The sequence below is a fragment of the Hydra vulgaris genome, chromosome 08 (genome assembly GCF_038396675.1).
Source record: "Hydra vulgaris chromosome 08, alternate assembly HydraT2T_AEP".
NCBI classification, from domain to species: Eukaryota; Metazoa; Cnidaria; class Hydrozoa; order Anthoathecata; family Hydridae; genus Hydra; species Hydra vulgaris.
In genome coordinates, this window is record NC_088927.1 from 29420110 (window position 1) to 29492198 (window position 72089).

General features: G+C 27.1%; 4 protein-coding genes across 4 annotated transcripts in view; 1 reads left to right on the top strand and 3 right to left on the bottom strand.

Moving 5' to 3' along the window:
- LOC101236981 (hepatocyte growth factor-regulated tyrosine kinase substrate) overlaps positions 1-8264 on the bottom strand; it is a 71978-nt gene extending 63714 nt beyond the window's left edge. The window contains exons 1-2 of the mRNA XM_065803375.1: positions 8139-8264; positions 7927-7995 (exon numbers count right to left, since the gene is read on the bottom strand). Of these exons, the coding sequence (XP_065659447.1) occupies positions 7927-7978 (52 nt within the window). The 5' untranslated portion in view covers positions 7979-7995; positions 8139-8264. The remainder of the gene's footprint in view (positions 1-7926; positions 7996-8138) is intronic.
- Positions 8265-13891: 5627 nt separating this feature from the next.
- On the top strand, positions 13892-15460 carry LOC136083220 (zinc finger MYM-type protein 1-like). The gene has a single exon (XM_065802624.1). It carries the CDS (start codon positions 13892-13894, stop codon positions 15458-15460), a length of 1569 nt encoding a protein of 522 aa, XP_065658696.1.
- A 3593-nt stretch (positions 15461-19053) lies between these two features.
- On the bottom strand, positions 19054-20274 carry LOC136083221 (uncharacterized). Its single transcript, XM_065802625.1, has 2 exons — positions 20260-20274; positions 19054-20007 (listed from the first exon to the last, which is right to left on the bottom strand). Exons 1-2 carry the CDS (start codon positions 20272-20274, stop codon positions 19054-19056), a joined length of 969 nt encoding a protein of 322 aa, XP_065658697.1.
- Positions 20275-23958: 3684 nt separating this feature from the next.
- Positions 23959-41285, bottom strand: LOC101236896 (opsin-3-like). Its single transcript, XM_065803376.1, has 2 exons — positions 41130-41285; positions 23959-25171 (listed from the first exon to the last, which is right to left on the bottom strand). The coding sequence occupies exon 2, from the start codon at positions 25159-25161 to the stop codon at positions 24235-24237; it is 927 nt and encodes a 308-aa protein (XP_065659448.1). The 5' UTR covers positions 25162-25171; positions 41130-41285; the 3' UTR covers positions 23959-24234.
- Between the last annotated feature and the right edge of the window lie 30804 nt (positions 41286-72089).

The window sequence follows — 72089 nt, forward strand, 5'->3', positions numbered from 1 at the left end:
ATTTTGATTAAATTTTTATTTATTCTGAAATTATATTTCGTTGATTCTCCATGCCAGGTATAGTAAAAATTTTAATTGTTATAATAGATGTTTTTTTAGCAATAAAAAGACAGAAAAACAACTTCCAAAAAAAAATAACTTTTATATTTAATTTTTATTTAATGATTTAGTAATTAAATAATAAATAAAAAACAATATTCGAATGTTAAAATATAATCAATCATTCTAATAAAACAACAATATATAAAAAAAAAAAAACTGTTATACATCAATAGTTGTCTTTATAAAAACGAATGATCTTAATTATTTTATTATAAAAATTCATTCATTTTTCTTCTTCTTTGTGAATGAAAATGTCACTGTATATAAAAATTCCTTTATTAACAAGTAGGAGAGTGACAAATCATTTAAAAAGACTTTGGTAATTAACCTTCGAATAGCTAGGTACTTGTAAAGTTGAGATAATAGTTTTTCGAAGGTATGCTGCAGTTTTTATCTTTCACTCAGAGTTATTAGTGTGCGCTCTACTTATCAGTTTTTGTTATTATGTTTTTGTTTCTCAGCTTTTATTCAGACTTTATTCTTTTATTCTCCAGTTTTATTAGTTTTATAATCGGATTTTTGTTGAGTTTATTCCCAGCGCCGACAACACAGGTTTCGAAGTGGGGGAGGGGGCACAATCGTCAATTCTTAAAAAAAGTCTTCTATATCTAGAATTTTCTTTCAAAAAAAAAAAAAAGGTCCTTTAGAAAAAAAGTGAGGGAGCACATGCTCCCCTAGCCCCCCTCCTACCACCACTCCCCACCCCTGTGTCGCCAGCCCTGATTCCAAATATAATCAAACTAATAAATTGCAAGCAACGCAAAAAATGGCAGAAAAATAACCTTCGCAACCATCATGCTTCTTTATTCAAGCATCTTGACATTTGCCTAAAATTTTTTGCAATGAACGTAGCAATTTTGCAAGATCTATTTGAGTATTAACATATTGTCATTATTAACATATTGTCAATATTAAACATATTGAGTATTAACATATTGTCTTATTAAAATAATGGAATAAAATATAACATTTTTTATTGCGCTTCTTTAGTTGATTCATTTTTCTTGTGCTTTGTATTTAAATTTTTCAACTGTTTAAACTAAAATTTTAATTATTACTATCCTTCCCGTTCAATTTACTTTCATACTCTTTTCTGAACGTGTAATTGATTTTTATATTCATTTCACAAATTAGGAGAAAATATATGATATGTTGATGTTATAAGTTAAAATTTAAGGTAATCAAATTTTTAATTTCTAAGAGCCTTAGTACAAACAGAGTTTTTAAGATTCTGGTATACAACCCTCGGAATTAGGGTCAGCAATCGACAATGGCGACCTAACTGGCAACCTTAAAATATTTGAGGTCGGCAAAAAATTACCGACCTTGTTTCTATGTTTTATGGTAAGACCTTTGCATCAAACTATTTTTACCGACTTGATGCCAACCTTTAAAAGATTGAGGTCGGCAAATTATTTCCGACCTTGTTTTTCCTAATTCCGAAGGTTGGGTATATATACTTCTTAAATATATTCTTATATAATATAGGTGTATAAAAAAAGCGTAATATAAATAAAAAACAAACAAATCTTTTTTACATTTTTTAAAGAATAGAAACAATAAAAGAATAATAAATGCAGCATTATTTTATTTATATCAGGTTTATTGCTGTAAAATATAATTAAATGTATTAAATATAGCACAAGTGTAAAAATGCAAATAAAATACAAAGAAATCATATAGTATTATTTTATTTTATTGGAATATATATATATATATATATAGTTACAAATTATTTATAAATATTCATTTTAAATAACTTAGTCTAAAATATCTTCAATTTCAAAATCAAACACAATTTCTTCACTTTCACTTGTATCACTTTCACAATGTTAGCATATTAAATAAACTGCTGCCTTTTTCAAAAAAAAAGCAGGAAGTTAACGTGGAAGTATACAGGGAAATATGCACTACTTTAAACAACTTTAAAGTATGACAAACTTGTTTATCAATCAATTAAACAAAATGTGTGATTATACAAAAAAAAATTGTCTATTATCGAACAGTTCTTATTGTATAAACTTCCAAATTTCAAAAGAATAATGAAAACCCAGACATTAAATTCTTTAGCAACACATGCATATTTTGCCTGCATTTTAAAATACTAATTATTTATCTTTTAACATAACACAGAATAATATAGCACAGTTATAGATGTTTGAAACAACTTGTTTGATTTTTATTTTTTATTTTTACCTCAGAAATTTCAAACTTTATTTTTTTCATAACTTTTTTCAGCGTATCCTGAATAAAATAGTTTCGTTTTTTAACTAGTTAAAATAACAGTTTTACAAAATTATACCATTTAAGAAATTTTTAAAAGAATAACTAAAGAAAAACATAAAAATATTTAACTTTATTTTTACCAAAAATTAATATTTTGCACAGGCTTTATTTTGCCTGTGTAAACTGACTTGCACAGGTGTGAAGGTGGACGTAGGCTATATCCCGCTATTCCTGCCGAAGCCTATATACATATATACATATATATATATATATATATATATATATATATATATATATATAAAATATATACATAGATATATATATATATATATATATATATATATAATATAATAGCCTATATACATATATATATATACATATATATATATATATATATATATATATATATATATATATATATATATATATATATATATATATATATATATATATATATATATATAATATATACATAGATATATATGCTTATAAATACAAAAATTGCTAGTATGAAAGCACAAAATCCCAGTTTTTTGTGAATACTTTTTATTTGTAACATATTTCTACTTGTAATATTATATTTATACTATCTATTTAATCTAGATGAGATATAATTATGCTTTCTTTATAGTTGCACAGCCATCTTTTTTTATAAATAGGCCTCTTAGAATCTAGTAATATAGTAGGCCATGAGCGTTTATGTCGACATGTGCTTTATCTGAAAGTAGAAAAGTGAATGTTATCAATAGTTTACAATGTTACTTTAATTTATGCAAATTATTTCTGATCTACACTGGTCCTATAATAAAAAATGACTAGAATATGCAGAAATGAAAAATGAATATAATATGCTATAGCTATGCAGAAAACATAAGGTAAAACTTGAGTCAAGAAAATCTAGCATTTATCTTTCTAGGAAAGAAACAATTTAATTGGTTTATATGAGGTTATTTATTAAAAATTTCCTGATTACCCTTTAATTCTTTGCCTCTGCACTGTAATATAAGACAGTAGCTAGATACAGTTAACATCTGCCTAAAATAAGTATTTTTGTCAAGATATCTCTAGTCTTTATTCAACCTAAAGCCACAAAACTTAATTTAATTCAGAGTTAACTTTTTCTAGTATTTGTCTAATGTGATTCTATAGGACAGCAGAACAAGTGCCAGGTTGTACTGCAGTGCTTAAAATAACGCCCAGTCAACAATAAATAATCAACTACTTTTGAAAAAAATGATAGTTTTCACTCCCATAATTATTCTGGATTTTTGAATTTAATTTGATTGGCAAAAATGAGAAATCAAACTTTTATAATAACAAATATAAACAAATAGGAAATTTTTAAGTTAGCATTAAAATTGTATTAGATTATAAAAATGTATGTACTGAAGCCCTACGAACTTCTTATTTCAGTATTAGATCAGATTGATATAAATGCTCACTTACAGTTATATATATATATATATATATATATATATATATATATATATATATATATATATATATATATATATATATATATATATATATATATATAAATATATATGTATATATATATATATGTATATATATATATATATATATATATACATATATATATATATGCATATGTATATATATATATATATATAATATATATATATATATATATATATATGTATATACATATGTATATATATATATGTATATACATATGTATATATATATATATAAATATATATATATATATATATATATATATATATATATATATATATATATATATATATATATATATATATATATATATATATATATATATATATATATATATATATATATATATATATATATATATATATATATATATATATAGTCCATGTAGCAACACTCGCGCATGATTTACAGTAAAAAAAGTAATAATTAAAACATTTTAATAAAAAAAATTAAAATAAAAACATTGTTTATATTGTTAAAAACATTCTGGTCAATTAAATTTGCGTTTTTGCAGTTTTTTTAAAAAACGATTAATTTGTAATTAAATTAATGGTTTTTAATTTCTGACAACACGCAAATGTTGGACGAAAGTCAAAAGTAATCAAAAGTGAGGTATATGCTGGCGTAAGAATCATTTTTTTCCTTCCGTGCTTCCCAAATGCAACAATCTATAGAATTATATATATCTATATATAGTTCTATAGTTTGTTGCGTTTGGGAAGCACGGAAGGAAAAAAGTAAAAAAATTTTTTTACTGTAAATCATGCGCAGAGTGTTGCTACATCGACTATCTTATAGCCTGACTCGCAAGGGAGTGCTGCTACATCGACTGACAAATAGCCTGACTCGCAAGTGAGTGCTGCTACATCAACTGACAAATAGCCTGACCCCCAAGGGAGTGCTGCTACATCTACTATTTTTAGCCTGACCCGCAAGGGAGTGTTGCTACATCGACTGAGGGTTTGGTTGGGGCAGGCAGTCAATCAATTAATAAAAAAAAATAATTCCGGTCTTGCATTTTAATTTTTACTTTTTGTCAACAAAATATGGAAAAAACTTTTGGTATTGCGCAGGATTTTTTAAATAGAAAATAGTATTTTCTATTAGAAAAAAGCATTAACAGGCATTTAAAAACTATTTATAATTTATCTTCACTTTTTTTTAAATAATTTTTATACTACTTTTATATTTATCTAATAATTTAATTATTTAAACAAAAAAGTTTAAATATAAAAATGCAAGAACATAATAAGGCTTGGCCAGCAAGGCGTGCGAAAACAAGCCTTTTATGACCACGCAAATAATAATTTGTTTTGAGGAATTGACCACAGTTTTTAATATTTAAAAAATGCGCTGAAAAAATGGTTTTTTAATTACGTTAAAAATAACTTTGAGACATATCTTTACTAACGTTTTTATATTAGCAAAACATTTTTAAATAAAGTAACTAATTATTTTAATTAAAGTATCAATGAAGGTTGTATAAACTTATATTTATATTATTTAATTATATAAGATTTTTTTATAATAAATGCTATTTAAAAATATATATATAAGCAATGAATTTAAACAACAATTGTCTCTTCAATTAAATTTATAGCAGAATTATTAAAAATAAAACCTCAAAAAGAAGAAAAGTTTTGTGGAATCAACTTTTTAAAGAAACGATTTAAATATTTTTTCTTTATTTACGTTATTGCAAAGAATTGTTAAAAATCTCTTTTTTTTAATTTTTTAAATGTGGGTACTTATTATACAATCGTTAGATGTAAATTGTTACCTTATTTAAAAGTAAGTACTTTATTTAAAATGATTAAAAGTTATCTATTCTAAACATAATTTAAAAAATTTAATAATTTTAGTTTATTATTTACTTTAGTTCAGTTTTAATTTTATTATTTTAACTTAAGATTTAGTTAAATTATTTTTATTTTACTTTTTATTATTATTTTTTTTTACAAAAATTTATTTACTTTCTTTAAGGGATTCCCAAGTGTCGAAACAAGTTGTGTTCGTATCATAGATAAACATTAGAAAATAAGTTAAAAGTTGACTAAACTTTCCAAAAGTTAGTATTAGATCATTTTAAAAACAATTTCTTGAATTAGAAATATAAACTATTATAAACATAAGTTAAAAGTATATAAAAGATCATGGTTTCCTCAGTTTATTAAAAAAAAGATTTTTAAATTTAAAAACTTAATGGTATATTGAACAAAAAACAAAAACATGCCACAGTGAATGTTTTTTACAACCCCCGCAGGCTAAATATGAAGGGGAAAACCCAATCTAATTGTGTAAAACTGAACTGAGTTTAAAAAACTCTGCAGTGAGCGAAAACATTTATTATTGAAACCAGATGTTTTTTTAACGGGAAAAACAATGCAGATTTGAGAGCCTAAAATTAGGCTTTCAACCAGAAGTATAATGGCAAAACAACAAATGCTTTTGTTAATATATCATTCAATAATTTGTTTGGAAAGTTTAATTAACTTTTAACCTTTTATCTATGCTATGATTTAAATGTTTATCTATGATATGAACACAACTTGCCTCAGCACTTGGAGATCCCTTTAAGGATAATTTTTTAAAATTTTATTTATAGTTAAGTTAAGATATTATTTCAGCACATTTTGAAAATGTGTACAAATTTTCAAAACATCTTAACAGTCGTGGTCAAGTTTTCAAAATGAAATAGTATTTGCATGGTCATATAGCATGAAATCCCACGCCTTCCTGGCCAAGCCTGCCAGCATATCTATTTTATTTAACTCTAAAAGTAGAGATTTAGTAATATAAACTTGAACATTCATGACTTGTTTAAACTATTGCTGCATTCACTTTGAATCAACAAACTGTTGTCAATTCCAAGGGATCATTTACTTTAAAAAGATTCCAAACAAAACTTTTAATTTTAGAATTTTTACTATGGCCAGTATTTGACTTATCAAATTACCTGTTGTAGACTTTGTAATGAAAACATCAGTCAGCCAATACAAATATCTGAAAAAAATATATCCATCCTGATATCCAGCCTGATAATTTTTGATTATTGATATATAACTATTTGATTGATCCAGCAAGAATTTTAAAATGCTTTTTGGGACATCCCTAACATTCCCTAACAAAAAAGAATTAAAGCTTCTATGCCTGCTTTAACCTAGGCATGATATTATAAAAGAAATACAATATTCATCAAAGAAACAAAAAACATCAGCCAAAGACCATCCCAAAGAAAGGATGGACAATGTGAAGTGGCAAATAAAAACACATAAATGAATGGACAGAGGATTCAAACCTGATTTCAAAATAAATAGGTGAATCAGTGTGCAGTTAAATGACTAGACCAAGCATGTGACTATTGAAACTTTTGCAAATCAAAGAGAATAAGCTATCCACAAGATAATTTCAAAATGAAACATTCAAATTTTAATTTACCTCTCAAAAAGCTAGTAGGTCAGGTAAACTTTGCAAGAGATTGGCTTCAATAGAAATAAAATTACTTCAAAATGTTAAAGTGTAACACAGGTTTACACCTATGCCAGTCTATTAAATAAAGAAGGTAAAAAAAAATGATTAACATAAATTTTCTGCTAACCTCGAAAGTCATTTTTTTAGAAGCCTTCAAACTGAAATAAATTAGCCACGGAAAACTGAACTAAATTAGTATCAAAAAATTTACTTCAAAAATCACAATCATTTTAAAAAGATTTTATAAAAGAAACAATTTAGTAGTTATGATTTTTTAAGAAAAACAATACAAACTTTTATTCTAAAACCCCAATTTTTTATCTTTATACTTCAAATGACCCCTTGAATAATATATCATTGGAAAGAGTATAGAATGACATTTCAAAACTATATATATATACACAATTTTGATTATTTTTTTATATGTTTTTTCTAGGGGAACCACCTTAAAGTAAACTTTTTTTAAAAACATATTTAAGTTCTAGGGTTTATGTTTTGTACAAATATTTTAAATTTTATATATTATAAAAATTACTTTCTATATGATGTTGAACAAATATTAAATTATAACAATCATGTGATTGTTATTCACATGATTGTGCACTTAAAATTTCTGATGAAATAAAAACATAATATGTAAACTAAAGTTACCAAGTAACTTGTCAAATCGACTTTTACCACTTGCAACAAATAATGAACTCATATCTTTTTAAAGATGCACTGAAAAAAAAAAATTATGTCTCAAATTTTTGTATAAAATTGTGTATACCTACTTAATTCTTTAACCCTATATAAATTTAATGTAAATTAATACATCAAATAAATATTGATTAAACAACAAATTGTTTTATTTTTAACATTATCTAGCTTTTGATTTAGTGAAAACTACTTTTATCTATCCAAAAATTTGTATACGACGTTCGAAAGATAGTTTTTACCACTGCGATTAGTAATATTTTATCGAATTATCTTATGCCTAATGAATAAAATGTTCAAATATAATACTCTTTTTATATTAAAAATGAAAAACAGTTCGTAAAATCATTGAAAATATTAAAAATATTCAAGAAATAATTAAAAAATAAATTATTGTTATTTAAAAACATCTAGATTTTGAAATATAATCGGTAAATAAGTTATTACATGACGTTTTAAAAAGTCATTATATTTGGCTTCTTATTTGTATTAAAGTCATTTGTTGACATTTAAACTTACCTTAAACTACACAAATTTGAACTTACCTTGGTATTTTTATCAATTAAAAAATAAAAATAAACAAAATTCGATATATTAAATGCTTTAAAAAATAAAAAAAGAATTAATTATGTTTTATTTATATATACATTAAGAAAATTGAAATTGAAAAATTATTTTGTTTACAAAAATTTTAGCCGAATTAGCACAAAAAAACAGCTGAATAAAGCTTAGTTCTAACTACGTAGTAGCGTTATAATTGATTTTTATGGGTCGTAAGAGGGGAGATCCAATTGACTAATTGAATCGTAAGAGGAGAGGTCTCTTGACGTAGGTATATATGAGCAACAAAACATTAAGTATATCAATTTACCGTTTGTTTGTTTTTCCAAAGCTTTTTGTTTTGTTTTACTTAGCACATAGCCATAATATTTAATTTTATATTTTTAGCAAAGATCAATCAGTTAACATTTTGAAAATTTATTGCTTCAGTTTACTTGGCGCATAATGTTTAATAAGGGGGGTTAAAAAAAAACGCGAATACACAAGAAGCTAAATTTGGGGCAAGTATAAAAAAAATGCGATTACAAAAAAAAAATTCAAATGTATTGACTTTTACCTTGTGCTCGAGCGGCAAAATACCCCGAAAAATGCCCCAAAATGTTCCTTAAACATTTGGTTTTGAGCGCAAGGTTTATCTCAAATTTTGTAAAAAAAAAAAAATTTAATGTAATCATAATTGTTTAAAAATTTTTTTTCGATAGTTGTGTATCCTAATCTTTTCATAATTATTGTTTATATTAAAATATATTTTCGCAAAAAAATATTTCAGCGCAAATGCGCAAAAAAAGTATTTTGTGCAAATACGCAAAAAAAAGATTTTTTTTTTTTTTTTGCATAAATTATGCAAAATCTTTTTTTATTTTAAACAACACTTATGAAAAAAAACAGGATACACAACAATCTAAATAAAAATTTGGACTATTACGATCACATAAGAAAAAAAATTTTACAAAATATTGAGATCTACCTTGCGCTCAAAGCTAAATAATTTAGGAACAATTTGGGCATTTTTCGGGGTATTTGAGCACAAGGTAAAAGTCAATATTTTTGGAATTTTTTTTTTTTGTAATTGCATCTTTTTTATATTTGCCCCAAATTTGGCTTCTTGTGTATTCGCATTTTGAAAATTTTATTTTTTGAACACCCCTAATGTTTTGGTCAAGTAAATATTTATATATCAGGCCCGTAACCAGACTTTTTTTTAGGAGGGTGACAAATTTTTTTCACTTAAAAAAGTGAATTCAACTTCGCTGAATTCACTTTTTTAAACCAGTTCTATTGGTTATTGATTTATTTTTTTAAAACGTCATAAGCAGTTAAAGCATTGAAAATGAAAAATGGAAGTTTAAAAAATTCTTAAACAATATTTAGAGATAGATTATTGGGCGGAAGTGTACTTGATTCACGTGTAAATAAAACAATGATTTATTTTAGCCGTTTTTTTTATTTTTATTTCACCTCCCCAAGGCCCAGAAGGCCATTACAGATGAGGAGGCTACTTAATTGTGGTTAAAACCCTCTCTCGACTCTATAACTCCGAAACACAAACCTTGACGAACAAGGCCGCTGCGCGGAGAAACAAGTTGAGCGCGCTACTACCAGGGACGTGGTGGAGATTGAACTCGGAACCTCTCGCTTATGAAGCTGGCGCTCTACCACTACACTACTACCGCATTTTAATTGAAATCAGCTAAGATATGCCATCCTTCCCTAGCCCCATGAATCAAGTACACTTCCGCCGAATTGATAAATGTCTAGATAAGAATTGGTAGTATTTTTGTCGGATTTACAAAAAGGTATTTTATATCTCATTGATTAGAATATAGCAGTTTATTTTTAAATCCGGCTAAAATACTCCGACACAAATTAAAAGCCTGGAGGGATTTAATAAGTGTCTAGCCGAAAGAACGTTCTTAAGAATGTAACGAACCTAGAGCTGAACAGACAAGCAAAAAATAAGGTTTAAACAGGTACCCGATAAGAAATTTTAATGTGAGCCATATGTGGCAATTGTATGTTAACCCATTTTTTAATAGTATAACCATTATACTATTAAACTCATATGTTCAATAGTATAATATTTATACTATAAAAACCACACTAAACAAGAGCGAACGCCACACTTCATTTGTGCGTGAGTTTCATGTGGCCCACGTGTGGGAAGCATATGTCAGTCATATATGTACTACTCCTCTTTATGGGATGGCGTTGGTGCGGCCCACGCTTGATTATAATGCTTTTATTGTTTACAACCACACTAAAAAAGAACGAAAGCACCACAATACTTTTACAGGAAAATTTAACGAGGAAACGGTGTGAAAAAAGCCTATATAAAAAAGTCATTATGGTGACATATACATATGTATATATGTATGTATGTATATATATATATATATATATATATATATATATATATATATATATATATATATATATATATATATATATACGTTAAATTTTCCTGTAAAAATATAGTGCGGCTTTCGTTTTCTTTTAGTGTGCTTGTTTCTCTGTGTGTGAGCTTTAGGTGCAAAATAATATACTTTCATTAAAACTTTATTCACAAACACATAGTTATACAAGAACATTTCTTTAAATTTTTTTTATTCGTTCTTCTCTCGATACATACGTCTGCCACCACCATCTGCTGAGTTATGCAGTATAGCGGTGATGGCTTCGTTAACATCTTTGTCTGTAGCAGTTTTGCAATTCCTTCGAACTGCAAGTAAAAATAGTTTATTATTATTTATTATTAAGTTTATACAAAGAAAAAATTAAAGATTCAGCTAAGATTTATATTACTTGAGCATCATTAGTACATAAGATAAATGAACTAATATATATATATATATATATATATATATATATATATATATATATATATATATATATATATATATATATATATATATACATATATTTATATATATACATATATATATATACATATATATATATATATATATATATATATATATATATATATATATATATATACATATATATATATATATATATATATATATATATATATATATATATATATATATATATATATATATATATATATATATATATGTAATGAATTTAGGTTTAAACAAGTTGAAAGTTTAAGAAAAAGAGAAAGTAGCTTTTTTGTAACCTGTGGCTTCTAAATCTTGTAAAATTATTGACGATGATGATAGAAAAAGTCGTAAATGCGTTGAGAAGTTAACTAAAACTAGTGACGGTAGAGTTTTAGTTCAAAAGATGACAATTTAACGTGAGTTTTATTTTGTTTTTTTTAATTATTTATAAACTTTTTCAATATCATTTTTTTAAGAGGCAAAACAGCAAGGCTATTACAAATTGTGTGGCTTAAACTGCGAGGCTATTTAAGTCACACAACTATGAAACAATGATTATGAAACTGTTAAAAAAATTCTAAAATAATCTGTTCTTCACAAAAGAATATGTTTTACACAATCTCACATATTATTGGAATAAATTTACGAATCATCATTCATATAAAGTTATAAACATCATAGTTCATAACACTGATTAAGTTTTTAACAATGAATAATACAAAATACATCCTCATTCTTCATCTTCATTACAATCAGCGCCGTACTACCGCAAGTGCAACAAGTGCAATCGCACTGGGCCCCCTATTAAATAAATTAGAAAAACTTCTACAATACCATAAATTACTACGAATTAAAAGAAAAAAAAAAAATTCGTTTAACTTTCAAAAAAATCTAGTTGGCAACGATTTAATTTGAAACAAATATACCTAATAATTCAGTTGTTTTTTGCTTCAAATTGTTATCTTCTGTTTGTTTATTATATCTTTTGTTTGTTTATTATATCTTTTGTTTGTTTATTATATCTTTTGTTTGTTTATTATATCTTTTGTTTGTTTATTATATCTTTTGTTTGTTTATTATATCTTTTGTTTGTTTATTATATCTTTTGTTTGTTTATTATATCTTTTGTTTGTTTATTATATCTTTTGTTTGTTTATTATATCTTCTGTTTGTTTATTACATCGTATTATTAGTGAAAAGTAATATTATTTCAAAGTTATAAACAGAAATAAGTTTTATTTTAATTTTTTGTGGATATTGTAATCGCAAATTATAAAATACGGTATTATTAATAATTTACATTTTTTAATTAAATTTTATTATAATTGTAACATTTATATTTTTATATTTATGGATCTATTTAATTAATATTATTGCGCAAATACTTTACGGCTGACTTTAACATAGCCATTAATTTTAGGTTTAACGATTCGTTTATATATTTAATAAATTGTAATTTTCACTTTTCAAATTCAATTTGTTTTAACGAACATAGTTTGAAAACATATACATATATTCAAATTTATAGAAGAAATACATCAGGTGTCAGGTAAGATAGGCTCAGTTGTGTTATCAATATATTTATTTTAGTTTTTTATTTATTTTTTAAACTGTCGTTTTTGTAAATTTTTTCACCTCAATTAGAAATGTCGAAAAGATGTTATGAAAGCGGCGCACAAAAAAGAGCAAAACAGGTCCGGAAATCAGCAGAATTAAATAGGCTTGCTGGATTATTAGATAAATTTTTTAAACGAGGCGAAAGTTCATCAATTTTGAACACTAATTTAATTGAAATATGTAATTCAAATAGTATGTCTCAACTTGAAAACAATGTAGAAGAAAATGTCAATGAGCCACAACTTCAGAATATTGATGATAATCGAGCGAGAATGTAGATGATGAATCAGGAACCAATTGCGTAAATATTGACGATATTTTATCTATTAATATTTCAGAAATTAGTAATAACCCATAAATAGAGAGCAGTACTTTATCTGCTAAATTTAAATATGATAAATTAGATCCTGCAACTTGGCCTGTTGAAATCGACAACAAACAACGGGTGTTTTTGGTCGAGCAGTCACCAAAATGTATAAAAGGTATCCATTATAAAAGAAATTCTCAAGGAAGATGTTTCAGTGACGCTTTTTTTTATCGGAAAATGAAAAATGGTGAAAAAGAATTAAGAAAATGGCTTCTATATTCTAACTCAACTGGAAACATTTTCTGCTTTTGTTGCCGTTTGTTTTCATCGATAAAAATAAGCTTAACTAATGGAGGATTTTCTGACTATGCACACACAGGAAAACGGTTATCTGAACATGAACCTTCAAAGGAACATCTTGAATCAGCGTATGAATGGCGAATTCTAGAATTTAATATTAAACGTAGAACAGGACTAGACCATCTCAATGAAGATGTGCTCAATAAAGAAAAACGAAGAATAATTTTGAAATGTATTGTAAAAGCGGTTTTTAATTGAATTACTTTCTGATTTTGTTCCAGAACTAAAAATGCATTTAAAATCAATAACTGAAACGGAAAAAAGAGTGACGTCATATTTTTCTGCTAAAATTCAAAACGAGATTATATTACAACTAGCTTCTAAAGTTTTACACATTATAGTAAATAATATTAAATCATCAAAGTACTTTTCAGTTATGATAGATTCAACACCGGATTTTCGCAAAAAAGATCAGTTGTCCATCATTATTCGGTATGTTAAAATAACGGACCACAAGCCAAGTATTCAAGAAAGTTTCTTAAGCTTTGTAAATATATTGTCCTCAACTGGCGAAAATTTAGCAAATGTCCTTATTGAGGAATTAAGAGTATTGGGAATCAAAATTGCTGATTGCCGTGGTCAGTCGTATGACAACGCAAGCAATATGAAAGGAGAATATAAGGGAGTGAAAAGTCGAATTTTAGAAATCAACAATAAAGCATGGTATACACCATGTGGTGGACACAACATCAATTTAGTAATAGGAGATAGTGTAAAAAACACTATTAAAAGTCAGAATTATTTTACTACATTAAATAATATATATAAGATTTTTGCTGTATCGACAAAGCGATGGGCTATTCAAGTAAAATATTTTAAAATTAATCTGAAGGCGCCCAGCGATACTCGATGGGAATATCGCTTTAAAAGTATAAAAGCCGTGAAATACCAGATTAAAGAAATTAGTCTTGCGCTAGATGAACTTAAAAATACCTACCCAGATTGTAAAACTCTTACTGCATCTTTAATAAAACAAATACATTCTTATGAATTTATTGTATTAACAACAATTTGGTATCACTTGTTATCAAAGCTTCACATTTTTAGCCAATTGCTTCAGCGAAAAGATATGGCAATTAATATTGCATTACAACATACAAGTGCTATGCTGTTATCGCTTGATGATTTTAAAAACAATTTCGAAGAAAATATAAAAGAAGCACGGGAGTCATCGGTTGCAATAAATGTAATAGCACAGTTCACTGAACGGCCTTCTCGTGATACGCAAATATTAACAAGTAGAAACAATGAATGTCTTGATAAATCACCAGAACCTAGTTTACCATTACCAAAACGGAGAGTACGTAATCTCAAAAGATTGGCTGACTGCTGTTATTATACAGACCATAAAAATAAAGCAGATGATAAATATAACTATTTCGATGTTATTAGTACAGATGATATACCAGATAATGAAATTGAACCGTCAGAAGAAGAAATTGAACCAATTGAATGCTGTGAAGATATTGATATATATGATCTCATTCCTGAAATTGATGATGAGTGTAACCATCTAACTATAACTGATGAAGATAAATTTAAACAATCTTATTTTTATAAATTAATCGATATTGTAAAAGATTCATTGCAAGAACAATTTGAATCGTATAATTCTTTAAATGAAATTTTCGGTTTTCTTTTCGATAATAAGAAGCTAAAAACTATGAATACAAATGAATTCAATGCAAATTGTACAAATCTGGTCAAGCACTTAAAAGGCGATATTGAAGAAGTGGAATTTAAAAATGAACTTTCTATTTTAAAATATATTTTAGAAGATAATTATACTATTATGTAGAATTTTCAATTCATTTTAGAAAGGAATTTGGAAGAATTATATCCAAATGTATGTATCGTATATCGAATAATTTTACCAATACCCATTACAGTTGCTCATTGCGAACGATCGTTTTCAAAATTAAAATTAATTGAAAATTATCTACGGTCAACTATGTCGCAGGAAAGACTTTCTGGATTAGCAATACTGTCAATTGAAAATGCAACAGCCAGAACAATTGATTACAATGACATAATTGATGAATTTGCCAGCAAAAGAGCTAGAAATATTACTTTATAATTGCTATTATTTTTTTAAATACAATCAATAAAAAATTAATTCAAATTTAAAAAATTTTTTTTTCAGTTTCTGCACAGGGCCCCCAAAAGTTACAGCACGGCGCTGATTACAATCATCTTTTTTTTCATCGTCTTCACAAAGGAGTACATTAAAGCTTTTATGTTCGAGCCAATTTCATTTTTTTGCGAAGGATATGTTGAAAAACACTCCTTTTCCCTTCAGATCCACTGGCACTTCATGTTTGTTTGTGGATTTTAATTTCAAAAACTTTGATGTTTAGACAATTATTTCCAAACCTTTTTTACCACAAGTATACAAAAGTACTTCAATGTCAATCAAAGTAAAAAATTGAAACAACAGAAAGAAAACCAAAAATAACAAATGAATAATTAATTAGAAGTTTATGTTTATTTACCGGAACGCATGTTTGTTCTGGCTTAAATAGGTGTGTCATATAAATCCAACTCATTGTGTACAACATCTTGTGCTTCATAACCTGTCATTAACACTTCAACACAGTTTAATAAACCATGCATAACTTCTCTATCCTTTGTAAACGTGTCAGAAAATTGTATTTCAGGATTTAGATAGTAAGCTGCTGCATGAGGAGGTTGATGAAGCTGTTCATTCCATTACTTATCTATTACCTTCCGTATGGGCATAAATAATTTCTTTCTTGCTTTTATGTGATCTCTAATTGCCTTGTTTGCTTTATCAATAGCTTCATACAAGAACGCTATTGGAACATTATTACTAAAAGAACGACCACATCTAGTTTCCACTCCACCTCTTCTCTTCCTCGCAGATCTACCTCCTTCATGCATGATTCCCTCTGCCCTGTGACAAAATCAAAACTGTGGTTATCATTATCATCTTGCAAAATTTCATTTTTTTTTTTTTTTTTGTTTACCTCGTTGCAAAGCAAACAAATTAGACTGGAGATATTATTACGATATCATTAGTGCAAGTTCAGCTCTGGAATTTTTTGCTCAAAAAGTTAGTGATGTATTTGATAGACACGATCCACCCATGCTTAAATAAACACTAGGAAGAAAAATCCGATGCTAAAACGCAAACATTGAAAAACTGTTAGGAGAGAGAAATATTTTTCTTAAGATAAAACTAATCTAAAATATCAAAAAATCCTGTAGGCGCCTAAGCGTCTACATTGATTTTTTTAATGAAGGTTACCTAAAGGTTTGTTTGTTTATTAATTAAACCCGTTAAACCCTGCGATAAGCTATCGGTTGGTATAACGACAGTTTTTAACGCCAGCAACAAAATATAGTCATAGCAAATAGATTATCTGGTCACTCGGGCCGTAATATTGTGATTTTTCTAACATTTACTAAAAAACGCTTAAAAACAATTGTGCGGTCTGGAACATACTACGCGAAATGTGGAATCGCATAAAAACATTGATGAAGATACAATATTTTTAAAACTGATACTCTTTTTGAAGACAAAAGTTTCATCAAAGATGTTGATGCCTTGTGGTTTGAGTTCTCTTGAGAAACAGTAAAAAATGTATTTTTTAGAGTAATTTACTCCGATTAACGCATATCTCGTATAGGCTGTTCAAGACATACAAAATCAAATCTTCGCAATATTTCTACGGATTTAATAATAAAAAATCCTAAACCATCATATAAAAGCATATATTTGGAAGTTTTGTTTCTTTTTAGGGCAATTTTATTTTCAGTTTTTATTCACTACAACTTTTTGCAAAATATTTTTATTTGAATATACTTAAACTTAATGTTTGCTTAACGCCTGAAAACATCAAATCTGACATCAAAAAATCCTGCCTACGCCACTAAAAGGCAGGTTATGCTTCTACGCCATTATGAAAGCAACTTACCAAAGAGAAAGAAAACTCAATACAATAATCCAAAACCTTTCTTGTGCCTCTATCAGCAAAATACTGAGTCCTGGTCTACAATACAGGGTAATGCCAAAAAAGGGGCCATTAGGTTATAATTGCATACCAGTATCGTGAAAATTTTAGCGGGTGGAGGAGGGGGTATTGGTTGTGTCTTTTTTTAAAAAAAAACCAGCTTAGAATAACCAATAAAATTTTTGCTAAATTTTTATTATAAAACTTGCGTAAGACAAAAATCATTTATTAAAAAAGGCTAGTTGATTTCCCTATACTCCCCCCACGTACGGGCATAAATTGTGATTAACTTTGTTTGTTCTTGTAACAAACCATTCATTGGTATCATATATGAATAAAAGAAACGGCATTGCATAAATCCTGCTGCAAGTGTAAACTTAAAAATAGGCTGAATTATAGAATCTAGAATCTTTTTAAAATCTAAAGTTCTAAAAACTTGGGTTTGTGGAATTCTATACTTTCGAAACAGGTTTATGAAATTTTATTTTTTTGTTGCCAATTTTAGAAACTCTTGCTTAGTAATGAATAAAAAGTTGAACTCTTTCTTATTAAACATTTTTTGACTTAATAAGTCCTATTTTTATTTGACTAATAAATTTCAATTTAGTTTAATAATAAATGACATACGCGTAACATATAAATTTTTTTAGTTTGTATATATGACATACGCGTAACATATAAATTTCAATTTAGTTTAATAATAAATGACATACGCGTAACATATAAATTTTTTTAGTTTGAATTTTATAATACTGTTAACAATATTAATTTTATAACAGGCACATGCTAGAGGGTCTTTTATAAAAAGCACATGTAAAAATGCCTGTGCTGCAGCCAAAGTAGCAGCATTAATTTTGGCCCCCCCCCCATCCCTCCATCTTCACTTCTATTAATTATTTAAAAAAAAAGATTACCCTAAAATGATGAATTTTTTTAGTTAGATGTATCAAATGCTACTTAAAAGAAACAATTTTGATATTTCGAACTTTTTTTTTGCCTACTCAATCCATGTTTTTAGAATTACATAATCATACAGAACTATAGCAACAAAACATGAATTTGATGGGCAAATTCATGTTTCATATACGGTCTATGATAAAGCCCTGATTAGGCTACATGAAACATTCTCTGTTGAAACCACACCAAGCGTAATTAAAAGAAGATAGCCAATATAATAATAATTTGCATATTATCTACAAGTGATTTCAAAAACCATCTTAGCATTACCTTGCCTTACATCTTATCCATTAGGCACTATAGGCTCTGTGCCAAGAGTCTACGAACCTACAGGGGCCTACAAAAGAAATGAAAAAAAAAAAGAAATTTTAAAGTGTTTTTCATTTCATTAATAAAACAATCATACAGATGCAGCATAATATTCATAATTGATAAAAATGTTTATAATCAAACAGTATAATTAGATGACATTAACTTTTCGACTTTTGGTATTTGCAAAATCAACTATAACATCTTCAAATGTCATCTCCCGCATTACTTCATTTTCAACTGATAGCAGTGCCATGGATGATAGCTGGGCTTGTCCCATAGTTGAACGCAGATAGTTTTTTATCAGTTTTAATTTTGAAAAAAAACGCTCACCTTCTAATTTCGTGCCTAATATAGAGAGATAAATCCCGAAAGCAATATTAACATTTGGAAAACTTGCAACTAGTTTATTGTCTATTTGCAGCTTAATCTTATCAGAAACCGATTTACCATCACTAAACATTTGAGAAAACAGCAAAAACTCCTTAGTAAATTCGTCTTCGAGGTCTGATGGATACAACTGAATTAGTGCCTTGGTTTTAGCCACTACTTCCTCACTCGACAAAGATCTGTTGTCAAGAAGAAAGTTAAACCTTTCGTACAATACTTTATAAGCTGCTCTGCGTTTTTCCATCTCATTATTAAGTCTGTCTATGATAACGTAATATTGTTGAATACGGAAATTATCACTGGCACTAACATTTAAACTGGGATTACTTGTATCCATAACTTCGTCATCAAATCGCTTCCGTATTCGCTTGCGTTGTGTAGCTTCTTTGTAATCAGATTCTGTGAGATTTTTTGCCTGGCCTTCGAATGTTTCAAACTTACTGCGTGTATCATGAAAATACTGTATGAGACCATCGTACAGTTTAATGATGATGCACAGCTCAATACCCGGCACCTGTAAGGCTTTATTGACAATATTCATCTTTTGAAGTAAATATTTCCAAATCACACACATTAACGCAGTTTCAAAGTAGTCTAAATGTTTAACCAGTGATTTCGCTTCATGAACAGCTGCTGGTGGTTGATGTTTGCTGTTAGTGACTTCACATAATGCTTGACGAATTTGTAAGTAACTTGCATAGAAAGCTCTTGTAAACTATTGATAATATAAACTATTGATAAATTTATACAAACATTTAAAACAAATAACAAACCATAAATTGAACCATAAAACATTACATTTAACAAAACTTATTAATAGTTTACAAAAACGTAATCATAACTAATAAAATACCTACCAAATAAAATCATACTTTTTAAAATAATACGTGGAATTCTGAGAATTTCATTTTTAAATAAATGTAAACTATTGATAAATTTAAACAAACATTTAAAACAAATAACAAACCATAGATTGAACCATAAAACATTACATTTAACAAAACTTATTAATAATTTACAAAAACGTAATCATAACAAATAAAATACCTACCAAATAAAATCGTACTTTTTTATATAATACGTGGAATTCTGAGAATTTCATTTTTAAATAAATGTAAACTATTGATAAATTTAAACAAACGTTTAAAACAAATAACAAACCATAGATTGCTGAATTTTTAATGGCTTTTCATGATCATAACTAAAGTAATGATAGTGAGAGAAATACAATTAATGAAATGGTTACAATTTAATTTCTTTAAGGCATAACATGTGTACAGATACAGAATAATTAAACAAACAGCGACTGTAAGCCCATTAACGACTATGTACAAAAATTAAAAAATAATGTAAATTGAATAACTTCTACATGACATTTAAATTGAATGAAAGGCGTACTGCTACATTTTTATGCAAAGTGCCTAGAGCCTACGACGCTCCAAAAACGGCCTTGGGTATAATAAAATGTAATGCATAATAAAATAGCTTTTTTTATCAAAAAAGCAAGAATTTTTTCATTTTTAAGCAAAGATTGTAAACAGTAACTTTTAAAATATTATGCGTGTGTGATATTAGTTAATGTATTTTAACTATTTAATAGTTTACCTTAGCAAAAAAAAATTTTAAGTAAAGATCATTATTTATCATATATATACAAAAACTGGTCGAGGTAAAAACGAGGTAATTTTTAAACATATAATACATTTTTTTTTTACAATAATGTCGTATATCGTATGATCAAAATAACTTTGTCCACCATAAGTCTAATATTCGGCCCACTGTGCATTGTGGCGAAATTATGTAATAAAATGTTATCACTGATAACAAATAATAATAGTTAATGTTTCATTATACTTACCTATTAGAATAAATAACTTAATTAATAACTAAAAATATGATAACTTATCACAATTAAAATAAAATTAAGAACAAATATCTATCACAGTAAAATTGATAATTTTTCTTTTATAGAGAAAAATGGTTTTGGAAGCGTGGAAATACTTTCATAAAGTTGTAGTAAATGATAAGAAATACGGAGATTGCAAAAAATGCCATGAAAGAATCGCTTGTCCAGGAAACAGCTCTTGATGGATATTCAATTAGGTCCATAACTCAATCTGAAACACTTAGAATGCTTTTTGAAAATTATGGGCATAGTTTGCCCAAGTCAGCGTTCACAATTTCAGAAAAAATTAAGATGTTTTATGCTGAAGCCAAATGTTTAATGATAGCTGAATTGGCTACATTGAAAGCAGAAGGAGAAAAATTTGGACTAACAGGTGACGAATGGTGTAGCAATAGAGGTAGAAGAAACATTAAACATTTTGATAATGCAAAAATTAAAAGAATTCGGTATAGATGATGAAGATGTTGCAGGTAAAACTACGGATGGCTGTAGCTGGATGGTGAAATTGGGTACCATATTTAAGTTTCCACATCAAATCTGCCAGAATCATTCAATTCATTTGAGTGTTTGAAATTTGATATACGCTAAAAAAGATTGTCGCGAAACTGTGAACAAAGAAACTGAATCGGATATTGAAACAGAAACGGAAACTGATGGAGAGACTGAAGGAGAGTTTTTTATTAAATTTTTGGAGAATGAGATTGAATATGAAGAAAATTTACGGATCTTCGCATGACAAAGGACTGTTGCTCGACATCCGCACTAAATGGAACAGTGTTTTTCAGATGATCAAAAGATTTTTGGATTGCTTAAAAGCTGTAAAAAAAAACACTCGAAGAACTATACTGCTTATACATGTTAGATAAAATTGACTTGGATTTCTTAAAATCGCTGTCTGAGTTATTGTAAGTAATTGCTGACGCTGCAGTTCGCTTGGAAAAACCAAATACAACAATTTTGGAGTGTGACATCGTTATTGAAACGTTAGTAAGGAAATTGAAGGAACTAGAAGCTAACATCAGTTCTAATTTTGCTGAGGCGTTCATCTCCAGATATGAAAATCGTTAAATTATTATGTTGGTATCATTGAGTCGTTATTTGCACAATCCTGATTTTTTAAAAAATAAAAACCACACATTTTTTTACGCTTCTAAAAAAGATATTCAAGTTTATGCTGCAAAATTATTTGATAAACTATTTGCAGCAAAATAAAATAGTCTCCAAACAAAATCAGATGATTGCGCTAAAAGCAAACAAGAAGTACCATCACAATTGACATCTTTTTTTGCCAAAATTCAAGAAGTTTTATATCAAAATCAATCAACAGCTAAAAAGCCAAAAAAAAGTCAAGACCTTCACCGATCAGTCAAAAGAATACGAAGTAACTGGTGTGAAATCATAAGTAGTTTTGAAATTTTTACAAGCCATCCACAGAATTCAAGCAACTTCCTTGGAAGCAGAAAGAGTTTTCTCATCGTCTTCCAGATTTGTCACAAAGTTTCGTAGTTCGCTTTCTGATGAAATAATAGATGTTTTCATCTTTTTAAAATTTTATTTTAAAAGATCTTCAGAGTAAATACTGTTTTAAATTTTTTTTTAGTTTTTACCAAAGGTACCCCAAAAAGTCTTTATTACAGAGCAGCGCGGAAGGGCATTTAACTGAAAGTTCACGCCTTCTTCCTAACCAATGCCGGTTAGAAAGCCATTTATTAGATATAACTTGTTCGTTAAAAGATTGTGATAAGAAAAATATCTAAGTACTAAGAAATATATAAACATAAATTTTTTAAAAGTTTATTATTAATTATAAATCGAAATATATAAAATTAAAAAAAATAAATATAAGAACAATGTTTAATTATCAACTAGATAGTTTAATTTTTTAATTTATAACAAAGTTTTATCGAGACTCCGATTTTTTCTCCACTCCGACGGAGTTATTTCTCGATTTTTCTCGACTCCGTTTTTTCTCGATTTTGGATCCTTTGATCATAATGGTAATTTTATCTTTACCATTTTCTTTTATAATATCAACATTTATCGTAGCATTTTCACTAGAACAATTTTTTTAGAGAGTCATTGAAAATCATTGATGCAATAGATTTTCTTTTGAACTGTCCTCTTAACAGTTTTGTATTTTTGAAGCTAAGAGCAAATTTTTAGTTTATGTAATTATTTACTTCCTTATCTTTTTTAACCTTTTTCTTATTTCCACAAAATGTACAGAAATAGTCCTCAAGTTTCAGTTTAGCTCCACACGAGGCTCCACACATTATGACGCCGTCTTATAAAGTTACCCACTTGACAATTTACAAATATCGCAATTTGAAATACATTTCTGGAATTAAAATTAAATTTTGCGATTTGGAAGATATTACTGGTTTTAAAGTATTTAATATTTTCCGATTTGAAATATTTTTATCGATTTGAAATATTTTTTGCGACATCAATATATATTTCTGGATTTAAACTATGTTTCGCGATTTAAATAAAATTTCGCGATTAAAAATATAGATTTCTGGATTTGAAATATATTTTGCAATTTAAAATAAGTTTCTGGATTTAAAATATGTATTTCTCGATTTGATGAATCTAAAACAGACGTCTTTGTTTTCTCGGCTTCCGTATATTTTGAAACATTATTATTATTTTTATTACAATTTTTACAATTAAGTTAAGAAATCAAGTATCTACATAACAAAACTTTTAAACATTTTTTCTTCATTAAGTTCCTACATTTTTCGATCAATACTATACATAAAATATTAATTCACAATAGTTCACAAAAAATAATAATTCACATAAAATAATCAACATCAATTAAACAGTGTTAGCGCTAGTTTCTTAAGTTTCCAAAAAGAATAAAACATCTGTCCTGAAAAAATGTTCTAACGACATGTTTTTGTTTAAAATAATCAAGTCTAAAAAAAAAAATAACGATCATGAAGTTGTTTTCTTTCCCTATTCATTTATTCATTCATTTCTGTAATTATTTTTCTATTTACACAAATAAACCCTAATATTTTAAAAATAAATTTATTTTTCTGGGAAAACTGGCGAAACTCTTTTACTTTTGTTTTTAAAAGCTTGAATGATTCCTAAGCTGAACAATTGGTTTCGAAAGGATTTGTTAATAAAGCAATTAATGAGAACATTAGAAATGGTGGAGAGCTTTGCAAACAATGCTGCAACTGTCACGAAGTGAGTTGGAATAACAAACTTTGACAACGTCAAAATACCAACAACTGCGTAAGGTGTCCATATGACAAAAAACATTACTGCTGATAAAGTAAAAACTCTCAAATAGTATTTTTCTAAAATATCAACAGGTTTTTCTTTTTCAGTTGAACAAACTTCATTTGATTTTTTTTTAGAAATCGTTTTTGTTCCTATATATGTTGTTAATGATATTACGATTCCAGGCAAAATGTTGCAGAACACCAAAAGTGTCAGAATAAAGGATAACGAATCTGCTTGCGTCAACTTCCAATCTAAAGAACATCGCATTTTATCTAGATCTAATACATATTTTGACCAACCAATCAAAGGAATAGTTGCCCAACCAAAACCGTAAATATAACATATAGATATCAAAAATACTTTGCACCACATTTTCTTGCAGGTTTTATAATAGAAAATTGGATATTTTATAACAACAATTCTGACGAGAGAAAGTACTGATATGTGAGTTATGCTAGTTATTGCGAGTCCCATAATTACAAAAGAGTTTATGACACACAACGGTGTTTTTACCAATACAAATTCATTAGATATAACAAGCTGAGGTGTTAACCCAATTATAGATTCAATCAAATTTGCAACTGATATGCTGATAATAAACAGATGTGTCAACTTCCTCTTCTTCACTTTAAACAAAATTATATAACAAGCTGTTGTATTCAATACAACTGACGCAAGAATTATTGTCGAAAGGAAAATATTTGCGGTATCACTAGCAGTCATTTTCACGGACCTAAAAATAAAGTATAAGTAGAAATGTAACTTTAGATTTTAATTGAATGACACAATTGTACTTTTATATTATCCTATCACTAATTCTATTAAATACTATCAAATAAGTTGAAAATTGTAGTTTTAGTTAAAGAAGTATTGCTAGTACCGCCATAGTATCGCTAGTACCTGAAAAGACCTCTAGATCTTTTCTTTTTGTCAATGTTTGTCAATGTAATAAAAGTAATTCATTCGCAATCGAGTGGAATTACATTCGGTAGCGAGGGCAAATTAAATGTTTATTTTAAAATAATATTTTTTTGTCGAGAATGTTTTATATTTTTTTGTTAATTTTAAGTGATGTGTAAGTGAAAAATTAGGAAATATTCCTTGAAATCTTAATAAGATAAGTTTTATTATTGAAAAGTTACTAAGTACTAAAAGATTTTGGGGCTTCGGGTAAAAGATTTTGGGACTATTTTAAAATAAACAAGTTTCTTATAAAAAAAAGTTGAATTGTTGCCGTGGGCGAAAATACAAAGTAGTTTAGAATAAAAAAGAAATAAAAACTTTAATATAACCTCAAAATGTAAATTTAAAACTAAGAATATTCAATACCGAATTGATAATTTCAGTCTAACAAATTATCCTATGACTTAAGTTTCAAACAATTTTTATTTTGATTTAGTTGTTTGTTGCTTTAAATTATAATTACATAACAACAAACACAATGCATCCGTTTGGTAACATACTCATTTTCTAAACTTGGCTTTTATATTACTATAAAAGCAAAATATTTTCAACAGAAATATATATGCAACAAAGAAATACATTGGTTTAAAGATACTATGTATCTAAAAAAATGCAAATTTGCGGTTTCAATACTTCTGAACATTAATTAACCATATGGATCTTTTGTTAAATTTAAAAGGGTAAACATGGAATGAAGACAAAGACAGAAGAGACAAAAAAAAAAGTGTAAAGAAAACAAATGGTTTACATTAGGTCACTAAAAATGCGATTAACAATATCATTAAACAATGATAAAACAAAACAGGCAGCACAAAAATACCATTATCAACTCAGCAAAATCATTATCATCAGCAGCATATAACATCAACACAGCAAAATCATTATCATCAGCAGCATATAACATCAACACAGCAAAATCATTATCATCAGCAGCATAATAACAATATCAGTTAAACTTAAATTGCATGTTATTATTTTTGGCTAAAAATTGTTGGAATGTTATTATTAAACTTTTTTACGTGAAACGAAAAGAAATTTAAAAAATGTTCGGTTATAGAGGGAATCTTTTTACTGATGTGGCTAAACGGTAAACTGGTAATGCAAACATTAGAAGCTCAAAGGAATTATTCTATAATGCATAAACTTGTGTCATAAATTATTATTATTTTATTTATTTTAGGTGCCCCATAAAGGTCTAACGTCCTTATTACAAAGCACCGCAGAAGAGCATTTGAAAGGAAGTTCGCGCCTCCGTCCTTGTCGATGTTATAAAACTTGCCCAGAGGTGGCGTTGAACCACGGATCTCCAGCTTCTGAGGCAAGCGTGCTTTTAATTTGGATAAATTATAATACTACGCAAGAGTGATCCAGGAACTATACGTTTAACAGTTCGGATGAAACCAATACTTTTGAATGTAAATGTGTATATTTTCATATGGGACAATTACCTGAAGCCTAAATAGGCATAAAGTAAACAAAGACGGATATTTTTTAGAAACTTTTGATCCTGTTAAAAAGCACATTCAAATTATGAATTCTGAGGACTCATTTAAGGTCTCATTTGATGAATATGCCATCGCCAGTCAGTGAAGTCAACTTGTTGAGTAAGTTAATTTACCTGTTAAAGAATATATTACTTAATTATAAAACATAAATTTAATCATGCTTTAATAATAAAAAAAAGATTACAGTACATCACCAATCAGAACCATATAGAAAACTCTTATAAAATCATGTTGATCCTTACTAATAAACATTGTAAGAAAATAATTCTTAATATTTTACACTTAATAATGCTTTAGTAATCTTTATATTTTGAAAATAAACTTACTCCAATTTAATCCCAATGTAGATTAGTAAAAAAGATAAATAAATCTTTTTTATATGCCAGATTGTTCCATTAAATAGTTATAAGATTTAGCAATTTGAGTATGTTTCCAACTTCATATTCTTGGAGACTAGATTTTATTATTTACGAAAAAAAATGCCATGTGGCTACAGACTTCATGGAGTAAATACTGTGACAACTAGGCTTTGTTGAGATTATTTATTTTGAAAAGTGTTTATTTGTGCATCGGTTTTTTGTGAATAATATCGTCACAGTATAATTCATTATCCTTTTTTTTTAGTCGATACCTACATATTTACGGGAGTTTAGAGTTTATTTGGATAAGGCGCTGACTTCGTAAACAGAATGTCTGAGGTTCAAGACCGGCCTCTTCCTGAATTTTTGAGCCGGGAAAGCTTAGTTGGTTAAAGCGCTGCCAAAAGTTCGGAATAATTATTGACCGTAGCAGCAAGATTACAAGTTCAAATCCCGGCCCCGCCTACTCAGTGTATGAGTAGTACTTCGGTACGGAGGGAATTCGTTTCAATTAACGCTGCTATTACGATATTTCCTTCTCAACTAGTATATAAATAACCAAGTCGAGTAAATGAAAATTAACGTTAACGATTAACATATCATAACGTTGTAGCTATTAACAACTTTACGAATTAAACATTGGTTGGAGAAAATTAAATCCACACAAAAAATTAATAAAAATTTGCCAAAAATAAATGACGTTTATTTTATATTTATAAGTTGTTATTTTATGTTGTATAAACCATGGAAGTATAAAACAGATGGAAGTTCAACCGCATTGAAATTCTTCGGGACTATGCTTATAACCTTTTGTTTTGTAAACAAAAAGAAAACGATATCAAGACTGTACTAAAACGCTTAATCTTTATACGTTGACGCAAGTAGGTACTAGGGTGTTCAAAAAAATAAAATTTTCAAAACGCGAGTACACAAAAAGCCAAATTTGGCGGTAAATATAGAAAAAATGCGATTCCAAAAAAAAAAAATTCCAAAAATATTTACGTTTACCATGGGTTCAAGCGTCAAAATACCCCAAAAAATGCCCAAATTGTTCCTAAATTATTTGTCTTTGAGCGCAAAGTAAATCTCAATATTTTGTAAAATTTTTTTTTCTATTGTGATCATAATGGTCCAAATTTTTTATTTAGATTGTTGTGTATCCTGGTTTTTTTCATAATTATTGTTTAAAATAAAAAGAAGATTTCGCATAATTTATGCAAAAAAAAATTTCTTTTTTTGCGCAGAAATATTTTTTTGTGAAATTATTTTTTAATATAAACAATAATTATGAAAAGATACACAACAATTAAAAAAAAAACTTAAAACCATTATGATCACATCAGAATTTTTTTTTTTTTACAAAATATTGAGATTTACCTTGCGCTCAATGCCAAATGATTTAAAAACAATTTGGGGCATTTTTCGGGGTCTTTTGCCGCTTGAGCACAAGGTAAACGTCAATATTTTTTGAATTTTTTTTTTGTAGTCGCATTTTTTTATATTTGCCCCAAATTTGTGAACTCGCGTTTTGAAATTTTTATTTTTTTGAACATCCCTAAAAGTTTATTTTCTTGAACACCCCTAATAAGTACGTTAATAATAATAATTTAAAAATATAGTATTTTGAAGGTTTGCCAATAATATTCAGGCATAAACATAAAAAATGGCACAACGAAACGGCAAACAACAACTTTTTTATAAACTTCAAATTAAATGAATGGAGTACTACAAGAATGAATGGAATTATAATATAAAGCTAATGAAACTTTAAACTTTAGTAATTTAGAAAACATTTTTGATTTTTTAAAAATTGTTTTAGTCGTCTTTTTACTTAAATGTCGTGTTATGACTTGAAGAAAAAAAAGAAGCTTAAACTAACAAATGCTTTTAAAATAAAGTGGTTCTATTTAATTGCTAAATTTTAACAAACATTTTGTTGAATAATTGCAATTACTAATGCTTTGATGTTTGCGGTTCGATGAACTTCCATCTGTTTTATACTTCCATGTATAAACAAACATCAAAATTTGTAACATATTTAATGTCAGTATTGAGTATTTGTATCAGTATTGAACAATGTCAGTATCGAGTATTTAATAATGCTTTACTAACCGATGGTCGAATTATAATTCTTTTTATATATAATTTGTAAACTTGTCGATAGCCCAGGGGCAAATGAAGCATATTTTGGTGTTTGAAATAAATTTTAATCAAACTCCTAAAATTTATATTTTTAAACTTGTCAAATAAGCAAAAATATTGCGATGGTTTGAGCCGCAGTACAGTAAGCTTTGAAAATTATACGATATAAGCCACAAACCCGAGAATTTAGCTTTGAGCTTTTATTGATGTTTGATAATGGTAACTCTTAGACACAGTGTAATCTTTAAATTTGGTTGTGTTGATGATTATATTAAATAAGAATGATTTATTAAAAGCTACAGTTGTTGGAGCATAAGATCAGTGAAAATCCTAAAAGTTTTCTCTTTGTCTTAAAGTTATCTATTTTAAGCACCAAAAGAAGTTGCTTCGGCGCCATTTCTGACAATCTAAAACGAACCAAGTTAACCAAAAAGACATAAAACAAGTTAATAGTTATATTTATTCCTACATCCTAATTTTTTTATATAGTTTGTAAAATAAAACAAAAAAAACTATTTTAGTTGATAAATTGACTCTTAGACACAGAGGTGATTTTACGGGGAGGGGGAGGGGTGGTTGTTACAGCCCTAAAAGAAGACAATTTTCTTTTTTTTTTTATTTTTTTTCGGTTCCCCAAGAAGTCCTTACGATCTCATTTCAGAGCATCGCGGATGAGCATTTAATAGGAAGTTCACGCCTCCTTCCTAACCGATGTCGCAAAACTTGCCTAGAGGTGGGATTTGAACTACGGATCTTTTGATTTAAGATATATGTAGACGTATTTCTTTTATGTTTATTACACATAAATAAAAAAAATAAGAATTTGATTTTAAAATAAAACTTTTATTTCAGACTAAAAATAATCAGTTAATCAGTTTTTCATATATATCTTTCTTATCGTTAACCCATATCACATTATCTTGTCACATCGAGTGCTTGTTGAGGTCTCAATTTTAGGCTATTTGTGATTGACAACACATCTACCTGCATTTAATTTCCTTTTGATAAAATTTCATATACTTCTACTTCCGAAGGAAAGCGGATAGCAGTCATTACTTTCACAATCAACAACGGTTTTTAATAAGTTGCTTAACTGTGAGAAAGTCATAAAGATGATCTCTTTTTTTATTTTCTGGAGGTTACTTATCTTGAACTACATAAAATCTTGAAATTGATTAATTGGTATTTATTCACTTTTTTTTTTGGAATATAGTTTGGTTTAAAATAACAAAAATTGATGTTAACTTTTATATTTTTTTCCAGTTACAATCAAAAGATGCTATTTATATTATTCATTATAAAATATTCTAGAAGATTAGTTAACGCATCTGAAATAGTTAATGGTCTGACATTATTTATATCGCTTAAGTTATTGCTATCTTCTTTAAAATTGGTATTATTTTCCCATTATTTAAGTTTTTTGGCATGATGAACTCATTTATCATTGTTATAAAAATATTTTTAATAATCAGTATAAACTCCTTGCAGAGATTGTATTTAAACACTTCATTGCTAATTCCTTTATGTCTTTTTATTTCTAACAAATTTATGTTCCCAGTTAGGTTTCATTACTTTGATAATATTTTCGACTTTACTTGGTTTAGTTTGTATGTTTACTTCAATTTGAAAACTTTATGCTCACTTGCATTTTTTTCGTCATTAAGTATATTGTATTTAAGTATATTGTATTTCGTCATTAAGTATAATGCTGTTGTCTTGTACCGTCTCATTTGCCAATATAAAGACTATCTACGATTTAACATCAGTTGAATTCTCACAAGTATATGATTCACTTGGCAAAAATATTTTATCAATACATTTTAACTTAGGATTTTAAATAAATTTTATTTGTAGTTTATGATGTTTCCTAACTCTATAAAGATCAACGTTAAATTCAACCAGTATTAGTACTTTATCTTTTTTATTTCCAGCTTCTTCAGAGATTGCAGGTATTAGTTATATGTTGATTTCATTTTCACTATATGTCTCATCTGTTCCGTTATCGAAATTTAAATGTAGTCCAACGATTATCAGTTTGTTTATTCTACATGTGATCCTATTATTTATGAATCTAACATCGAAATCTTTCTTCTTATATTTCTTTGATATTAACCAGGCTACTCCTCCATACGGTCTACTAACTACATAATTTTCTTCCAAGGAAGATTTGAGTTTGGTATGCATTTTACCCATTATGTTTTGAAATATTTCATTTAATTATCATAGTATTTAGCCATCTTTCTTGAATAAAAACTATTTCATTTTCTTTAATTAGTTCTATTAATCATACAAATATTACTTTTTTTTTCATTTGTGTTAATTATAGCGATTCATTGTTAATTTTATTTGCCACTTTCAGCTCAAATCGCTATAATTTGTTTTTTATTTTTACAAGTTTTTCAGCACGCATTCCCCAATGGAAATCCGCATTTTCCTCTATTATTGAGTTTCTATCTTTACATATTTCTCTCAATTGTTTTTCAGGGGATCTTTGTCAGTCAAGTCAGGGTTAACGTATATGGCTTTAATGTTTTGCTTATTTTTGTATGCTTGTTTCAATATTTTTTCCTTGCCGCCAAGTTTTCTGTTTCAATTATAATTGGTGCAAGTCTGTTTCAATTATAATTGGTGCAGGTCTGTTAATATCCCTACTTTTTAATCTGAAAATTTATTTACTGATGTTATATCTGCACCAATTTCTCCACAGAGCTTTTTAATTTATTGTTTGTCATCAGACAACATATTGTACCATTTATATATATATATATATATATATATATATATATATATATATATATATATATATATATATATATATATATATATATATATATATATATATATATATATATATATATTGTATAATAATAATACATACATACATACAATCATACATACATACATACATACATAAATATATATATAAATATATATATATATATATGTTTAATAATACAATATATATATTATTGTAAATATATATATATATATATATATATATATATATATATATATATATATATATATATATATATATACATATGTATATAAGTGAGGTTAGTATTGCGGTGTAAAATACAAAAACTCTTGTTCGTATGACAGTGCTCAATATTATCAAATAATAGAGCAATTTATACTTTATGTAATTAAATGAATAAAAACAACAAAATAGCGGGACTTAAAGTTTCATGCCCGAAGGCAATGTATTACAATATACAATATAATATATATTGTATTATTGAAATAAAATTGCATATTCTAGCATCTAGTGCAATATCTGTCTGCTTTCTCTATCCCATCTTTCTAACTCGACTTTTTCTGACTTTTGCTCAATGATTTTTCTTTCTTCTTCAAATCACTCACTCTTGGTCTGTGAAGTGGGTTATGATGCTTTTTAGTAAGCTGAACTTGTTTTTGCAAGCCTTGGTGTGTGGCCTTTATATTATAATTAGCCGGAGCAAGATAAACCACAATACTAATAGGATAACAAGATCAATCAATAAAACAATCTTGATATCACAATAAATAATGAACTATTTTACGTGTCACTTACTGCTAAGGGATCGTCCATAAATTAGGCAACACTAAATTTCACTAATAAACAAAACTCAAAAATAAAAAAATATATAACGCTTTCCACCGAAGAGCCATAAGTTTAATAAAAATCGCTGCGTAAAAAGACCTCCTACTTTGGTTTTTTGAATAAATTTAGCGTTGCGTAATTTATGGTCGGTCCCTGATACTAATTAATAGTTTTATGTTAATTTAAATGTTGTACTGCTGAACAACAGCTTCAGGCCTCGCAATTTTAAGGGGCCCAAAATAGTTATGAGAACCTTTTTTTTTAAGCAATTTTTTTCGCTGTGACACACAAAAAAGGCCTCCAAAAAAAAAAAAGCCCCTGGTCCCAAAAAGTCTTAATCCGCCACTGAGTTAATGATATATAAACTTATTTCTTTTTAAAGGCATAAAAGTTTAAAAGTTTGTTTCCGTATAACAGGATTTAAAAAATTGTTAAGAAGAATTGAAAAATTGATTGGTTCAACATGCTTACCTTGAGTAAGCAAGTTCTACCGAGTTGACATTGGACTCCAATAACAAACCTACAACAACCACATTCAAAGCTTCATAGGTTAACTAGTCTCAAAAAAGTCTCATGTGTTCAGTTCTTCAAAAAGTAGTGTTCTAATCAAACAGAACAGTACTCTTAAAATGGTTGAATCTTTCTCAGATCTCAAAATTGATGTTAAAAAAAATTTGCAAAAAATTTTTTTTTTTTTCCTGAGGATTTACTTTTGTAGGAACTGAAAAAATTTAACATCCATTTTGAATATTTAGCTTAATTGTTAGTACGAAACACCAGGTTTTTTTTTATGTTCGACACATATTCAACATTAAATAATGCGGTCAAATCACTGACTGTATTGCTAAATAGCGGTCAGAAAATACTTTGAGAAAAAATTGAGTTGCAGGAAGTAGCTAATTTTTATTTAAAATATTTATGAAAAACCACCAGCCATGCAGTTTTGGAAGCATAATGCTTAAAAATTCTCAAATCTATTAATCAAAGTTAGGCTATAAACTATTTCTATCTTTAAAATATAATATTTGTTACTAATAAAAAAATAAAAATAAAAAAAAATACTATCATTACGAAAAATTTTTAGAAGGTTCAAACTGGCTATTGATATTAAACAATCATATACCTAAAAAAAGTATATATAATCATATACCTAAAATAAAAAAGAAAAATAAAAAAAATAATTTTTTTAGCATTATTATCGTTAATTCATACTTACATACAAGTGAGAGTTTAATAATAATAATAACTCGTATTTTTGTACAGCTGGTATTAAATGTAAAAAAAAAAATCCTGGATTTCACATAAAATGAATGCAGTTTATTTCATCAATGATAATCTCAATAGCAGTTAATAAACTTTGTTGTGTATCTTTTAATTTAAAACAAACTTTATGCTTTACTTTTATTTAAATTAATATTTTGATATGCGTAGTTAAAGTTTTTTTGCTCTTATCATCCTTTCACATTCAGAATATGTATAATAATCAAAATATGATATCATATTATATATTTGCATTTTATTTTTGAAGTTTGAGATAATGGTTAAACAAATAAACATAGTATTAGTTTATTCTGTGACTGGTATCCCTACCGGTGAGTGTTGTTTCAAGCACACTCTGACAGCTGATTCGAATGACGGTTTGACTCCCATTGATCATGTTTTACTCTAAATGAATTTACTGAAGTAGCTTCAACAACATATTTGGCAGTTCATTACAATAATTTGCGGCTCGTATTAGTAAAATATTTTCTCTGTAACTACGTATAGAAAACTCTTTAAAATATTTTAAGCTATTGCCATGAGTAAAATTTGAAATAAATTTTCTTTAAATTTAACTTTATCGTAACTTTTGAAAATTTTTTAAAATTGTATTATGTCGCCTCGTTGTCTTTAAAAAGAATATCTTTAAATTTTTTTAATAATAAATTTTTGTTTATGACAAATAATTGTTATCAGTTTATTTTCTTTAATTCTATACTTAATTTTTCAGTTACGTAATATTTTGTAGCCTTTCAGCCGTCTATTTTTTATTGCATATTATGCCACTTACTACGGAAAATCTATAATAGTTGTTTTAAATTTTTCAAAGAAATCATTTTTATATCTAGGCAAAATCTAAAATTTTTATTTCTAGACAAAAACAAAGTCAATATCTCAAGACCAAGAACTAAAAAAAAGGTTTCTTTTACATGACACCTTACATGGCCGAAAGACTTAAGAACGCAACACTGAAATATGCACTTACAATTGATATTATGCCTCTAAATTAGCAGTTGTTGCTGGTATATGGGCATAGCACCAATTGTATGAGTTATGTATCTAAATCAAAAATCAAAGTGCGTTGGTTGAGCGCTTGCTTTATAAGAAATAAAAACCAAGCTTTGTCTCCATCACATCCCATGTAATACCGCGTTGAGCTTGTTTCTCCATGAGGTCTTTTTTTCATTGTTTAAGAATTATATTTAAGTAAAAATTAAAAAAGTTATTTCAAAAACATCCTGTCTTCCTGACTGTAGTTATCTTTTGTTTTAGGTAAATACTGTAGTTTAAAAAACAAACAAAACTTAATTATACAGCTAGCGCAGAATTTTTTACATTTTTTTTTTTATGTTTTTTCTCAAAAACTCAAGATTCAAGGAATAAAACGCTACAAATGTTATTTTTTTTAAATTTATTAATTGTATAGTCACGTGTTCCTGTTTTAAATACCATTTCAATAGGTTTGGCATGCTTTCAGAGAGTTTTTGAATGTATTGCAGAAACACGTCTTTAGTCTTAACTCTTTTAATTTTATCATCATTTCTGGAATAGACCCAGCATTTTTTGGTATTTCAGAACTCCATACATTTGTTCGTTTATACTTATATCCAAGAAAGATGCTTTGCAAAAAATTGTGATGATTGAGGCTTTGATCAAAAAAGCCCAACAACCAAGTTAATAGAATATTTTTTTGCTATTCTTAACTAAATTTATATTTATCGATAAGTTTTAACTTTTATTGCATCTCTAATTTATATATAATATAATAATATTACGACCATATAAGATTTGTGACCCCCTCAAATTGAGGGCGGTTTAAACTTGATATGGTCGTAATTTTTGAACGCTGCGCGATATAACTATGAAACTTAAAATTTGTTAATAAATATAAATTTAGTTGTGAATAGCGAAAAAATTATTTTCTCATTTTATTAGCACAAAAAAAAAATGCTGGATCTGTCACTGCCTTTTTTATGTTTTGTATTGGGTTTAGATCTGGGCTGTTACTGGGCGACTCCAACACAAAAATTTCTTTGTTCAAGAACCATGCTATAATTGTTTCGATGTAAAACAACGTACTCCGTTATTTTAAACGATGGTTATTAAAAGGCTCCAAAAAGTTAATTGATGAGTTTCAAAAAGACCCAGAAATTTTTCTTTTAACCACCTTATATTGCGTTCAAAACTTAATATTTTATTTTTAGGAAGAACGTATAGTATTCCAGCTGCAAAATTGAAAAAAATAGCACCCACCTTTATTTAAAAAAGTTTCTATCTGAACAGTTCATTTTAAGCTTCAAAAAGTTCTAGGTTTACCAAATCACATGCCAGCAGAAAAAAAAATTTCCTACGACCAATATGGCTGTAAAAAGTGTTGCATTAACTCGTAGGCATAAGTATTGGAAAATAATACAATTGTCTACCATTGCCCTCGTGATTCTAACTGATTTAAATTTATATTCACCCAGAGAACTGTCAAACATGTCACGCATATAATGGTTCAGGATTGCCTTATTGTCAAACAGGGCAGAGAAACACTATACTTTTTTTCTTAAAGTGAACCTAGTTTTTCTCAACATATAGTGGTTATTCTAGTTTTATTTTTTTTAATTTTTGCATTTATCAATAAATTAAGAAATGTAAACTAAAAAATTACTAAATAAATTATTTTTTAAAAACACAAAACAAGAAGATTGTACTGATCTTATCGTCAGAAATTTTTTCAAGCAAGTGGATATAAACCAGATCATAAATATACAAGATATAGTGCACAATATATAATACAAAACTGATTAAACTTGGTTTGATATAAGAGTTTATATAACATTATTATATATATATGAACAGTTTTGTTATACCAACTAATTGCATATTTATTTATTGGTTTTACTCAAAAAAGATCTTTAAAAATGGATAAAGATATGTTGCTTTTCGAAATATATATAAGACATAAAACATAAAGCTCATGTATATTGAGAATTTCCATTTGATTAAAAAAAAATGGGTTGAAATGAGTGAATTAATCCGCTTCGGAAGATGAAGAATACGTATAACACATAAATTGAGGTTCATGAATACATACAACTCAAAAAAGTTTAAAATGTCTCTTAAAATTTAAAAAAGGTAAAGATTTAGAATTTAAAAATAAATAAAGAAATATTTGATTATAATCGACCTTTTGTTATACTAATTAAACGAATCTAAAAGTATAAACTACAATTTAAACTATACAATCTTCCGCTTTAGAACATGTAAACACTTTTTAGATGTTACAATGCATAATGATTTGAAAAACCTTTATTAAACGCACAAAGATTTTAACTGAAAGTTATGCACTAATATATAAAGATTATTCGTGTATATGAATACTTGTCTTAAAATTATATCTCAAAAAGAGGAGAGGGTGGGGAGGTGGCTACTGCCCTCTTTGGCCCATCCCTTTCTCCTTAAACCAATCCATGTAATAAGGTTAATGGTGTCAACGTTTGTTACTGATATATATATATATATATATATATATATATATATATATATATATATATATATATATATATATATATATATATATATATATACATATATATATATATACATATATATATATATATGTATATATATATATATATATATCTATATATATATATATATATATCTATATATATCTATATATATATATATATATATATATATATATATATATATATATATATATATATATATATATATATATATATATATATATATATATATATATATATATATATATATACACACACATAGGCGCTGGAAGTGTTTGAAGACTGTGGTGGGGCAGAAATGGGTGTGGCTTGGGAAAGGGTACCCCTCTCTGAATGGAGTGTTTGGGGGGCGTTATACCACTGAAGTTTTTTTAGGCATAATTAACCCTGCTAAATGCAGATTTGCAATCCTTTTTAAATCATTATATTTAAATATTTGGTACAAAACAAAATCTACCAAAAACAATTACAGTATTTGTAAAAAATGCCCAAATACGGATGAACGTTCACGGGTTTTAGCCACAAACTCCTCCATGAGTGCTGTAATGTCATCCTTATCTAGGTAATCTTTATTAATGTGCATTAAAGCGAGGTGAGTGAGGTGACTCTGTGACATTGCTGACCGCAGCCATGTATTAATCTGTCTCAATGCACTGAAGGACCTTTCAGAACCAGCTACGGATATTGGAACAGAAAAACACAATACAACTACCTTTTCCACCATGTCAAATAAATTGTGGGTACTTGGTTCAAGGTCTTTTAAAGCTGCTGCTAGTTGGTGTAAATCTTTAGGCAGTGACTTGTCCTTAAATAACTATGGAAGCAGTTGCAGCTGTAACTGCAATATAGAAACATCGACATTATTTGGCAAACTTTGCAGTGACATGCTGGCTAGTGTGGCTGCATTATTTGTGGATATGCATGAACCTATCAAAATAGCTTCTGAGCTTGCAATTTTATGCAATCCTTCTTGGTTAAAACGGCGCTGCAGTTCTGCAACTGAGTGGTCAATGGATTCGAAAAGACTTTTTTTCCAGATAACATCTGTAGTTAATTGGTCTACATTACGGCTTTGAGTTAAATGCGAGAAACGAGCAGGAGCATTAACTGTGGAACTACGCTGTGCCTTAGGCAGCTCGAGATTCAGTGTGGTAGCTTTCTCGATGGCCTTCCTGTGTAATTCTGAAGCAAATTCATTACTTCGCAAGTTGAGGCAGAAGAAGTTGAACACATTTTTCAGCGGCTGATGCACTCAGCGATGGGCACAAAGAGTTATGCGATTAAATATTAAAACAAATTTTGCTTTTTTAAATTTTATTTCATTTTCATGTAGTCTGTAATCTCTGTGCAATGAAATTTTTTTACTAATTGAATTCTATTGAAAAATTCTTAATTTAGTTCTCTTTTTTGTCATGGATAATGACTTTGAAACAATAGACTTTCAAAAGTTGCGTTTTGACGTTTTCAAAACTGAAAATATTTTTTTTTGCGACTGATTTAAATGAGGGCGATATTTTTTTTTATAACAGAAAAGTATTTGACTCTACATATTTTGTTATTAAAACTTTTAAAGCTGAACTCCAAACTAACATCGGAAAGTTCATGGTAATACACATCAACATCAGGAACTTAAATACAAACATAAAAAAAAAATACTTTTTTATCGAATGCAAAAGTTCTTTCAAAAAAAAAGAACTTTTGCATTCTTTTAAATGCAAAAGTTTTTTTTCTTCGGAGTGCATAAATTATCGCTGTTTTGAATCACGGATAGTTACATTTTGGAGGAGGAGGGGGGGGAGGCAGAAGATACCCTCTGCCCCCGGTGCAGAAATGTTGGGTGGGCAGTTGCCCACCCTGCACCCTATGTTCCAGCGCCTATGTATATATATATATATATATATATATATATATATATATATATATATATATATATATATACATATATATATATATATAAATATATATATATATATATATATATATATATATATATATATATATATATATATATATATATATATATATATATATATATATATATATATATAAATGTATACACCAATGTAATAAACATATATTAACATATATTATTATATAATGTACAATAAACAAGGTTATGCTAAACGAATTTACCCCATATTTGCTCCACATGCAAGCTTCTAATATTAAACAATGACTCTTGCATAAATTAGACAATTATGACTCTTGCATAAATAAATTTTCTACATTAAGTAAATTTTCAAAAGTTGTTGAAGTCAACATATAAAAAACTGCAACCTATAAATTCTATACTTATTTGTACCCATTCTCGTTTGCCCTTTCGTATCCTCCCTTCTCTATATATTTGAAATTCTGGACCTTTCCATTAACTCTATATAGGTTTGAAGAACTTTAGCTTTCATGTCAAGTTTTCATAGGTTGAAAAAAAATATACTTTTCTAGTTAGTACACTGTCAAAGTAAACAATATTATTAGTGATAAAAAATCAAGCTTTAAAATTAAAAAAACAATTTGTTACAAGTTATTTTAAGTTATCTAAAATAAAAATAATCTTCAAGAGAATAAACGTTATCTTTCTTGTTACTTAAAATTTACAATTTACAAAGTTATCGAATCTCACTAGTAATAGTAAAATACTGGATTAATTTCGTGATAATCTGTTAATATTAAATATATTTCAGCATTCACATGGTGTGCAACATAAGTGGTTAGGGTATGATCATATTCTAGTCCTAATCTTTATTAATTATAACAGGATTAATTATTTATTCAGAATAAATATAATTATTTGTTGAGACTAATTATAACAAATGTTTTGCTTAAATACTCTTTGGTCCTTTACCTTTTGCAATTTAACCTCTTTTGTTTATTTTCCGAAGATTTTTCTATATATTTTTCTTTTATTTCATTTTATATTTAATCTTCAGCTCGTTTTTCTATAAATTCGCTTTTAACTTTTTCTATGTATTTTTTTAAGAAGTAATGAACTATTAAATAGTAAAAAAATAACTAAGTAGTTAAATACCATCAAAACCAACGGTGAGTTTAAAAATCGAAAATTAAATTTACAAGTTTTAAAATATATATTTACTTCTTAAAATAAAGTTTTGCATTTATTTTAAATGTAATGATGTGTATTGCATAAATAATGCATTAATAAAAATAAGTTTTGTATTTTGCTTGCTGTTTTACGGTTTCAAACTATTTGTTTAAATCATATGTGTGTCAATTGCATAAATTTTTTTACATGTTTAACAAAAATATCATTTTTTGCCAAAGTATAAAGACTCAAAAATTAAAAAGAATGGCTAAATCTCACTTATGATATAGCAGTAAGTTCGCCAATCAAATTTATACGTACCTTTAGTCAGCTGATGGTTAGAAGAACTTAGAAGATTCTTAGGTTACTACGTCAAAATTAAAAACTGTCATTGAACTGTGCTAAGAAATGATCGGTTAAGTAGATGCCGTGCTTTTTAAACCATTACTAAGTTATATAACAGCAAGTAACATGAACTTTGTAATATATAATACTATTGACATAAACATCGGTCAAGTTAAATTTATAATCAGAATAACTGATATAAAATGATCATCTTATTATGAGATGTTTTCGAATGAAAACAAAATGTCCATACCACCTGCTTCGTTATTTTAAATCATTTATTAAATTAATTTAAAATTATTATTTGTTTTTAATTTCTCTAAAATACATCTGATGATATAGAATAATAAATATCGGTAAGAATCTTACTTAAGTAAGATTTCTTTGTAAAGTTTTTAATGTGGATAAAAATAAACTTTTTAAATTTTTTATAAAAAATGATTAAGTTACCTAAATATTTAATAGCTTATAAAGGATTATAGGAGTAAACGTTAAGTTATTAGTTAATATAAATTTTTAAAGGTAGTAGAAGCAAACGTTATGTTTCCGGTAACTATAAATTTTTATAGGTTATAAGAGTAAACGTTAAGTTTTTAATAATTTTAAAGTTATAAGGGTTATAGTAGTAAACGTTAAGTTGCTGGTAGTTATAAATTTTTAAGGGTTATAGTAGTAAACTTTAAGTTTCTGCTAACTATAAATTTTTCAGGGTTATAGGAATAAACGTTAAGTTGGTGCTATTTATAAACTTTTAAGGGTGTTAAGAGTAAAAATTAAGTTTCTAATAACTTTAAACGTTTTAGGGTTATTAGAGTAAACATTAAGTTGCTGGTAATAATAAATTTTTAAAGTTTATAGTAGTAAACGTTAAGTTGCTACAAACTATAAATTTTCAACAGTTATAGGAGTAAACGTTAAGTTGCTGGTAACTATAAATTTTATAGGGCTTTAAGTATAAACATTAAGTTGCTGGTAACTATAAACTTTTAAGTGCTACAGGAATAAACGTTATGCTAGAGGTAACTATAAATTTTTAAGGGTTATAGGAGACTTCTATAACCATTAAAATTTATAGTTGCTGGTAGCTATAAATTATAAATATCGGTTGAGAATCTTACTTAAGAAAATAAAAGTTTCTTTAAATTTTTGATAAAAAATTAATGAACTTTTGAATGCTTTTTAAAAAATGGTTCAATTAAAATGCAAAGTATTTTAAAAGGCACAATACACGCGGAGTAATTGACAAGTTATTGAGCAATTTGTGATCCAAAATAACTGAAGTCCGACTTAAATAAAATTTATATAGGTGTTTCTTATATAAGAAAATGTTTCATCTAGTGACCATTAACCTGAATTATTAGGAGGTATCTAAATATTATAAAGGAAATGCGGGTAAAACAGGGTGAAGTTTGAACTAAACAATTTTATCTTTGTTTCCTTTTGAGAGCAGCTTTTTCTTCATTAGAGGTTTACACAACATTTGTTAACGGAACTTTTTAAAAAATCTTATGGTATATAAAAAGATAAAAACATATAAAAACTTTTTAAATTTTTTAAAAAGTTCACGCTTTTGTATTTATTTATTTTTTGGTTAAACAGAAGTTACAAAGTTTAAATTTTAAAACAAAAAGACTGAGTCGTTTTTTTTTTACCAAAAATAAACTGGATTAGAATTTTATTTAACGTAAGGTGGAGCTGGTTGAGGTGGGGATAGTTAAGGTGGGGCTAGTTGAGGTGGGACTAGTTAAGGTGGGGATAGTTGAGGGTTAAGTTGAGCATGTAAGTTATCTTTAAAACTATGCATCTAAATCAGAAATACAAGTCTATTTTTTTATTTAATGACAACTTTTCTTACAAATGGTAATGGTACAATAGTAGAGCGCTTGCTATTTAAGCGATAAGAAGCAACCAATATCCTAACACCTTCTTGGTAGTACCATGTTAAATCTGTTTCTCCGGTAGAAAAAAAATTATAGTAGTAACAAAAACATCTTTATATATATACGAAAATAAAGTATATATATTAGAAGTGTATATGAATAAAAATTTTAAATTCCTGCAGGACCGGGTTGCCGACATCAATAAAATTCCGGCCGAAACAAGAATAATATATATGTTATTTTTTACCTTCAAGAATAAAGTAAAAGCCTGCACCTCAACATTGTCACCATATAAAATTTTTAACCTATCATATATATGTAACCCATTTCATTAATTTGATTCTTGTTTCATTTAAATAAAATATGTTTTTTTTTGTTTTTATAATTTTATGTTATGAAAGTTTTAACCTGCAAAACTATATATTTAAAATTATTTCTCTATTTACTATTTTTTCATTTAGGTTAAATTGAAACATTTTTTGTAATAAGCATCCTATATTTTTTTAATGAGACTATTCTCAGAGGCAGGTAACCAGAGGCAGGTAACATTTTTGATAAAAGAGCTAGTTTATTGCCCGAAACTGGAGAGCAACTCATTTTGCACTACAATATTTTTAAAGTACAATAATACTAATAAGTCACCAAAAGTACAATAACCGTTCTACAGTGCCTATTTTTTTTCTTTCTATTTTTTATTTGGGCATTAATTTTTTAATTTATTTTACACAGTCTGTGTCACATGTCTTTAGAAAATAGAAAAGTTTTCTGTTTGTTTTGTTTGTTGCTGGCAAGTTGTTTGTTCGGAAGTTTGACAATTTGTTGACAATGGGGAGGGGGAGGAGGTAAAAATTTCCAAATATTGGCATAACTACTTATTTGCATTTAATTTTTAATTTTATTTTTTTAAATCAAGAAATTTTTTTTGCAAAGACGCGCGTTATATATTATGTTAAGTAAAATATGATAGCAAATCAAACAAGATTAAAAAAGATATTTGAAGTAACACATTTTAAACAGTTTGGCATCAAATTGCATCAACATTCCTAACTTGTTGGGCACAACCTTTCAACAGTTAATGCGTAATTTTTTAAGTAAAACTTTCAATATATTTGCATCTTCAATTTTTTAAGTTCAATAAAGTTATTGAAATGTTTAAGGATACGTTTTACGGTTTATCAATTTCCTTTACAGTTTATATATTGCTGGTTTAGATCAATAGTTTTATTATTTCTTAAACACATCTTTAAATCTTTTCAATGATGATAGTTGATTTAATAATTTTTTATGATGCTGTAATATACTAGACGTATTTTTCCAGTCACATCTGTCTTGTGTTGCTAAAGCAGATTTATTCTTGTTATATGATTTGTAGCCAAAAGCAATGTACCATATCAACGGACGCGGAATAAATCAATTACGACCTTTTAAATGTGTTCTCGTAACTTTAATTACGTTTTCAGAGGTAATTTAAAAACCGTATTTTACATTTCATTTTTCAAAAACCAAACTTTAAGTTGATCAACTTTGAATATCATATTGAATAGTAAAATAATTGTTATTATCATTTACATTGGGCCATTTACCTTCATTATTTCTAAATCTAATTTTGTTAAGTTCAGTGCCTTTCCAAAACTGATTTATAATGTCTGAACTAAATGTCATTATTAAAGTTATTTATTTGTTTTTTTAATTAATCAACATCAAATTTAAAACAAAAAGCTAACTTTACAATAAACAGTTTACTTTTTTAAGTGATTTTTTTTACTTTAAAAGTAATTAAAAAATAGTTATATTAACACAAGTGTGATGTTGGTTGTACCTCTACTTATATTTGTGGTGGTAATTAGGGATGTCAAAAATGCCTGCCCGGGTACTCATTGAAGGAACGTGCGGATACCCGGGTAACTGCTAAAAAACAATATATTTTAAAAGTATGTTCTTATAAACATGCAAAAAAAATTTTTATTTCAATGATGACATTTTTGTAGAGTTAATATTTATTTTGTTTTAAGTGTCCAGGTTATACAACTTCTAATTCTGATTTAGAGTTACTGTTTGAGTGCCAAAGTTGCACGTCGATTGACCACACGTCTAGAAGTCGAGAGAGAGCATTTTGATGGCACTGAAGTTGCAGGTATGCCCATGTACTTGCGCGCTGAAATAAAATGATTTTATCTTCCAAGATTTGAAATATTTATTTCCGAAATTAATAAACAAGTTGGAGCATTTATAATTTACATTAGGAAAAACATTGTACAAAAAAACAATGATATATTTTTTTAAAATTTTATCTACTTATTTGAATTTTATGCCATATTTTATTATATAACGTTTTTATATACAAAGATATTGTGAGTTTAGCATAGGAACAGCCACAAGTAGTCATAAAAAGTAATTCAAAGACCTAACTGCCATCATAGAATTGTTTTAGATTGGCAAAAAATTTCCGACCTCGCTACTATGTTTTATAGTTATAGTTTTTGTATCAAATTTATTTTTGCCATCCTGGTTTTTTTTTGCCAACCTTTAATATATTAAGGTCGGCTAAATATTGCCTACCTTTTTTTCCCAGGTCCCAGGTCTTTTTAAAGTGTCTGATTTAAAATGTTATTCAAGGCTGAGATAAAAATAAAATTATTTTCAGCTAAAATGTGATCATTTTCAACAAAATTGAGAAAACATTTTTAGCGAGACTATTTTTATTAGAAAACTGTATATTAATTTTACAAAACATTTGGGGTTTTTCATTTTGGACCATTAGAGAACCTTATTTTATAAGATTATCATTTTATAAGATTTAACAAACTTATTGTTGTTTTAAAGATAAAGTTACACAGAATTTAAAATTTATGAATTAAGTAAATAAATTCAAAACATCATTTTAAAAATCCTTTTCTAAAAAAAAGAACTATTTTACTATTACCTAAAATATTATTTATTTATATTTTTTGTTTGTTGTAAAATAAAACTATTAAAGCTCTTATCATTAATAAATAAATTATCATAGATATGTTATTAAATGCACTTAAAAGCATTAATTAATAATTACAATAAACAGTAGGCTACTATCAAAACAAAGCATTCAAACTTTTAGATTTACAATAAAATAGAGTTCAATTAAAAACATGACTATATACTATAAACTTATAAAATAAATTTTTGGTATAACAAAGGTTATTAACAGCATTATTATAAACAAACAGTATTTCGACAAAATAACGTCAAAACGTCATTGATTTGAAATTAATATTTTACGGAATTTAATTTCTGAATTATAAGTGTATACGAATGTATCTAACGGAAAACAGTGTGTTATGAATAAAAAGTCAAGAACTCTAGATATAGAGTGCATAGCCTTACAGGAATAGATTATGGAGCATTTATTACTTTTAATATAGATTAATGATATGTAGCAAACTTCATCTAAAATACTTTCTATAATTTAAGTTGGTTATAATAAATATAAGTTTTTCATTTGCTTCAATAAAAGACTCTGTTGGAAAGTACGAAAATCGAACTAGAAAGTTTTATAATTTCCAATATTGAAAAGATCATCTTTAATATTTTTTAGGAAACAAAAAAAGCAACATTCATTAAATTAAGTTGCTTATTTTGGTCTTCCATTAAAATAACCAAAATTGTCTATTAATAAAAAAAAACTTTGATAAACTTATTTAATATTTTCGGAAATTTTGTTTAATGAAACTCATCATGGAGAAACCATATATTTTTAAAAGAAACATAAAAAAATTTCTAGATTTGGTATGTTTTACAAATCTTTATACGATATTAAATCATAAAAAAGGCAGTACTTTAGCTATTTTTATAGTCATTTTTCATACTCCAATAAGTACTCACAAAACAAAAACAGAACAAAAAGTTACAAAGCTTAAATGTTAGATCATGTATGTAAAAAAACAAATTGTTGAAATAACTTATTAAATGTTACCCACGTGTAATGTAAACAATATAAGTCCATCCAAACATAGCTAATTTAGATTTTAATAATTTTAATTTTTACTTATACATATATGTATAAGTATAAAGAAAACTTATTATGTTAAAAGGGCGAGAAAAGAAGTTTTTAGTTTAACCACCTTTTTTTTGTTAGTTCATGTTTTATGCTGATTTTAAATTAAATAATAGTTTTTTTTCATTACAAATATTTAGCCTTCTACTTCAATTTTAATACAAGTGATTGTTTTGACAAAACAATTAATTGATAAACTAAATGAAATCATAATTATTACCAAAGTAGAATCTATGGTAAATACTTTTCTTTTCATTTATCAATAAAATGCATAATCATATGTGTAGTTATAAATACAACAAAAAATTAAGCAACATGAAATTACTCCATATAAGAAATAATTTGTAACAATTACAAGTAAAAATGCAAAATAACTTTATGGCAGCCACGGTATAGTGATTGGTGTTTTTTCTCAGAATCAAGAGGTCTGAGATTTGATGTTGGCTCGAACCAGATAAGAGACATTGGTAAGGAAATTGGTGTAAACTTCCTAGTTAAATTGCTCTTCCACGGAGCTTTGTGATATGACGATCAGTTCTTCTTGGTGCACCTTAACAACTAAAAAAAATCATCGTAGGTAAATCGTTAATTTATTAGCTTATTATTTTGTACATAAGACGGCGTTTTTGATTTTAAACAGATTGGATCTTCGTTGTAATTATCTACTGTATTACTAAAATTAACATCCTACTCATCAATCGTTTTTAACATTTAACAGATCTTTCTTTTTTCAGTATATTTATTATCATCTGATTTGCAAGAAAATAGGTTACCTTGTAATTTTAAACAAACTAAGGTTTAATTTCTTTTGGACGCCTAATGTAAAGCTCACAATTCTTTTCTTGCTATCCAGTTCTGTTTTAGTTATTTCTGTCACTGGTTCCGACTGTATTTTATATTTTAAAATTTTTTAACAATGAGAAACATTTCCCGAAATATTTCTCTATTACTTAAATACTAATTAGTTGAATCTTGATTTCACATTGATTTGGATATTTAAGTATATTATCAAAGAAATTTTTGTAATTGACAGTATTTCCAAAGCCCATTGCATCGAGTGCCACACTGACGCTTAAGTTTAATGTTATTTGTAAACTGCAAAAACCTGATTAAAATTGTAATACATCTATTATTCCAATAATGTCTTATATTTCAAACCCATAATAATTTCTTATTTTCTGTTGAATTTTTAGAAAAAAAATTATCTAAGTTTTTCAAAACTATATTTGCAAGAATGATACAATCATCCAAATTTTTTGATGCGCATATACGAACTGCTTCTACGACTACTGATCAGTCGATCTTATTTAATGAAAATTTACAAAAGATAATTTATTGTTGACTTCATTAAAGACAATTACAAAAACAGCTCTAAATCACTTTGTATCTTAAAATTCGCCAGCTACTAGGAGATTTCAGAAGATGTGTATGTATTTGATTTGTTTGTTTACTAGTTTTTGATTTATTTATTTACTAGTTTGTTACTTTTTGTTGCAACTTTTTTCATTTTGTTCAGTTTTTATCAAAATTTACTAGCGAAGTGAATCAAAGGCAATTTTTTACATTAGTTTAGACTTATTTTTGTTTAAACGCAACTTTTATTCATTTTTTTTCAAAGTTATCCAATCAAATTTAAATTGCATAAATTTTAAATAAAACTGCGTAACCTTACACGCAAAGGACACACTGCAAAGATTTCTAGTTTTTAAGTTTTTAATACATTTTTAAAATGTTCTTTATTACATTTTAAACAACATGTCGTTATAAAGTTTACAAGATAAGAATAAAAAAGTAAATGACAATAAAAAAATTTACAAAATGAGATCGATAAAAAATAAAAGAATGCGGGGACTCGTAAAAGACCGTTAGATCGAGAACCGTTTACAAAAAAGTTATAATTTCTTGTAATATTGGTAAAAGATAAACGAGATAATCACAAATTTTTCTTTTCTGAAATGTCCGTTGAAAATACTTAAATCTGACATACATATTATATATCCAAAAATAAAATAAAGTCTTAGTAAATATATAAATTTTTAAAAGTTTTTTGGTTATTAGAAGGTAAAAAGGGATATACAAATATATATATATATATATATATATATATATATATATATATATATATATATATATATATATATATATATATATATATATATATATTATTATTATTATTATATATATTATTATTATTATTATTATATATATATATATATATATATATATATATATATATATATATATATATATATATATATATATATATATATATATATATATATATATATATATATATATATATATATATTAAAAGTCATCAATTGCAAAAATTAATTCTTTAAGTTTTCGTTTAAATGAGTTGTAGTTACATTGTTTGCATCGTTTGTATTGTTGTGTATTGTTTATATTGTTGTGTATTTCAATTTTTGTTTATACTGTCGTTTAATTTTGTGCATTGTTTATATCGACGTGTTCATATGTGTATTGTTTATATTGTCGTGCTTTTTTTTCGCGTTTTACATTTGTTGCTATTATTCAAGTGATTTCATTTTTTTTTGTCTAATTATAATATTTAAATATATCTTTTTGTTTTATTTTTTATTTATCAACCTGCTGATTGTTAAACATTGTGTTATCTCATTCATTCATTATCTCTAATGTCAGCTCATTCACTTTTTCCTTTTTTGTTGTTATTGTGTTTGTTTTTTTTAAATAGTTATTGTTCCTTGTTTTATTATAATTATTTTTTGGTCACTATCAATATTATTACTTTTTGTTGCTTGTTTGCTTTTTGCTCTATTTATTTATTTTATTATAGTGTAACTCCAATGACTAGTTTTTTACTATACGAGGAACACCAAACCTAATTTTGTAAAATTATAAAAAAGTCTAATTTTTTTTCAATTTATGGTTAAATAAATGGAATTAAAAAAATAAACACTTTGTTCTATAAAAACTATCCGCGAAAAGCAATGCAAAATTTTCTATACAAATTTTAAAAAGAAACCGTGGAAGAATTAGTTTTACATAAAAATATAAAACATAGAATATTATAAACATTAAGTGGATATATATTTAGTACATTCATTTTTCTTAATAGAGGTTTTGCATTGATAAAACGTTCACTAAAGTTCATTAAAGGTACTATATGTTTTTGATGACGATGAAGAGGTTCAAGTTCGCTTTTGTTGGTACTAGCCCATGCAGTATTTGCATAGTTAATATAGCTGTGAATAAAAAAGAAATATATTTGAATTAGAGTTTTCTTATTCAAAAACTTCTTACCTTATATAAAACTCCTATATTTTTTGAAGTTTTGTAGCATAAATTTTCAACGTGAATTTTCCAAATAAGATTATTACCAATATAAACACCTAAAAATTTTGTAACCTTTACTCTGTTTATTGCAACATTATCAATAAAAAATGATCATATTTTGTTAGGAATAAATTTTTTTTTGAAGGTGGATGAAAGAAAATCCAATAAGTATTAATTTTTAAAATTTTAAAACTAGAAGTAGAAGGTCAACAACAAAAATTAACAAAAAATGAATCGTTTTTTAAACTTTACTAAAAGAATTAATTAAGAATAATTGATTAAACAATGAGTATAGAATTTTGACTCCCCCACTACTAGTAACTTCGTTCTTTTTTAACTCACTTACTCTGGGTCCATCGATGCGGATTATGATTCTCTTTAGTGGGCTAAACTCGCCTTTGCAAGACTTGTTATATGGCTTCTATTTTGCATTTAGTCGGAGGAGGATAACCCTTAATACCATAACAAAATAACTTAAACCTAAAACATTTTTTTTCAAAAGTATAATCATCTGTCAATTACTAGTGAGGCTGTTATTTAGGTTCAAAAAGTTTTAAAAAATCAAATTTTTCAATAATAGTTTTAAGCCCGAACTATGAAATGTAAACAAAACTGTTTGTATAAAAAAATTGTCCTTACTTAAACGGCGAACAAAATTGTATCTCATCATTTTTTTTACATACATAATACAATTTATTATCAATAAATTATTTTTATTGAAATTAAAACGTTGTTATAACGATGGTTACACTAACGTTTTTTTATCGGAATTATAACGGAGTAATAACGTTGATTAAACTAACATTATTTTTCATCAGAATTACAACGTTGTATAAACGTTAGTTACACTAACGTTATTTTTCATCCGAATAACAACGTTGTAATAAAGTTGGATGCGCTACGCCATTTTTATCAGGATTATAATTGGTTATACTAAAATTATTTTTCATCAGTAATTACAACATTGTAACAACGTTGGTTATTTTGAAAGAAAGTTTCATTGGAGTTCTAACGTCGTAATAACGATGACTACACTCAAATAATTTTACCGTAATAATAGCTACACTAACATTATTTTTTATGAACATTCCATTTTTTTTCTACTTGTTATGACTAACTATATCTTTGATAAAAAAAATTACAGAAATAGTACAGATAATCTTGTACATGTGATTGTTATTAATTTTGTTATTATTATTATCATTATGGTTAGTCTATATACAGTAGTCTCACTTTTCAAAGTTTGCAGGTAGATAAAGGAAGTCAAATTGATGTCAAGTTTCAGGAATAATATAAGAAAAATTTAGACTTTGCTTCACGACGCGCCTTTGAAACAAAATTTTCTACTTCATTTATACATGACAGACATGAAATCAACTTGACAGTTGTTCCAAATATCGCCGTTATTTAACATTCAATACCGCCAAATTTAACCCGACCTCCTTGTTTTGCTAATCAAACAACATCGGTTCTAACAATACACTCAGAATGTGTTTGAGAATTGCTGATAAAATTATTGATTGACAAGATATCAACACAATTGCCAACACGATTATCAACACAATTGTTACTAAGATTGTGTAGAATAGTGGAAATTGTGATAAACTATGTACCACGGGATAAGAGTTTGAGACCCACTTTTACTTAAAATAAAACGTCGTTTTTACATTAAAATCACCATGTTGATTCACGTTAGAAATCAAACATTATCTATCGTTTCTATTTCAAACGTTAATCGACTAAAAACGACGTTATTAAACGTTGTTTTTATGGTGGTGTACGTCCAAAAAATTATATTTAGGACAATAGTATCTGAATATCTTCAAAATTTGAAAATATCTTCATTTTTATATTTTAGAAACAATTGGTGTTATAAAGGACAATGAGAAAATTACCAAACAAGAGAAGAAATAAAAGTTATTCTAGTGTATTTTGTAGATACTATTACAATAAATTCGTGACAAATTTCAAATAAATTTTATAGCTAGTTTTAAAAATATCCCCTTCGCTAGCACGAAAAACATGATTTTGAGAGAAAATGAAAACAATTATGAATGAAATCCCAGCCAACACATAAGATCAATAAGATATTAATATGATATCAGAAATTTATCGTTCTTCAATATTTTTGAAAAAAAGAAAAAGTTGATTTTTATAGTGAAAAATTGTCTTACAAGTTTAGGTTGCAGTTTACATTAAATGAAAAAAAAATACTTTTAATATACCAGGACCAGGTATGTACTTAACCACACTAGTCCGCACAAAGGCTATATATCAAGTAGCAAATAATATTGCTGCAATGCTGACGCAATAATGGGTGTCTTGGCTAATGGTGGTCAACATTTGCAATTTTTCGCCAATTTGTCAGAAACAAACTATTTAGTTACGTAAAGTTTTACAATATATATCATATAAAGACATTTATTTCATGGTTTTAATTAGCAATGTATTTTTATTTACTGATAATTAATAATACTTGTATAACTACTTAAAATTAAATCCAATTCAATTTTACCCAAATAAATTTTTCTTGCTGTCTGGGTAACATTGAAATAATACATTATAAATAATAGTCATCATGGGGTCTTATTTCATTTATGTTCCAATAATACATTCTCAACAAATTATAATTTATATTATTGGAATATAAATGATAAAAGTGATAGAAACGAAATTTTCACAAAAATATATAGTGTGATTTTAAGTTCAGAAAGAATTAAGCCGTTGGTCATCCCAGACAAAGAAATGGTAAACAACAAAGTTTATATCGAAATACGAATATTATAATTTGACTCTCAACAAACATTAGGTTTTATGAAGTTAAAGTTAGCATACACTTTATCAGGATATCGACAACCTTTCCTTATTTCCACTGAAAAAAACTTGATCATTTAATTTTTTTTAATTATCGAAACATAAACAAGAATAGTGCACAAACAATTTTTTTTATAAATCCCCACTATATGAAAACATTTTTAATAAGATTATAACTTTATATATAGTTTTATAAAATAAAAGTATAGTATAATAGTTGTAAAAAATATAAAAAATAAAACCAGGTCTTTTATAACTATATCTTATTTATAAATTTCATTACTTTTATAACTATATCTTGTTTATAAATTTCATTACTTTTATATCACTCTAAAAAAATGAAAATGAAAAGATCTTTATAGATGAACGCACAACTTAAGCACGAAATAAGACTGAAGAGAAACCTTTGGTATTGTTACAAAATATCAGATTTTAAAAATTAAAAACTAAATCAAGAATATAAAGAAAAAAGTAAGAGTAAATAATTTAGTTAAAAGTAGCATAAAAGCATTCAAAAAGGAAATCGCAGCAGAATCAAAACAAAACCCAAAACAAATGCGTTTTAAAATGTTTTATAACTTAATGATATAATTAAAACATAAGTTTTAGCATGAATAATCAAAGACTTCCTCGCTGGGCCATGGAGAGGATAAAAATGTGCTGGTGCAATTATTTTGTATAAATTAATAAAATAAAAAAGTAGTTTAAAACTTATTTTTTTTTTATACTTAATAATTTTATTTTTAATTATAATATTAAAAATGATAATCTACAATTTCTACAATTTATATTAAGTGCATTGACCTAAATAATGTAACTAAATAAGAAAAAAATGTAACTAAATAAGTAATGCAACTAAATGTAAAAAACTAATGTAAAAAATATAAATGTAACTAAATGAGAAATAAAACATTGTATTTTAAAATATGCAACTGAATCTTGTTTTCAAATAGATAATAAATAAAATGGAAAAAGTTGCTAAGTCCCTTAAAAGTAGAACTCGCTGCAAAAGTTCAACTATAATAAAAATGACATTAAAATAACAATATTAGTAATAATAATAATAATTAAAATATTTACTAAACGATATTATTATAACCTAAATTTATAAGTAGTATAAAAGAATTATAAAAACATAAAAAATCACTAAGGAAAACATCAATATAACTAAAACTGAAATTATAGGAGATTTGATCATATTTTTAACTTTTTAGAGCATAATATAGGGTTTTAGAGACGGTTTTTGAGAAAAGAGGATTTTAGAGGAGCTGCAGGCACCCTAAAATCTTTGTAAAGTTCTACTTTCGATAATTACTTTTATTTTGTTATTACCTTTATTACTTCCTTTATTGTGTTATTTACATTAACTATTTGCCTCTTATTACTACTACTATACTGAATCCGCAGCTGTTATATAAGTACTAATACAATGTAATACAATGTAAACATATTATAAATTGTTATGTATAAAAGTTTTCGATTTTATTTTCAACTTTTATGCTTAATAATTATATTCAATACAAACATATTTCAATCAAATTTTTTTAAATTGAACTTAAAAATGTTTTAAAACCTTTAAATGTCAGATAACTACATATACGTTATAAAATGTGCAATAATATCACGTTTGTACAAAGACTGGTGTGTAGGGGGACCGCCAAACACCGTATTTACAACATCCATGTCGAGTTGGATGGAAGAGAAACAATTTATTCAATGGCTCACTAAAGTATTCATACCGGCAATCAAATTAATTCCAGGAAATTAGTTTGGTCTACTTATATTGAGTAGTTTAATCAATTAATCAACTAATCAAATATTTTTTTAATATCAGGTATTCACATTTTAGATTAGTAGAGCCTCTATATTTTTTAAAATGTTCTTCTTATTGACTCATAATAATTCAATATTTTTAAATTTTGATTTTTGTATTTTGGAACCTTGTAATAATAAAGAGTTGCCACTTTGTGTCGAGAACTAAAACTTTTCTCTTTTTGACGTCAATTTACTAAGTTTGATCAACTCTAACGCTACTATATTTTTTATTAAAAACAGAGTTATTTAAAAAAGAGTTAATCTAACTAAATAAGTTGGTTTCAACAAATAAAAAGTTTTAATTCTTGAATCAAAGTACTATACCTGGACACTGGTATACTACTTTACTCTACGTTATCAACTGATCAAAGGAAATAAAATATTCCACAAAATCGAAATTCCTTCCAAAATATTGCGAAGATCTAAAACATACACTTACAAGGAAGCTGAAAATAACATTAAAATTTGAAACAACTCGGTCTGGAAGTGCGCATATCATTGTATAATAACGATATACACTTATTGGATATATTGGAGCCAACTATCAAAGCAAAAATGTCTTTTAACTTAATTCAAAAGATAGAAGAATTAAAAAGAGATGACAAAAATACCGACGATGAATATATTGGCAATTAGTTTGAGCAACAAAACATCAAAATAAAACATCATAGCAAACTTTTGACTTCATTGGAAGAATTGTATGCAAAGAAAAATTACAAAAAAAGTAAAGGATTCATAAAGAACTTGCCAAATAAATAAAGAACTAAATGAACAATGTAACAACTAAAAACATACACATTGCAAATGCAGATGGTTTTAAAGCGAAACTTCCTAAACTACAAATTTTAAAATTTGATGGAATCATTTTGGATTGGATGCGGTTCTGGGAACAATTCAGTATGAAAATTGGCAACACTTTTTATCCTTCTGTAACAAAATTTTCCTATCTACGCGAACTGGTGTACTGTCAAACACCAAAAAACGAAGTTGCTGGACATCCTTTTAATGCAGATGGTTATAAAAAAGCGAAAATGATCTTTAAATTAAAAGTATGGATTCACTTCTGAACCTACACGACAACATGGGCGTGATATCATAGATCTTTTTTTTATTAAAAACAACAATGTAAATCAAGTACATAATTTTTACAGAAAATTAAATGTAAACGTAAATTCTTTAAAAACCTTAAATAAAATAGTAAAGGCAGAAACACTGGTACGTGAAACACTGGAAAAACTTGGTACTGTTAAAGCTGATATTACTCTCATGGATCCAAATGACAGCAATGGGGTTTTGAAAATTGAAGCTCTACATGATTATACACTGCGTAACCACGAATAATTGATCGGTCGACTTACCAACATTCCAAACGACTTACCAAAAAAGAAAAAAAAGAACACAAAATCTCAAAAACACAAACTCTCAAAAATTTGAAGCAAAAACACCAAATGAAAAATAATTTCTGCATAACGAGCTCAAAGCTAATTGTGTCTTCTGCAGTTTTCAAAATTATCGCAGCCATAAATGTACTAAACTTTATCAACACAGCAAAGGAAACAGTTTCTTATAGAAAACAACCAATGCTTTAACTGCCCGTTAACAAACCGCACTGTTTCCAACAGTCGAAATAAATGTTCTTGTTAACATTATCAAGGAAGACAACATTCTTCTATAATCACAGTTGGTAACAAAGTGAAATAAAAAAAGGATATCCTGATGGTTAGATTTGAAGGACAAATTATTCATCCGGCAATAAAATATATATTATATTACTTTATATTAATTATATCGTTATGTATACAACGATATAATTAATATAAAGTGGGACTTTTACGTATCAACTATGCTAATCAAGTATCTAAATTTAGAGCCAATAAAATGGTAATTAAAAATATTGAAACAATGACTGAAATAATCCGAAAAAATCTAATGATGCTGTGCACAACTCTTCAATGATCGGTTGTAACTGCTTTGATACAAAGGTTTATATGTTTGAACGGACCGTAATTTTTTTTTTAGTTGCCCCAAGACACCTGTAATAAGACCTTACGGTCTTATTTAGTTTTTTTTATACATGTTTATTTTTAACTACAAAGTATTTTTAACTACAGAGTATTTACAAGTAACCAATCACAGATTGGCGGTAAAGATATAGAAGTATAAATCATAAATATAAAGTTCGAAATAAATAAAAAAAGTAAATAAAAATATAGTTGCATACAACTCCGAGACATGATTAAAATAAGTACCAATTAAAACAATATAATAACGTGTAATTGAAATAATCCGACAAGTATATCTCTATATTATTTCAATTAAAATAAAAAATACAATAAATAACAATAAATTTGCAGATTTTTCATAGGAGTGTTTAGATGTTTCACTATAAGTTTATTTACCATATTTCAAAATAATGTTAGTGTATAAATATGATAAAAACGAAATTTGTGCAAGATTGATAAAAATAATTACTTGTTTGTAGTTTGTAGGAAGCTTGCTGTTTGTAGAAAGCTCGTAGAAGACTTAGTCAGTCTTGCGATCGAATACCTTTTTTAGAGACGTTTAATACACATAAAAAATCAGTTTCATACGTGGTATATATGTATGTGCTATATTCGACTTGTATTAAAAGTTAAGTTATATTTATTTATTTTTTTATTCCAATTTAAAAAAACTCTTTATAGTTGTTTAATTTGATTATTGTAGTTTTTAGCTTTATTTTCAAAGAGTGTTCGTTGTTTAAGTTTAACAGTGATTTGTTTCTGGAAACTAATTTGTTAAATAAATAGGGACCGTGATATATAATTGAGAATTTTGATAGTCTTGTTGTTTCAAAAGGTATCATAAAGTAGCCTGTTGCTCTTGTATTGTATTCATTTATACTGTTTTAAAAAAAGTGTGTTTTAAAATGTTTTGGAACCAGACTTAGTTTATATTTAAACATGAAAAGTATATTTTGAAAAATATTTATTTGAAATATATTTAGTGCGTTCATTTGTTCCAGTAAGGGTTGAGCATGAGTAAATTCGTTTTTGTTGTATACTAGTCTTGAAGCGTGTTTTTGACGTAAGTAAAGTGGTTCTAATTTAGATTTGTGGGTACTGCCCAATGCTATATTGGCATACATGAGATAGCTATGTATAAATGAAAAGTAGATAAGTTTTAGACTTTTTTGTGACAAAAATAGTCTTGCCTTGTAAAGTAAACCTATGTTCTTTGATATTTTTGTGTTTGTGTAGTTTATGTGGGGTTTTCAGCAGATGTGTTCATCAATTAGAACTCCTAAAACTTTGTATTCAGAGCTCTTTTGATGGTTATATTTTCTATATTAATTGTTGGCAGGTTCAGAGGTATTTTTTTAATTTGTTGATTAGAGTGGAATAGTATATACTCACTTTTTTCTATATTGAGTGAAAGTTTGTTTGATTTAAACCATATATTAATTTTTTTTAGTTTAGCATTTGTTTTTTCAAAGAGGTTTTTGATTGTCTTTGACGAGTATAATAAGTTTGTATCGTCGACAAACATTATAGTTTTGAAGATATTAGAGGCGTTTGGAAGATCGTTTATATAAATAAGAGACAAAAGAGGAGCAAGAATGGAACCTTGGGGTACACCACATATTGTTTTTAGTAAATTGAGTTGCTTTTTCTTTCTTTAATAACACAATGTTGTCTGTTATTAAGGGAGTTTTTAAACCAATTTAAAGCTTGATTTTTTATACTATAGTTTTTCATTTTTGTTTGTAAAATCTCATGGTTGACGGGGTCAAATGTCTTTGACAAATCAATAAAGATCTCTAATGTGAATTTTTCTTAAATGATCTACTTATCCTATTTGAGAGGTCAAGGATAGCATGCTCATTTGAGTGTAGCTTTTGGAAACCATATTGACTTTTCTTGATAATTTTGTTAGTTTTTAAATATTCATTTAAATTATAATAGATTATTCGTTAGTTTTGAGAATACCGAAAGGATTGAGATTGGTCTATAATTGTTTAATGAATTGGTTTCTCCTGATTTATAGAGTGGTATAATTTTAGAGATTTTTAGCTTATCAGGTACAATACCTGTTGTAACTGACGAATTAAATACTTGGTAAATTGGATCACGTATCTCCTCAAAAAAATCTGACACTACTTTGCAAGAGATACCATCGATTCCTGGGGACTTAATTTTAAGTGATTTAATAGCTATTTCAAGTTCGTCTTGGTTTATTTCATTGAAATTTAAAGAGCAGTGTGAGCCTGTAAAGTAACTTTTAAATGTATTATTTGAGCATTAAATTTTTGATGCAAGATCAGCACCAATGTTGGCAAAGTAGATGTTAAATTCATTAGAAATATCTCGCTTGTTGTTTGATTTTCTTTCATTAGCTATTACTCTACAGGGTATTTTGTTAAAACTAGATATACTTTTCCCAATTATTTCCTTCATAATATCCCATGTCTTTTTTGAGTCTCCATTAAATTTTTGTATTTGATTAGAATAATATAAAATTTTATGTTTTTATTTTATTTTTTCAATAGGTTTTTGTCAATGGACAATTTAAATATTTTGCTATTATTTCTTTTTCTTGAATTGGAAAACTTTTATTATATTGTAGGATAAATAAATTCATAAGTTAATGTACGCAGAGTTTGTGTTTCCTAGGTTACATTCATGGTAGACCTTTTGCCAATTTGTTGCCGATAGCAAGTCCTTAAACTTTTGAGTAGACGTTTCATCGATAATTCTTTTATAACATAAGATTTTTGAATTATTAATTTTTGTAGAATTTTGTGGCAAAGAGAAGTATATTGGAAAGTGATCTGAAATATCTGTTTTTATTATTCCTGATTTTAGAGAAGGATCTTGTATTGAGTTTGTTAATATATTGTTAATAGTAGTAATAGATTTGAAAATTACCATAGTAGGTTTGTTGATAATGGGGAAGATATTAAGTTGAAACATGTCGTCAAAGATTTATTTAGTAATTGCATGCTTGTTATACATTAAAATATTTATGTTTATATCTCCAATAATGAAAAACTTTTTCTGTCCTCTATTTTTTGTAATCATGTTTCATTTAGTTCGAAAATTTAAAAGAATCATCATTAGGTGGCCTATACCACGTAGAAACTAGAAAGTTCTTTGAGGTAGTGTAAATAACTTCCATTGTGAGGACCTCACTATCACCATCAGAGTTTGAAAGATCATTTCTTATCTTAATGTTTAGATCATTCCGCATATAATTAACAATTCCTCCTTCTCTTTTGCTTACTGATCTTTCTTTAGAAAATATTTTATAGTTTGGAATTTGGAGGTCAGAGTTTGTTTCTGCTGCTTGTCAGAGCACCAAGTCTCTGTAAGGCAAATCATACTGAAGTATGTTTGCATTCCAGGAGAAGGTTTTTTTATTTGTCTATATTAATAAGTAAACTTCTGATGTTTATATGTATTACCGTAAAGTTATTTATAGTGGTTTTAAGTTTAAATTTAAAATTTTGTGTATCAAAATATGCAGAATCGGAATATTTTTCATTTAAAAAGCTAACGTCGTCATAATGACTGTGTGGTAAAGATTTATTTGCAATTTCAAAGATATTCAAACGCAGCGTTTCAAAGTCTATTGTGATATAGCCATAATGATATTTTAGAAAATAAAAACTTGTTTGAAAATGCGCTCACTTAAAACAGCTGTTTATTTTTTAAAATCTCTGCAATAAATTTTATCAAATCTAATAATGGCGTACTTACCAGCTTTACGAAGTTGTTTAACTTCCTACTACAGTTTCTTTCGATGTTCTATTGTTTCTTTTGCGTAGTCTTCGTTTATATATAGTCCAGTCTCTCTTAATTTTTTTGCGTTATTAAGAACTTTAGTTTTAACTAAATAATGCAGCAGTTTTAAGATTATTGTTCTTGGTAACTTATCATTTCTTCATTTCCAATACGATGGGCACTTTCAATTTCAATTTTGTCAGATTTATTAAATTTATTTTTAATTCTGTCTTTTACCGAGTTTCTACAATGATCCCAGCTTTCACCTTCTTTTTCTTTTACACCATTGATCCTTAAATTTTTTCTGCGTTAGCGGTTCTCTAAGTCTAATGTTTTTTTACTAGGTAATTTATATCATACCCCAAGTTTGTTGTAACTTTTTCCATTTTTTTATTTATATTTTCTTCTTGAAAGCTCAAGCTTTCTTTAATTTCGTAAATTTCTCTTTCAATGATAGCTTTTGAATTGCTTTCTTTTGCTTCATATTTAAGTTTGTCGAGTCGTTCTGCGAGAATTTTCAAGTTTCTACTTATTATTGCTTGTTTCTGATAGTATAAAAGTTTTTTGTTCTTCAAGCTGTGTTGTAATTAACTTTTCGATTTTTTTTAACGTTAAATCCATATTTTAATTTTTTAATAAGATTGATAGACACATGTCCGTTCACAAAAACTTATCTTATCACAGAGCACCGCGGAAGAGCTTTTAATACGAAGTTCCCACCTCCTTCCTGACCGATATCGCAAAACTTGCCCAGAGGTGGGGTTTGAACCACTGATCTTAAATTTTTGAGGCATGTGCACTGCCATTGCGCCACGGCTGCTCAAAACGTACCGTTATACAAAACCCAATAATATCGGTCTTGCAAAAGAAATAGAAACACTTAGACGGATTGCAGTTCTTCAATAAAGAGAGCTATAATGATCATAAAATTTATCTTATAATTGGTGCTAGCAATATTGTAAGAATAAAGTTGAATGGCTTCAAAATAAGAAATGATGGAAAAGCCTATGCCGAAACAACCGTATTTGGGTGAATGGGTATGGGGCTTGGACAAAGTACTTCGGATTATTTATATTTTATAAAGTCAACCAACAATTTCTACAAAAAACTATACGGCTTGGATGTACTTGGTCTTGAGGACCATCGAAAAGTAAACTAAAGTGAAGTACATAACGAATTTAAAGAGCAACTACAACTCCTCCGGTTTTGATTACACACGGCTACCATGAAAGAAAGAATGTCAAGAACTAGCATTTTATTTAGATGAGAGTATTGCAAAGTTAAATAGCTAATTGAAAACACTATAAAAGAAATCAAATAATTTTACCAAACATAACGCTGGTTTTTAAGAACAATTCAAAGAAGGAACAGCTGATTATGTACTATGCTTCTGCTAAAGAGCACGGATTAACCTTATTCTGGATTTAACTGATTCTTCATTACAACCTCTACTTCTTAACGTTATTTTACAAAACAGATAACAACTTTGTCTAAAGGAGAAATTAAACAAGCCTTTCTACAAACAAGCATTTAAAGACTAAAATTCAGGTAATCAGCAAAGTATTATATATTAATAGTATGATTACTGAAAGAACTTGAATATGTCAAAAAATTGAAACACACAGCAATTAGCTTGGCATCTCTTTCTCATTTCTACAAATACTTACATGGTCGATGTTCAAAAGAGCTATCATCTCTAGTTCCATCAACTAAAACTCATTCTCGCTTGACTCGTCATTCAGCAAACTCTCATTCTTTTACTGTATCTGTCCCTGCATGCTCTAAAAACCTTTATTTGTCTAGCTTTTTCACCGCACCTCAACCCTTTGGAACTCTCTCCCATCTTTTTGTTTTCCTGAATCAATCAACCTTTAACTTTTCAAGTCCTCTATCAACCGTTTTCTTTGCTCTATAACTATTCTTTTTTTTTGTAGTAACTCCCAGCTTAATAATGGTTGTTTGTAGCCTTGTTAGGAGTGAATCAAATTAAAAAAATTAATTTGTTTAAAAAGAGGGGACTCCAGCTTCACAAAAGACTTTCAAACCTCGTTGTATTAGAAACTGATGGCTTAGAAGATAAATGCCATAAAGTTACCATTAATAAAAGTTCTTGGCTTGTTATGGGACAAAAACACTGAGACTTTGATGGTGGCCTGTAGGCCGAGTCGTTAAGCAGATATTACAACTAAACAATGAATTTTATAAAATTTGGGTAAAGTTCTTAATCAGCCCTTTGGCACTATATTAGTTACTTAAATACAATTGTAAATGGAAGCAGTTTGTGTCAGATTGCGTTAAAGAAATCAATAAATGTGGTTGGATCATCTGGCGTCACTTTCCTACCCGTTAAAAATCCAGCTGATATTGGAAGCAGAGAAGTTAAAAATAGAAAACTCCTTTAATTATGGTTCAACAGCCTTTCATGGTTTGCAAAGAAGAGTGAGTGGCCACCTAATACAACCCATAAACTAACGGAAGAGGTAATGAACGAAGTTATCCTAACTAAAACACATCACCTCACGGCAGTCGAAGAGTGTATCTACTTGGGCAAACTTATAAAGAAGTATCAACTACCAAAAATCAAAAGAACAATGGCATGAATCTTAAGAATTATTACCAACCTTAAAAAAAAATATTACTGTAAAATATCAGTAAATAAACGTGTTAATGTTACGCCGCAGTGGGCACGGTACGTTTTTAATACGTTTTTTAGACGTGTTTATAAGGTTTAAACCTAATAAAAACGTCCAAAGAACGTTTTAAAAACGTACTGTGCCCACTGGGGCTATAGGTAATCAAAATTGTTCAACACGAAGTTTCAAAAAAAAAATTTCAGAAAGGTTGCGGTTGCACAAAAACCATAATGAATTATTAATTTGTATGGTTTGAATAAAAGGCGAATATCCAATATTTTGACCCTGAAAGCATTCCTTTACTTATTTGGCACAAACTTGGTTATTCAACGAGCACATGCACAAACACACAATGGAATAGTTTGCCTAACTATTTCAAAGTGTCGTGAGCTTTATTTGATAGATACTCTGCGTATACAAGTCAAATCGATAATTTACAAATTACAATAAATTGCAATTGGTGCAAACGGTTCTGGTGTAAACCACTGCTAGCTCCACCAACCGCTGATTTGCCAAGGTATCGAACTAAATGTAAATATTCCTTTGAAACAAACAATCCTAAACTCCACTTTATACTTAATTAACTTCAAGAACAATCAATTTGGATATAATAAAAACGATGGAAAATGAAAATTTTTAATGAATGATTAAATAAATGATTCCAAGGCGAGGCACACCGGCACTCATAATAAGTGACACTGGTGGCGAGATTTTTTTATTCGAATAGTGGGTTCGGTAAAAAGGTTATTACATAGATCATATGAAAGGATGCGTTTGAATTTCGAGCAGCTTAAGATTTTTTTACTTTAATGAAGATGAAATTTTTTTCTAAATTCTCCTAATATAAAAAGTTTCAGTTGGACCTTGTCAAACCAACGCGACAAAATAAGAATTTCCTAATGACGTAATTCATTTTATTAACGAAAAAGCGCCAGAATTTTAGTAAAAGCATTAAGTTTTAACTTATGTTACGCAAGTTTAAAATAAAAATGTGCTTTAACCAAACATCGTTATTCAAAGCTGTAAATGTAAAAACGTAACATTTAATATTCTTTCGCATATATTATTAAAAAACTTATGTTTATAACTAAATTTTAGAAAAAACAAAACTTTTTCATATTTTAACTTACGTTACATGAAAATTGAAAAGTTTTTTTGTTATTTTCTAGAAATATATATATATATATATTTTATAAAGTATAAAATTTGACCAACAACAATTTGAACATGTTAACTCCATTTTCACCCTAATTCCGACAATGCAAATAAATTCATGGTTAAACTAATATTTTACAATGATACTTTTTTTATTATGCGACAATCAGAAAAACAGTAACTTTCAGAAGCATAAAAATGATCTAAATTAATAAATTTTATTACTAAAGGTATATTTTAAATAAACTATCATGTGTCTACATTTATTTTAATTTGATAAAAGTTGACGAAAAAGAGAATAAAGTTTGAATACTTTTTCATTTTCCGACGTGGAATAGCCCATATATATATATATATATATATATATATATATGTACTAAAATAAACAAATTAAATTCCGTTCAAATCCCATAAAAGTTAAATATAATATTGTGCAAACGTAAAATATAACGTTAAATCAACTTAAAGTACAATGTTTCGCAAACTTAAAATACAACGTTGTGCCAACTTAAAATACAGTATTGAATCAACGTAAAATATTACGCAATGCTGACTTAAAATACAATGTTGGGCCAACATTTTTTTTTTGGTTGTTGGCGACGTCGCATTTGTAACCAAAATTATATGAAAACAACGTTGGTGGTCGATGTTGGGTCAACGCAACGCGCAACATTGTTCTGCCGCTTTATCAACGTATGTGTGCTAGCTGGGAAATTTAGACTAAAATCTAGCTGATTTTGTATTTTCTTTGTGCCTCTTTGTTTTCAAATGACGATTAAACTGGGTTGCACTAGGTGTTATGCCTGTAGAAAAAATCTACAGAAGCTTTGGTTAATAGATTTAATTTTACCTTTCATCCATCGATAGCTCTTTTAGAGGATGATTGATACTTGGTATTTCCCATACTGAAATATTTACCTAATATAAATTTAAGTAACTATAACTAAAAAAAAATTAAAAATAATAACTTGTACTCTTACCTGTCTGCATATAAATGTATAACAGCGTCTAGAAAATCTTGTAATCTTTGTAGAAAACCTTTTAATCATCCTATTTGACAAGCTTTCTAATGATAATTCTTTAGAACCAATTTTGATCAATCTAATCTGCACAAGAGTGGAAACATATATGTTAAACTTTAAAAATAAACAATTCTTCTTTTATAATTTTTTACTAAAATTTAAATACTAATGTTTAACATAACACACAAAATAAAATAAACATAATAAATTTATAACATTTACATGTTTTAAAAATCTAGCTAAAGCTAAAATAAAATTTGTAAATTCTAAATTAGGTTTAACTTATAAACTATCATACTTATTTTAAACTTTATCTTAATTTCATTTTAAATGCATAAACATATACTTAAAAAAAAAAAAAAAGACTATTACGGTTTAAGCTTCGATTTGGGAAACAATAAAATGGCGTTGAAATATCAAAATCGATTCAAATTCAAAAAAACAACGTTGAACTGATATTATGTTTTATAAACGTTTTCGAAAGATAGCAATTTTAAAATTTACTAAAATGTATTTGTTAAAAAGTTTTACAAGTTGGAGTAGGAGGATAATCTATTTTTCATTTTTGCAACTAGCTTTGTTTTCCTTTGACTCAAGTTTACCAACTTCACAGTAATCATTTTTTTGATTTTCTTTATCACCTTCTTTTATTAACTTCTTCATCTTCTTTTTCGTGGTTGTGGGATTTCCGTTTACCTCCTTAGGTGCATACTTCAAGCATGGCACTAATTATGTCGAGTTTATTTGTCTGTTGCATAACAGCGCTTGATTGATTCTAGAAAATAAATGCAAAAATAATAAAAATTGGTCAAGCAAATAAAACTGTAGAGAAAAGAAGAAAGAAAATTTTCAATTTATATTTTTGCATATGAATACATGATGTTTACAATTTTCATGATTTATTTTATTTTTGAATTTGTTTAAGGAAAGTTTTACACCTTTGTTTTGTGAATTTAGCTAAACTTATTTGTTTTCAACAGGCAGCCATTAAAGAAATATTTATATATATAATATATTACGAAATATATTTTATATATATATATATATTACGAAGTATATTATATATATATATATATATATATATATATATATATATATATATATATATATATATATATATATATATATATATATATATATATATCATATATAGATGTTTTTATTGTAGAAGAAAATAGAGTTATTTAAATAGTTTTTATTGCAGAGGAAAATAAAGTCATATTAAAGAGAAAAATATTATATTTCTTCTTAATATCTACTTCTGCAATAAAAACAATTTATATTACTCTATTTTCTTCTACAATAAAAACATCTATATATTATATAAAATAATATATACCGAAAATATATAATCACCAAATATATCATAAATTTAATACTGTACATACTTCAGAAGTGAAACTCACAATAAAACATAACAAGTCAGAATGCAGAATAGCAACTAAAAATAGTTTTTTAAAAATCAAAAAAAAATCAAATATATTTTTTGTTGAAAAATATAATTTTATCAATTGATTGTTTGAAAATAGAAAAGATCAATTCATTCCTTCAATGCCATCGCTTTCATGTTTTTTAAGTAAAATATTATGATCAGCCATGTCAAAAGCTTTTGACAAATCAATGAAAACACTAAGTGTAAATTTTAGATTTTTGAAAAATTCGTTAATATAAAAACTCAACCATGCTATTGAAAAATAGCATGTCCGGTTGAGTTTTTTTTTAAAAAAACTAATCTGATTTTCATAAAGAAGTTTTATTGATAAGGCATGTGTACACTCTGTTATAGATTATTTTTTCTAATATTTTTGAAAAAACTGGAAGAGCAGATATGGGTCTGTAACTTGTTAAATTGGTCAGACCTCCTGTATTAAAAGTAGTAAATAATTTTGCTATTTTCGAAGTGTCTGGAAAAGAACCTTGTTTAATGAATGCTTTAAAGATTTTGCAAAGAATATCTTTCATTATGTCATAAGAGTCTATCACAATATTTCCATTTATATTGTCAGGTCAGACTAATTTTTTTCTTTTTAACGATCTAAAAGCTATATCAAATTCCTCAAGCGTTAGGTTTGTAAAATATAAAGAGTTTGATGGTTGAAGTTCATCTCATAATTTGTAATTTGTTAAATGGATTTTGTTCAATAAATTTGTTCCAATTGTGGAAAAAATTTTTTCAAATTCAGTCATAATTTCATTAATATTATTAGCTAATTATTTTACTTTTGATTAATTATTTTATTTCCAACTTGTGGCAGAGAGGTAAAATTTACTTTTTGGTTTCCGTGTAGTTTCTTTCATTAATTCCCGCGTTTTAAGTTGTGTTTGTGCTGCCCAAGTAATTTAGAATAATAATTTTTTTTAGTATTTTAAAGGAGTTTTTCAATAAAGTTTTTTTAGTTTTGTAATTTTGTTTATATTTTTCGAACATCGTTTTTAAGTATTTAATATACAACTTTTGTTTTAGTTTTGACAACTTTTTTAGTCCTTTAGTTATCCAAGGAGATAATGTCTTTGGCCTTGAGATTTATTTCACATATTGAAAAATTAGCGTCATAGATTTTAAAGAAAATTAAAAAAAATGTATTATAGATAATGTTTATGTTATCATCAGGAGCGCCAAAAGCATTTTTTGGTCTTTGAGATAGCTAACTTCCAGACATGGAGCAAACCTTTCAAAAAGTTTCGTAGTATTATCTCTCAGCGTTCAAAAATTATGACAATATAAAACTTGCACCCCATTCAAATTGAGGAGGGTTTAAGCTTTATATGATCATCATAATTTTTGAACACTAATATATTTTACTATGAAATTTAAAATTTATTGATGAATATAAGTCTAGTTGAAAATAGCACAAAAAATATTTCATCAACTTGTTGCTCTCACGTTTGGAGTATAAGGGGCCAAAATTTTGGAGCTTTTTTGTTCCCAAGCTCCAATCATCGCATTTTTTTGCAAAGCATCCTTATTTGATATAAATATGAACATAAATGTTTGGAGTCTCCATGTCAGGAAGTTAGCTATCTCAAAGACCAAAAAATGTTTTTGGCGCCCCTGGTTATCATTAAAGTCAATGTGATTCCAGTCATGCTGTAAAATTTGATCTTTGAATGGTTTTAAGATACCATTGTTAACAATTCGCTTTTTTATTGTCATTCTTCCCTCATTTTTTATTTGATAATCTGATTTATTTGAAAGAAATATGGGTAAATGATCAGAAACATCAGTTTTTATAATTCCTTTTTTAAAAGATTTTTTAAAATAGTATGCGGTCAATATATTATCAATTTAAGTCGACGAATGATTTGTAATTCTAGTCGGGTTATCTATTATTGGCAGAGCTGGAACCAGCTTTTTTTGGTTTTTGAGATAGCTAACTTCCAGACATGGAGCAAACTCCAAACATTTATATGTTTATACTTATGTCAAATAAGGATGCTTTGCAAAAAATTGCTATGATTGGAGGCTGGGAACAAAAAAGCCCCAAATTTTGTGCCCCCCTGCCCCAAACGTGAGAGCAACAAGTTGATGAAATTTTTTTTGTACTTTTTTTAACTAGACTAATATTCATCGATAAATTTTAAATTTCATAGTAAAATATTTTAGCTTTCAAAAATTATGACCATATAAAGTTTAAACCCCCCTCAATTTGAGGGGGTTATAAATTCTTCTCTTCTGGTTTTTTTTATTAGATTGTATTCAAATGTTTAATAAGATTTTCTTTTCTTTTAGTTGGAGGCTTATAGCAAGAGCTAATTAAAATGTTCTTAGAATTTTTGTTTATTGGTTCTATTGTAAAGATCTCTTGATCCGTATCATACCACTTCTAAATTTATAGAAAATGTTTTCTTTCAAATAAAAATGTACTCCTTTTCCGCGCTTGTTATAATTCGTTTAAAAAAAGTTTTTTAAAAACCTGGGAGAAGGAGATTAGACCTTGGTTCAAAATCTATTTCAGAACTCTAAGTTTCGGTTACACAAATCACGTTAAAACAATATAGGTTTCTTAAATTATTTAAAAAATTTTTCAAAATTCTTTTTTAAACTTCTAATGTGAATGACATTTTTTTTTTTGTTTTTTTTTGTTTTTTTTTGTTTGTTCTTTATTACAATATTTATTACAACTTAAATAAACAAAACTTTGTTACAATAATAAAAGTTAACAAGTCAAGATGTCGTTAAGAAATAAATATTAAAAATAAATATATAAAACGCGGATACTCAAAGAAGATCATCAGGTCTTGTCACAGAGAAACCGCTAATTGCTTGTGGATAAAAAAACAAACAAAAAAAAAAAAATAATAAAAAAGAATATACATTAAATATATACACATGCTAATATAGATAAGGGATTTTCAAAAAATTTTAAAATTTAAAAGTAGATTAGTATATTATCAGTTGAAAAAATGAGTTTTTTAAGATTTTGTTTAAAAGAATCAAAATTACATTCTTGAGAAAAATCTTAAGAAGTATTTAGAATTATACTATTCTATAAAAATGGTCCACGAAATGAAATAAAAAATTTTTTAAAATTAGTTTGAGAAAATTGTTGTCGAATTAAATTATTGTTCCTTAAAATATATTTATTTCTATCTCTTTGTAAATACAAGTTACGAAAAGAAACGGGTGATAGGTGGGTCTTGCATTTATACATAAAACAAAGAATATTAAAAATTTGACTCATATATATTGAGTGCTTTTATATCATATAAAAGAGGCTTGGCGTAAGCAAAACGCTCCTTGAAATTTATAAGGCGTGCTACATGTTTCTGTTGCCGATAGAGAGGTTTAAGTTTACTTTTATAAGTGCTGCCCCAAGCAATGTTTGCATAATTAATATGGCAATGAATTAGCGAATAATATAACTGAATTAAGGTATGCTTATCTAGAAAGTTTTTTATTTTGTATAAAATGCCTATACTCTTTGAAATTTTATTGCAAAAGTTAGCAATGTGGCTTTTCCAATTAAGATTTTCATCGATATATAGGGGAGACCGGGGCTAGTTGGCCGCAGGGGTAAGTTGACGAACTGCGTTTATCTTTAGAGCCTTTCATCAGAAAGTGACAAAAATTACTCAGAAACTTCCTTATTGACCATTTCATCATTCACTGTAGTATTGTCAGGATTCACGCATGCGCATGGGAGATATTGAAATTTATCGGTTTTTTGGACAAAAACGTAACTTTTAGAACATCGCTTCCTTTTTACTTTACAAAGAAAATATTTAGTCGAATGAAAAAAAAATTATTGTAAAAGTTCCAGTCACAATTGGTTAACTATATCCAGTCAGACTTTTTTTTCAAAGCTGCCGTTTTTCAGGATCTATAGACTGTTTATTAAAAAAAAAGCTTTCGGGGTAAATTGACAAATTTTTCACGGGGTAAGTTGGCTCATAGCATTTACTATGGAAAAAAATATTTATTTTTTTAAAATTAATATTATTTATTTTTAACTTTTAACAATATTGAAAATATTATTCTTACAAAAAAATTTAAAAAAAAATTTTTTTTAGTTTTTTTTTCCACAGATAAAAGGTGGGCTACTGTTTGGCTTTTATACGGACTAATATTTGGTACCAGCTAAAAGTAATATTAAATTTTGGAATAAAATTGTTGCAAAAATTAATTTTAAAAAAATTTCTATTAATTTTGCACTTAATAGTGCATTAATAATCATTTTTATAGTTTGCGCCAACTTACCCGTTGGTGAGGTAAGTTGGCGCAAATTTTTTTTTTGAGGGTCTGGAAAGGCCCCAAGAATTTTTTTTTGTAAATGAAAGCAAATTTTATAAGATACCCTAATCCATACTCATTAAGACTACACTTTATTATTTTTAAAAAAGTGTTCTATTAGGGCTACAGAGCTCATAGAGTAAAAACCGAGCCAACTAGCCCCGGTCTCCCCTACACCTAAAAATCTTGTCACTAGAACTATTTTAATAATTATGTTATCGATAAAAATAAAGGGTAAGTTGCAAGGCAGCTGGTGCTTTTTACCATAAGGATGAAAAAGAATCCATTTAGTTTCATTAATATTTAATCATAGTTTGTTTAATATAAACCATTCAGAACTTTTGGCTAATTCAATGTTCATGTTGCTAAAAAGTGTAAAAATGATTTTATGAGAAAGAAATAAGTTAGAATCATCAGCAAACATAATTGTCATTAGGTTAGAAGCTTTTGGTAGATCATTAATATATATTAGAAATAGGAGGGGTCCTAATATGGATCCTTGAGGAACTCCACATGAAATATTTAACAAATTAGATGACACCTTATCATCCGCATAAACAAATTGTTTCCGATCATTTAGGTAACTTTTAAGCCAAATTAATATATTTCCAGTAATTCCGTACCACTCCAACTTTTTAAAAAGAATTTTGTGATCAATAGTATCAAAAGCTTTTGCCAAGTCAATGAAAACACCTAAAGTAAATTGAGAATTTTCAAATGAGCCAGATATATTTCTTGTAAATTGTAAATGACATGTTCAGTGGTATTGTTTTTTT

Excerpts from the sequence above, each read along its gene's own strand:
- LOC136083220 (XM_065802624.1), top strand. The coding sequence starts at position 13,892 with ATGCATTTAAAATCAATAACTGAAACGGAAAAAAGAGTGACGTCATAT.
- LOC101236896 (XM_065803376.1), bottom strand. The coding sequence starts at position 25,161 with ATGACTGCTAGTGATACCGCAAATATTTTCCTTTCGACAATAATTCTT.